Consider the following 72,089-nt stretch of genomic DNA (forward strand, 5'->3'; position numbering starts at 1 on the left):
ATCAGAATTCCCTTTGCTCATCTTGCGGTCAGAGCTGCAAGCCTTCTGCAGGCTGCAGCTGCATCCTGTCACTCTCAGATTTGGACACCAGTCTTTGTGTTCCTTACTTATAACATGTGCCACGACGTTTGAATGCTCTCTTGATGTGCCTGCCCCCTTGGTTGGCTTGAAGAGAAGCACACCTCCCAATTCCCTATGGGGATATTCAGATTACATGACAACTCTCTTCAAGCCAATATTTTCCCATATTTTGAATCCTTTCATGGATTCTTAGTCTGCATATACAGCTTGGATACAAATGGTGTGCTAATGGTACAACTGGAGTTGGACACCCCCTTTATAAGTCTCCCACAGACTGTTTGAGACCTCACCTTAAAAATGACTCTCTTTGCTACCTATTGTTTATTCTGTGTTTTGGGGCCTCTGCTCAAAGCAGAAGACAAGAATAGTCACATCTAACAACGTGTTACACGTCTTAGCTTCAATCTGTTTTTTCTTTCAAGTCTTTTCAGTTGGGAGTTGAGGCAACGCAGACTGTACAAAGGCCACATGGGCTTCATAGGTTGCATGGGCTGAGGAAGGGTTCCAGGGACTATGAAGCTCAGTCTGACTTGTTTACTTAGTGCCTAGCAGCAGATGGGAGCTCAGCTGTTGGTGCAAATGATAAGAGAGGAAAGATCCAACGCTGTGCTGGATGAGTGCTATCAGGTATCAAGTATCAGGAACAGAGCACAAGCTAAAGATGGGGGATACAGGAATAAGTTAGAAGCTGAGGTCAAGATCACGTTGGGAAGTGGATATGGCTCTCAGAGAACTCATTACCATGCTCTAGCCTGCTGGCATGGGCCACTCAGCTGGCTGGGGCCTGGTCAGCTGGTTGAAGGCACAGGGTGGGCATGGACAATGCCATTTTAAGTTCCTCGCGATTAATTAGATGGCCTTTAGTTTCTTGTCTAGTACTTGCTGATTATGTTTTCAACGGGAAGATACAAAAGGAAGTAATATTCAAGTTAAGACCCTTTTCAAAATGAGCATCAATCTGGTGGCTAGCACAGAGTGCTAAAGGGATACTAGAGAAGCACATTTAGATTCAGTATTTCCTAGCTTAGCAAATATTTGCCCTAATTACATAGTCAGTTTTGCCTATAACATGAATTTCTTGAAGGCAGGCTCCTCGTTGTATGCAATGTCCCCACAGTACTACCACACTGGTAAGTGTCAAGTGGGTAGTCAGTAATTTCTGATTTACTAAAAGTGTTTCTCTCTTATTTAAAATTCTTAGTTTCCATTATATATAAAATAAAAGTCCAAACTCTCTAACCTAGTTTCCAGAGCATGCTGCAACATCAGAACTCATCTGATCTGTCTCATTTCCCACTGTTTCTCTACATACATGCTGTGCTCTGCCCAATCAGTTTTATAATTTGCCTCTGGACACACCTTTTACTGTTGCTCATGTAGGGGACCAGAATATGCCACCCCAAAATATGCTACTTTGGCATAAGGATTATTTTGAGCTGGAGACAAAAGAGAATCAATAGATGTAGAAAGAAGTCTTCCCAAGGCTTCCCTTATCTGACTAAAAGGAGAAATTTGTGAAAAATGAGGACTGTCATTAATAGGAAGTTTCATGGCCATGAAGAAGGTGGAACATCAGTGTCAAGATGAACCAACACGAACTTTATTCCGTTAGTTTCTCTCGTATATTTACCTTCCATTGGTTTAGTGCTCTTAAAAGTTTAATAAAACTCTTTCTCTGTTGTTTTGTTATTTCTCTACAAATTATTGTTTTGTTAAGAGCCTATACTAGCCCAAGTTCTAACCACCCCTTTGAGTTACTCTTCATTGAGGTTTCTCCTGAATGATGAGTGTTGTACATGTTAATAAACTATTTTTATTTGATCAGTCTGTCTTTTATCAGTCTAATTTTACACTGTATTAGCAGGAGAACCTAGGGGGATAAAAGGAAAAATAATTTTTCCTCCCTTACACTCAGAATTTTACTCTCTTAGGAAAAAAAAATATCATTCTTCTCCCTGCTCCCTCATTAAATCCTACACATCACTACACACTACACTACACATCACTCAGATTCTACCTGTTCCTAAAGCCTTCTCTGCTTAGATGTTTGAAGTGATCATGCCTTCAGAACTCTAGTCCATGCCCTCAAAGACATCGCAATGAATGATCATCAATCAAGCACTGACTTGGCATGCCTATTCTATGTACATTTGGAACTTTTAGTCAAATTTGTGTTGATATTTTGCTCATCTAACCTGCCTTTAAACCCTTTAAAATCTAAGACTTGGTTGTATTCAATAAACCCCAGTACCTGAGATACCTCAGAACCTCCCAAGTTTATGACTTTCCCTGAAGCATATGATTTACCCCATAAAATTCAGTAAGGGACACATTCAAAAGCAGTCTTTTCTATACCACAATTTGTTTAATTGCAAACCTCAATCCATTAAACAATGTCTTGGAAGCAAATAAAATCAAATATTTATTGAGCTATATGCCCAGCATGCTGGTAGCTACTTCAGAGAATAGAAAGATACATAGACTTTTGTGAGACTGAAAATACAAAGGGACAAAGACCAGAGCATATATAAAAATAGAACTCTGACCCACAACCATTGCAGCAGTCAGTTCAGAAAGCCAACCACAATCTCTGCGACAACTGGCCCAAAATGGCCAGGATTTGATCAGTAACTCCTAGCCATGTATAATTTTACTAGAGCTTGAATTGAATTGTAGTCTTTGAGGCTGGTGCACAGGAGAGTTAGCTAGTGGCTGCTCTGTACATATACAACTTTGTTTTCGTACTCACATTGTGACATATGTATTTTGTGGGAGAAATTACACTCTACATTTCTGGTGGGTTTTTTTGAAGGTGTCAGGCTTAATACCTGATGAATTTTAAGGGTCTACTTTTGTGAGATCTCAGTGAAGAGTTATCAACTTTGAAGAGTAAAAAAGGAAAATAATAAGTTAACCGTTTAGTCCTGTGAGACTAGAATAAAGGTGGTACCAACTGACAGAAATGGAGACTTGGGAAAATTAGGTATAAAGGTCAAGAGACTGCAGGAAGTTCAAGTTCATTCAACAGATATTATTGCCAACTCTGTCCTAGGTATTGTTCTAGATGGTGAAGATATATGGAGAATGATATTGACAAAAATCCTTGCTCTTGTGGAACTTACATATGAAAATGTAGACAGTTGGTATTTGGTGTGAGATTTTGAAGTTACTGAGGGCTTATCCTTGAGTATATATTATCCAAGATATATACTTGGGGTCCAAAGAAAGCAATGCCTGAAATTAAGATGGTATCACAGCACAGAAATCACACTAGAATCTGTTGTCACAGAGCAATACAGTGGAATCTCCTTCAGAGGGAACTGGGGAAATACATTAATGGACGATTAACCTAGGGTTGGAGACTGCTTGAAGAGCTGGTCTAGAATTAACCTTATCTTCACTATCACAACAGTATCACAGCATTGTCCTTTAGCAGATGCTGTGGAAACAGGTGGTAATAATGGTAACCTGCATTTACATACATTTACAAAGTACTATCATTTGCATTATTTAATTAAGAAAAAACCAACTGCCTCCCTATGTTTACAGATGGAAAACTGAGGCCAAATTGAGAGTAGAATCATCCTCAAGATTAGTAAACAAATTGTGGTCAGATTAAGAATTAGAAGTTTTCATGATCCTTAGATACTCAGAGGTATTTATATTATTATTATTTTTTCAGTCTGTATATTATAAATGTAGCATATAATGAGCTTGTCACCCTAAAGAATGTTAAAGAAAAGAATAAAAAGGGTGCTGATTATATTACTTACTATATGCAACCACATTTCCCCTAAGTAGTAATTTTAAGAACATGGTTAAGATTTTTCCAACTCTCAATGACAGGTTTCTGAATAATTCATTAGAGGTGCTTGATACTGATCATTTATTAGAAACTGGTTGAGCAACACAAAAAATGTCCATTGATATTGTTTCATTAGTCATCTGAATATGTAATTTCAGTGAAACAAAATATTTAAAAGAATTAAAAAATGTAGTATATTGTCACTACGGCAAGAAAGTTAAATTCTTCCTATTTCTTACTATTGCACTTGAAGATGTTAAAAACGCACTGGTGGTGGATAACTCCAGTTAAATTACAGAACCCTTTAGTCTTGTTTTTCTTTTCTAAATACAAATTAGGACGTTGGTCAAGCATTTTTTATGGGATAGTCAAAAGATAGTTAAGAAAAAAATCTATACAGCTTACTATTTACATTTGTGGAGTTCCATGAGCCATGAATTGATCTAAGCCCTTCACATTTGTAAACTAATGTAATCCTGGCATGCATACGTGTGTGTGTGTGTGTGTGTGTGTGTACACAAGTGTGTAGATATACATAAACAGATGAGGCAGGTGCCATCATTTTCTCATCATATGAGAAAATTGAGAGCCAAGGAGGTGAAGTAGCTTTCCCCTAGGGACACAGTTTCTACCTCCGAGAACTGGGATCTAGTTTTACACACAAAAGGTTCCAGAAAGCAAAAGTTCTGCCAAGCCACTTTGCTTTTAGGTCCTCTCCAAATCTAGGAAACGGAGCTGCTAGCTTTGGTTCTAGGGCGGGGCCATGTGGAGCCTCGGCCACCTCCCTCGTCCTTCATTCTGCCCCAGCCACCCACGCCCGCTTCCCTCTTCTTCCACCACACCCTGCTTTACTTCTTCTATCTCCGCTCCTCCCCAGCGTCACGGAATAGTCTTCGAGCTCCGCGCCCTTGCAGCCTGTAGTACTCCGCTCCAAGCAGCCAAGTCACCTTGGAGACGCGCCCACGCGCGGTGGGCCGTCGCGCCGCCGTGACGTAACCTCAGCGCCGCCGCCATCGGGCTGGGGGGGCGGGGCGGAGGGGCAGTCTGGCCGGCTGGGGGCGTGGCCGGGGTCCAGCTTCGGGCCTCCGCGGCCATCGCTGCCTGAGCGGTCCCTTCCCCTCGCCCACTCCCGCCCTTCTGGGCCGAGTGGGGCTGGGTGGCGTCCGCAGCCTCGCCCCGAGGGACACCGCGGCTTCAGGTGCTGGGCCTCCAGCGCAGCGCAATGTCAGGCGCCGCGACAGCTCTGTGAGTCCGAGGCCGCGGCCGTGGCGCTGGGCGGCGGCGGGTCCGGGCCGAGGCCGCTCATGGTGCCGCCACGACACCATCGCGGGGCAGGAAGGCCAGGTAGGCAGGCAGGGGAGGGCCGCGAAATCAACCTGCGCCCAAACCGGCACCGAGTGTCCACGAACGGCCCCACCCCCAGCTGTTGGTGGCTGTCGGAGCGCCCTGGCCGAAATGGTACTGGTCTCCGAGGGGCGGCGTGAGGGGAAGGCTGACAGGGGCGTGTGAGCCTGGTGAGGAGTCAGGCACTAGTGGGAGCTGCTCGAGCGCCGCCTCCGGGCTTTTTCTCACTCCCTGAGGAGGCGTCACCGGCTTAACTTTTTTTTTTTTTTTTTTTTTTTTTCCCTCAAAGGAAGAGGATTCCCTTTAACAGCTGTTTCCTCACTCGTCTCGTGAATTTCTCTTTCGATCTAAAGAAAGTAGATGCGGTGACAGGCAGGGGTGGGTGCGGGAGCGTGGAGTATCCTCCCCTTCTACCACGTGAGGCGTTTGGAAACGTGCCCTCAAGACTCAAAACAAATCACTTCCTCTCAAATAATCAAACTCCCCTGCCAAGAGACAGGGGACCGAGAAGAAGACACTCAGAAACAGGCGCGAGTCTAGACCTTGCCCCCTGTGGATTCCTCTGTAGGGAGAGGCGAATGGAGTTGTGTATTTACGAAACTTGGAGGAGCTATTTACCAGTAGTTAACTATTGTTAAATACTGCCGTTTGTTGAATACTGGCCTTTTTTTTTTTTTTTTTCTGTACTGTGTACGTTTCTGAATATAATTTGAAGTATACAGTGAATACCATTAGAGGCTAGAGAATAGTGTCAATTGTATTTAACACACTTAGGTATTTTTCTTTTCATTTCTTCATTTTGAATTTTAAGAGTTAAAAAAGATGTGATGAACTTTATTTTGAGTCGTTGATGTTTTCGTAATCATCATTTTATGGTTGTTTTTAGGTGCGCTGAGTTCTTTACCTCCTTTTAGACTCAGATCTGCCAAGTTTTCAGGCATTGCTCTTGAAGATCTCAGAAAGGCCTTCAAAGTAAGGTAAATCCAACTTTTAATTTACCGTGTGACCTTCAAAATGAACCTTAGCTAACAAGTGATGTTTGTTTCTCTTACGCGAATTTCTCATTTTCTATGGTTATTTTTCGAAATCTTCTCTAATGGGATCTGTATTTTCTACAAAACAGACTGCAGATGGTGTGTGTATTTATCATGAACCGGATGAATTCCCAGAGCAGTGGTTTCACCCAGCGCAGGAGAATGGCTCTTGGGATTGTTATTCTCCTACTTGTTGATGTGATATGGGTCGCATCCTCAGAACTTACTTCGGTATGTAATTCTTGTGTAGGAATGATGTTGCATTCTAGTAATGCTGCTGTCAATCTGCAGTATCTCTAATCATTTCTATCTCTCGTGCTTACTTCAAGCAGTATTTTGGGGGCGCCTGGGTGGCTCAGTCAGTTGAGCATCCAACTTCGTCTCAGGTCATGATCTCACGGTTTGGGAGTTCCAGCCCCGCTTCCGGCTCTGTGCTGACATTTTGGAGCCTGGAGCCTGCTTCAGATTCGGGGTCACCCTCTTTCTCTGCCCCTGCCCTGCTCATGCTCTGTCTCTCCTTCAAAAATAAAATAAACATAAAAATATTTTTTTTAAAAAAGCAGTATTTTGAATGTTGAATTACTTATATTTTCTTTGATAAGTGAATTCGTGTCAATTCAAGTTGAAAGAAAAGATACTCTTTTTTGTATCGTAGAGTTTTCATCTGTCTTCTAGAGAGTTATTTACAAAAAATGAGACTATGTGCATGTTTTCTTAATATTTGAATATGTATCTGCTGTTTTCTAGTAAATTCAGGGTTTTTGCTGTTGTTTATAAATACTATTTTCTAGTGGAACAAGTATCTAGGATGCAAAACCATTTGTCACCATTTAGTGGATAGTAAGAATGCTTTTGGACAAATGAGTGAAAGTGATCAGAGTTTTCATTATTGTGCATATGCATGAGTGCATGCACAGTTATACATTTGCCAATTCAAACATTGTAAAATACGTGGTACACAGCGCATTCAGTTAAATTTTATTTTGCCTTTATCAGAGTACTCGTGATAGTAATGTGTTATTTTGAGTGCACAAAGTAGTTTTTCTTTCTAATTATATATGTAGTTATTTTTATTTGTTTAGTTAATCTCTATAAAAAGACATGCTTTTTATAAAGAAGTTTCACTTTCAGAAATTACTTTTCAACTTACATGTTGCAGTCTTAAGGCTAATATACAAAAGGAAACTAGCATTTATAAAATGAACTTAAATGTGAAAAAAAGCAGTTTGCTACTGCTGGTCATCTCACATCATAGCTAAGTAAATTATTGATATTGACATTGTAGCCAATGAATAAATAAATTTTTAGCTGTTTTGGAAGTAGGCTCTGGAATACAACAGCCATTTATTTTTCACTCTTCTATAACTTTTTTTTTTTTAGATTAACATTCTGTAGTTTAACCACAAAGAAATCTCTTTAATGTTGACAGGGAAATAAGCCTATCTTTAAAAATTTATTTTAGTTTTAAATAAATGGTTTTATTTTTATTTATCTGGTAATAAAATTTAGGACAGAAGAGGACCTGATCAAATTATAACTTAAGCAATTCCAATCTGTTGATAAGATAATATTTTATAATTTTGTTATCCAAGAGCATATATGGTGTGTCTAATTTTTCAGCCAAATATGCTCATTAAACTTTTGAGATATATTGTGCATTTCAACAAGAAAATCAATCTTTGTATTATAAAAATTTTCTAACATCTACAAAGTAGAGAGAATGGTATAATGGATCTTCATATACCTAACAACTATCAAATTTTGCCAATCTTCTCTTACCAACCTCCCAGACATGTTTTCCTGGACTATTTTAAAGCACATTCTAGCCACTTATCCTTTCACCTATAAATTTTTTCATATTCACCTCAAACTGAAAGGTCCTAATTTTTAAAAATATGATCACTCTGCCATTAACATATCTAACAAAATTATAATTTCTTAAAATCATCTGGTACCTGATCCATATTCAAATTGCTTTTAATTCACTTTTGTTCCTTAACTGTACTCCCCCACCCCTGCCTTTTTTAAAAATCATGCTATTAATTTGTCAGAAAAGCTGGATCATTTTTCCTATAGGATATATCACATTCTGGGTATCACAACAAGACTGCCATTAGCCTGGGTGACTCAGACAACAAACATTTATTTCTCACATCTGTGGCCTGGAGAGCTCAAGATCAAGGCACTGGCAGATGCAGTGTCTGGTGAGGATATGCTTCCTGGATCTTAGGTGGCAGTGTTCTCACTGTGTCCTCTCAAGGCAGAAAGGGCAGCATTCTGTGGTGTCTTTATAAGGCACTAATTCCATCCATGAGGCTTCTGTCCTTAGTTATCTCCAAAAGCCTCACCTCCAAATACCATCACATTAGGGGTTAGGATTTTAACATATGAACTTGGGGAAGACATACATATTCACTTCATAACACACATTCCAAATTTTGCTGATTGTTTCCTTGGGGTGTCATTTAACTTGCTCCTCCTTTTCGCTTACTTCCTGTAAAATGGTACTTAGGTTAAGCCTTGATTTGATTCAGGTTCAGTTTTTCGGGAAAAATACCTTGGTGGAACTGGGTACTTCCCGTGATAACACATGAGTCACAAATGGCTGCAAGTCTTACTTTGGGTGATGCCAACTTTGGCACTATAAAATTTCTTACCAACCTTTAGGTAGTAGTCAGTTATGCATATGATTATTCTCTTGATGGACTATTTCATTTAGGGGTTGTAAAATGATGATTTTTCTAAGGGTCATTACTTCTGCATTTATTAGCTGGAATTCTTTACGGAGAGCTTTCTGTAACTACTATGTGGTTATCCTGAAACATGTTTCATATAGGAAGGGTTGAATAAATCTTGATTCTTTTCTTTTGTTCATTTTAGAGTAATGTTGCTTAGCAACTTCCATTAGTAACCATAGAGTGTCATTATACATTCATGGATTTTTGTATATTTACTGTGTTTCAGACAATTGTAGTTACTCCGTTTTATGCTTAAACTGTCCTATCTTTGACCAGTGGGGGCCCCTTCAAATTGGCTCTACTGTCCTTTCAGTATGATCCTATTAATCTTTAACATCCTATTTGTTTTCTGGTGTAAGATGCCCCAGGCTCATCTGGTACTTTTCCTGCTCCATACTTGGATTTGGTCATTTCTTTAAGAACCCATGGTTTCTTTTAGTGCAGGATAATACAGATTACCATCAGGATTCTATAGGTGCCTACTCCTCCTGGGTCATTTTTTCCAGGCCTTTCAGTATACATAACTAGGAATATTTTTTTAGGAAACAAGAAAATCATGAGTTCTAAGTTAAATGAAGGTGACAGGTTTTATATAATTTCCTAACTATTAAACTTCATGCAGTTTTATTCATACACTATTCTGCTTTATTACCTTCCTTTATGCTGTTTCCTCTGGGCTATTATTCAGTCCCCCACACTCAGCTCAAGAATAGCTTCTCTTAGGAAACTTCCATAATCCTCAAAATGGTCTGTCTCCCTTTGGTAATTCCATGGTACCTGTATACCCCTATTGTGGTACTTAACACATTATGCTGTTCTTTTCATAAATATATGAAAAGAAAGGCTGTCTTATTTTTCCTTAGCCTTTAGCACAAGTACTCTTTCTTGCATAGTAGGTTTTTGATGCATGTTGAACAGAACATTTTTTTTGGAAGTTGTTGCTGTTTTGTTTGGGAATATTCTTTGTATATAAGCAAATACAATATTTAGAAATGAGTATAAAATATTTTCATAATCCTTTTTGATTTTCTGTTTCACTTGAACTTCTAGAGTTAAAAATCATGTAATAGGCTTATTTTATTAGAGATAAGTAATAAGGTTTAAAGTCATTTCATAGTTTCTGTAAATTTTTCCTCTACAGTATGTTTTTACTCAGTACAACAAGCCGTTCTTCAGCACCTTTGCAAAAACATCTATGTTTGTTCTATACCTTTTGGGCTTTATTATTTGGAAGCCATGGAGACAACAGTGTACAAGAGGATTTCGAGGAAAGCATGCTGCTTTTGTAAGTTTTAAATTTTTAGTGCTTGTTGGAGAGGGGATTTATTTTTTCAAAATGTAAAGTTAGTAGTGTCTCAAAGGACTGTCAAATTTCAAGTTGCTAAAATGAATGAAGATAACATAAGAGAAACCGACTTTTGTCCAAAATTTTAAATTCTTCTTCTAATCAACCTGGTATCAAAATATCTTATGAGAAATCAAAGGTGCATAATCACTTTCTTGCTGTTACCTCATAACATCCTTTGAGTTGTTAAAAATTATTGAGCTGGCCTAAGTCAATTAATGTGGAGATGAAGATGAAAGTGAGGAGTAAGAAGAATATCTGGAGTCTTTGGTCATTTGCACACGGGTTGAATAGCATCTAATTAGTGGTAAAGTTGATTGTAGAAATGAATTCAAGGTTTTATTTATTGAAATGAGAATAGCATATTTAGGCCATGTTTCAGATGTTTGGCTAACCAAATTACATTCTTTCATTGATAATCAGCACATAATGTGCTGATTCATAGAGTTGAGAGAAATGGCAGTTTATATAGTGATGTATCTTCCTTGTAGAAGTAGACACTGAATTTTTGAGAGTGAAGAATATTAAACTGCCTCTTACATTCTCTTCTTTTTCCCATCTCTCTCCTTTTCTCTTCTTTTAAAATTGTGATAGAATATGCATGACATCAGATTTACCATTTTAGCCCCTTTTCTCCCCACCCTTTTTTATTGTAGTTAGATATAGATGGCATAAAATTTACAATTTTAACCATTTTTAAATGTATAGTGGCATAGAGACACTTTGGTGGCTCAGCTGGTTGAACGTCCCACTTTGTCTTAGGTCATGATCTCACAGTTTGTGGATTCGAGCCCTGCATCAGGCTCATTGCTGTCAGCACGGAGTCTGCTTCAGATCCTCTGTTCCTGCTCTCTCTCTGCCCCTCCCCTCATTCTCTCTCTCTCTCTCTCTCTCTCTCCCCCCCCCAAAATAAATTAAAAAATAAAAATAAATGTATAGTGTCATATAATGAACATTTTAAATGCTTGCTGGCATTAAATATATTCTCTTTGCTGTGCAGCCATCACCACTATCCATCTCCAGAACTTCTTCATTATCCTGAACAGAAACTCTATCCATTAAATAATAACTAACTCCCATTCCCCACTCTTTCCAAATACTTTCTTTCTCTTTTATTTTTTTGGTGTGTATTATTTTTTGTGCATTAGACTAGTATTATTTATTGTCTTTTCTAATGAACACGTTCTATTTTTTACTTTGCAAAGGTAATGTACATTATAGAAATGTGTATACATTGTAGTATTACATGTAGGAATATGTTATGTGTATATAATACATGCACATTATTGAAAATTTAGAAAATACAGAGGGACAAAAAGAAGAAAATAAGTAATTCCAACATTCACAGAATAACCCCAGAGTATTTTGGCATATATCCTGCCATTCTTTTTCATGTATTTTCATTTTATATTTTATAAATTGGAATTGTACCATTATGTCCTGTTTTACAACTGGCTTTCTGTTCTTAGTGGTATATCATGAACAATAATGTAGTATTCCTAGAACATTTTTTAATGTTTTTTTTATAGTAGTGATGAATGTTTATTGTTGAAGACAAATTATGGTAATAAGAAGAACAAGAATAGTCTGTCCATAATCTCACCATTCTAACACCACTATATATATTTGATACTTTCTAGAGCTGTGTATTAATGTGCATATATTTAAAATTATAGTAGAAATAAGTTTAATATCATTGTCTAACCTGATTTTGCCTTCCATGTAACAATATATCATAAACACTTTTCCAGGCCAATAAATAAACATTTGTTATTATCTTTTCTATTTTGTTTAACTGTTCCTTGATAATTAGGTTGTTTTCACTTTCTCTTTTGATGTAAATAAATAGGAATATTTTTTATACACATCTGTAGTTATTTACTTAGGATAAATTTTGCAAAGCCTAATTGCTGGATAAAAACTAATGCCATTTTTCAGGCTTTTGCTTCTTACTGCTAAATTACTGTCTATATTTCATATCACTGTTAGCAATGCATGTGATTGAATCCTTACCAAACCCCAACATTTATTAATTTGACAGGTGAACAGTGATACTTTGTTTAATCTGCCTGCTTTTGGTAGCTTTTTCTTTTATTTGTTGTGTAATAGAATTCTTTTTGAGTTGTCTATATCTTGTTTATTTTTCTACATTGACTCCTTCTTATTGACTTATAAGAATTCTTTTAAGAGCCTGGGCTTTGGTGTTTGAATCTTGTTCTGTCATTTGCTTGTTGTTGACCTTGAGCAAGTTATTTAACTTCTTCAGACTTTAAGCAGAGATAATAGGGTAGCTGTGGGTATGAATAAAAGCATGCTTCTGCAGCACTAGCCCAGAGTTCTCCCAAGTGCAGTCCAGGCCCTGAGATCCATTTAGGGGGTTCTTGGTGTTAATACTGTTATCAGTGTAACACTAAGATGTTTTTTGTCTTTTTCACTAACCCACCTGTCCTTTTCCTGCCAATCTGAAATGTTATAATAGTATTGTGAAAAGGTTGTAAGTTTTGTATTTAGACTGACTTGAATTTTAATCCTGGCTCTGTCACTTAGATGAAATCTCTCAGCTTCAGTTTCTTCATCAGTAAAATGAAGTTGATAATACCTACCTTGCATGATTGAATACTTGGCATTAGCTGCTATTTTTATTAATAATTATACTCTTAAAGGTCTACTCTTGATTCTTGATTCTGTTCCTTTGAGCTGTGAATGACAGCAGCCTTACTTTATAACATGAGTTTAATCGTATTTTATGTCCCATTATCTGTAGTTTGCAGATGCTGAAGGGTACTTTGCTGCTTGCACAACAGATACAACTATGAATAGTTCTTTGGTAAGTGCTTTTTTTCTCATCAGAAGTGGAATGGGTGGAATTGAGCCATGACAGGAAGGACTAAAATAGCTTTATAGCACCACTATATTAAGATATAGATATATCTTAAAACTGGGTGCCTTCCATAAGAATTGTAACTTAGTACTTTGTTTCCTGGGACCTAGAAGTAAGCAATTCCACCTTCTAAAGAGGGAGGGGAAGAGTATATTGGTTATGGAGTGAAAATACTAAGGGACAGTCCTTTGTCCTTTGTTTCTTACTAACTTTGTCACTTTGTGTTCATTATTATTATTATCACTTAGAAACAAATATATTTGCTGGACACTGACAATATATAAGCAGATTATTTATTCCACAAATTTTTATACAAATTTTAAGAGCACTTAATATTTGTTAAGCACTTGTTCTAGGCTCTAGAGATATAGCTTATGTTCTAGTGTGTGAGAGTGTGTGTTTGGGGAGGGGGAAAGAGATAATAAGTGAACCAGTAAAGTAATTAACATATTCACTTATTTTAAGCATTTATAATCTAGTTGGAGAGAAAGTATGTAGAAATCTGGGTTTTTGTAGATCATTGTTAAGGCCTTTCTGTAAAATGTATTGGTCCAAATGTGGCATTCTATCTTATAAAAATTTTAATGTTACTCTAAAGTTTAACACCAGTTTATAAAGTACTAGTGTGGTGACTTTATTATTGTTTGCCTTTTAGAACTGTAGTTGTATGCAGGATAGGCTACCAGATGCTCTAAAGAATTTATGAAGCTTAGAGAAAATCTCATTTCTTTTGTCTGGGATCTTTAAAATCAGCAAGGTTAATATCAGTTGCCTCTATCAGCGTAGAAGGAAGACTTGAGGTGGCAGACTATTCTTATAACTACTCTTCTACTGATTTTTGCTGTTATCTGTGAGATGGATATGTCAAAATTTTCTAGACCAAATGCTGTAATGAAAAGTTTAGTGAATGAAGAGACTATGTCTTTTTTAAGATCCTGTTGCCTCTTCATTTACTGAATATTTTTCATTGGCAGAGTTCTATGCCAAGAGCTAAAGGGAAATTAAAACATTTTCTGTTAATTTAAGAAACAGCCTAGTTAAAGAATTGTGCCTTAAATATAGATCATTTAAAGAACATTTGTAAAAACAGAAGAATTCAGAACCATTTAAAAACATAGACCTTTAACGCATGGTTAGATAAACCTGGTAGTTCTGTTGTCTACCACTTGATTATTTTATATCTCGGCTTCTATAAAAGTATTTTTTTAATGTTTATTTATTTATTTTGTGAGTGAGAGGGGTGAGTGGGGTGGGGAGAGGCAGAGAGAGAGCTAGAGAGAGAGAATCCTAAGCAGGCTCAGCCTGGAGCCCAATTCGGTTTGATCCCACAACTGTGAGATTATGACCTGAGCTGAAATCAAGAATCAGATGCTCAACCACCTGAGCCACCCAGGTGCGCCAAGTTTTTTTAAATACCATTTTATGAGGTTGTTATGAGGACTAATGGGAAATATATGTTTAACTGCTCTGGACTTGGTGTCTAGTGCATTGCAGGAACTGATAAGTGGTAGCCATTTTTTTCTCTGTCCATTAAACCTGTAATAGTTTTAGGAATCTTAACCTTCAGTTGAATTTTAAGTAATAAGAGGAAATAATTTGGCAGATATTTACACATTATATACTTAATTATCTCTTTATTGTCTGCCTTCCCCTTTAACCTACATGATCATTGATGACAGAGACTTTGTCTTCTTTCACTTTTATAGCCCCGTGATCTATAACGGTTTCTGACATAGTAGAAATTTAGCATGTATTTGTTAAAAGAATACATGAAAAGGAATAGGAGATAATCTGTTAGCTTGAGAAAGGGGTCTGTTTTTATAACATTTAAAGGCTAAATATCATAATGTACCAATGCTGTTCCAATATATTTTGGAAAATTCTCTGTAAATATGGTGGTGAACAGCTGTGTTTTGAGCGGTATATATGACTATATACTCTCATCTTAAATTTTAGACAATATATCAACTATTATATTTGCTGTTTATATTTGTTTCTGTTTTTGTTACATTCTAGAGTGAACCTTTGTATGTTCCTGTGAAATTTCATGATATTCCAAGTGAAAAACCTGAGAACACAAACATTGATACTGAAAAAAGTAAGCAAAATTTAGAATTTTATAACTTAGAAATGGGAAGAAATTTTAGTTTCATTTAAACCATCCCCAAACTTAGTGATTTTGTGGGTTAACTAGGATCACCTGGCATTTCTTCTTTTCCATGTGGTGTTGGCTTGGCCTGTAGTCTTCCAGAAGTTTTGTCTAGAAGGTTTTATTAATTCAGCTAGAAATAATTTGAAAATATCAGAAATCTGTATGGTTTTATTATATATATATTTTCAAATGGACAGTGTCCTCTTCAGCCATGCCACTAAACACCCCTAATAGCAAATTATGAGTTTCTTGTATCTGTGAATGGTGCAAAGAATGTCAGCTTCAGTGTAAGACAGTGTTTATCCATAATACTCTCTTGCAAAGAGTGAACCTCTAGAGGAGTGTTCCGCATGCTTGACCAGGAAAATAATTCTCGTAAATTGGGTATCTATGAGGAAAAATCCAAGTAAAGTTACACAATAAATGCTAAAATAATAACCATACTATAATCCTGGCCAGGCAATATATGTACATAATTGCAGAACCCTTGTTTGAATATTTGGTCTCATTTTAAAGCCTTTAAAACATTTTTATAGATGAAAACCATTTTCCTGTTAACCCTTTGAGCAGAGCTGCTCCAGTTAATAATATAACTGCTTTTCTTTGCTGTCCAAGTCTGATCATATATGGATTAAAGGATACACATTTATCAGTAAATTAAAATTTATGGGTTTTGTTGGATGTGAGGGGAGACATTTAATGATTTTGTATTATACTTTTCCTTTTAAGCTCCCAAAAAGTCTCGTGTAAGGTTCAGTAATATCATGGAGATTCGACAGCTTCCATCAAGCCATGCATTGGAAGCCAAGCTGTCTCGCATGTCACATCCTACTGTGAAAGAACAAGAATCCTTACTCAAAACTGTAGGGAAACTTACTGCAACTCAAGTAGCAAAAATTAGCTTTTTTTTTTGCTTTGTGGTAGGTCTTCTCTTTATTATATGTTTAGAACTTGAATTTTAAGACCGTGTACATACCAACAGTTGCTATTTAAGTGTAATACTGTTAGTTTGCTTAATCGTGACTTTAAACTCAGCTATCTGGCATCATTGGGGAATTTGAGGATCAGAGTCAATAATTGCTTGCCATACCTCAGAGAATTCGGTAATTACTATAACATTATAGCTACTTCTGTATATATTTGGAATTTGACATTGCTTCAGGGTCAGAATAATTAATAGTTATTTTATACTATGATGTATACAAGGGCTAATAAATACCCAGAGAAGAGTTTACTGTATGCATTGATTTTGTCAAAAAAGTGGTTTGGTGGTTGTATAATAAATTCATGTAAATGTGGTCAAATATTTTAGCAACTACTCATAGTAAACATTTCTACAGAATTTTTTGTAGTATTGTTGATAGCTTCTTTATTAATATAGAAACTGAAAAATGTGCTTAAGATTTCATGATAGAACAATCGTGTAGCAAATACTCTTTATGAATAAGCTGGGATTACTTGTCTGAGTTAGTGAAAACTCTGGAGTTTAGAATTTAATAATGAATTTCATTGCTCTTTGCTGTGTATGTCATTGGAAGCAGCCTAATCCAAGGTTCTTTAGTATGAGCCTATAAGATTTAAATTTATATTGAACTTTTTTAAACACTAGATAATGCATGCTAATGTCAATATCATTAGCCTGATTATAAGATTTTTTTACTTCCCAGTTTTGCCTCATTGCGTAGCCCACTTTTTTCTGTCCTCTTCCTGGATAACATCTAGTTGAGTGTTACTTTGATTAATATATTCAGCAGTGCAAATCAGAAAATCTTTGTGAGTTATGATAATTACATATATACTAAAAAGCTCATACATTTGGATTATGCTGTTAATATGAATTTCCAAATGTTTGCTTATTTTAAAAGAATGTAAGGCTCATACATTTGGATTATGTTGTTAATATGGATTTCCAAATGTTTGCTTATTTTAAAAGAATGTAAGGTAAGACTAAGATTTATTAATTATATGTTACCTAATTTTCAAATGAGACTTGAGGTGGAGAATAATAAAAGCATCTATATAGTAAAAGTTAAACCTGGGTGGCTCAGTTGGTTAAATGTCCAACTCTTGATTTTGCCTCAGGTCACTGTCTCACACTTCATGAGACTGGGCCTCACACTGGGCTCTGTGCTGACATCATGGAGCCTGCTTGGGATTCTCTCTCTCTGTCTCTCTGCCCCTCCCTTGCTCATGGTCTCTCTCAGAATAAATATATACACTTTAAAAAAAAAGAGGGAAAGATAAGAGCCAGATTAAATGGGTAGTGTGTGTGTGTATGTGTGTGTGTGTGTGTGTCTGTTTAGGGGGGGAGCTGGTTGTGGAATAGGATGATTATATCAGGAACTTCAATTTAAAGGAAGAAAGCTACTTCAAATGAGCACACAGTTTATCCCTAGGCAAATTGGTAAAAGGAAAGGCAAACAGGAAAACCTCATGAATTACACAACTTATTGCCTATTAAAAAGAAATACTGTATTTCCCTTCTTTGGATAAAGCAATTTTCCAACTCATGACTCTGAGAGAATGTATTACATAGATTAAATACATTACATAGGTACTATTCCATGTAGCAGGTTTATATACAGATAGATATGTGCATATAAAAAGCCTTTTAAAAATTGTGATGAAATATATGTGCTATACATTTGCCATTTTAACCTTTTTTTTTCATTTTAACCATTTTTAAGTGTATATAGCTTTAGTGGCATTAAGTACGTTCACATCGTTGTACAACCACCACCATCTATCAACAGAACATTTTTCATTGTGTAAAACTGAAATTCTATATCCATTAAATAAGTCCCCTTTATTATCTTCCCCAGCCTCTGACAACCACCATTCTACTTTCTGTCACTATGAATTTGACCACTCTTAAGTACCTTGTATGAATGGAATCATATACTGTTTTTGCTTTTATGACTGGCTTACCTCAGCATAAAGTCTTCAAGGTTCATCCTCATAGCATGTGTCAGAACTTTCTTCCTTTTAATTTTTTTTTTTAAGTTTATTTGTTTTGAGAGAGAGAATGCACACATGCCTGGGGGAAGGGCAGAGAGAGAAGGGCAGAGAGAGGATCCCAAGCAGGCCTCCACACTGTCAGTGTGGAGCCCAAGGCAGAGTTTGAACTCAGGAACCATGAAATCATCACCTGAGCCGAAATCAAGAGTTGGATGCTTTAACTGACTGAGCCACCCAGGTACCCCAAAACATTCTTCCTTTTAAAGGATGAATACTATTTCATTGTATGGATATACCATGTTTTGTTTATTTATCCGTTGATCTGCATTTGGGTGGTTTCCACTTTTGGTAGTCTTTAAAATAGAATAGAATAGAATAGAATAGAATAGAATAGAATAGAATAGAATAGAATAGAATAGGGGCGCCTGGGTGGCGCAGTCGGTTAAGCGTCCGACTTCAGCCAGGTCACGATCTCGCGGTCCGTGAGTTCGAGCCCCACATCGGGCCCTGGGCTGATGGCTCAGAGCCTGGAGCCTGCTTCCGATTCTGTGTCTCCCTCTCTCTCTGCCCCTCCCCCGTTCATGCTCTGTCTCTCTCTGTCCCAAAAATAAATAAAAAACGTTGAAAAAAAAAAATTAAAAAAAAAAAAAAAGAATAGAATAGAATAGAATAAAACCTAAATAAGTTACAAGCCTAAAAAGCTATGTTAGTATTTAGTAAAGACATTTCTATAGAAAGAATAATAAAGCTTTTTGGAAACCTTATTTAAGAGAGTGATAAGCTTTGATAAGGTTTAGAGCAGTGCTATTCAATACAAATATAATATGAGCCTGAAATGTGGTTGTCCTATGTATTTTTGAATTTTCTACAATTAGAAAAAATTAAAAAAAAATTAAAATGTTTATTTATTTTTGAGAGAGAGAAAGAGAGAGACAGACAGACAAAGCATGAGCTGGGGAGGGGCAGAGAGAGAGGGAGACACAGAATCCGAAGCAGGCTCCAGGCTGTCACCTGTTAGCACAGAGCCCAATGTGGGGCTTGAACCTACAAACCCTGAGATCATGACGTGAGCTGAAGTTGGATGCTTAACTGACTGAGCCACCCAGGCACCCCCCAAATTTTTTAAATGATATTTTAAAAATTTTTAAAAGAGAAATCAAGTTAAGAGAAACAAGTAAAGTTAATTTTAATACTATATTTTTATTTAATGCACCATGTATAAAATATTTTAACATGTTATTAGTGTAAGATTGAGATAGTTTATATTCTTTTTCTGTACTAAAATCTTCTAAGCATTTCAATTTCATTTAAATTTCTATTTTTATTTAAGTTTCTATTTCTTTTCAACTTCAGTTTTTCAGTTTTAGTTGCAAAACATTTCAGTTCAGGCTAGCTACTTTTCAGTTCCTCAGTAGCTACATGTGGCTAGTGGCTAATGTACAGTGCAGGACAGAAGGAGTTAGTGATTACTGTATTTGCCAGTCCACCTTGAATGTCTTTTGTCTCATGAGGACTTGTGGTGTTTTAATTTTTCTCTGTAGGATATAATTTGGGTCATATAGTACTTATCTAGAGTACCTTTTATGATAATTTTAAAATAACTTATCACTCATGAAATAATGAAATATATGACTTATTTGTGATAGATTATTTTATTAGTAAGTGGTTGTCCTCAACTCTGGAATAATAAAGTGAAACACTGTAAGGTTAATTTTTATTGGAGGGTAATTGAGATGAATCTTCTTTTGTGATAAGAGTGCGTTGGGTTTGAAAGCCAGAGAATGGGGAGAGGTGAAGAATAGGAAGGTCTTTCTAGAAAGAGTTTATTTATAACTCATGATGAATTCTTAGGAGTTTGAATGGCTGCTACCTAAGCGATCTGTTTTTATTTCTGTATCTTGTATTAGCAGAGACAGTGAGATTGTCTGGAAAATGAGTATTTATGTGTTAAAGTGGTAAGGAAAGTGGGTCCAGAAAGCTCATGATCACCCTGTAAGTTTTATCGGTTCTTGCAGACAGATCTCCAAAAGATACTTAAGAGTAGAATCTTACTTTTCTAGCACTTGAACCACAAGCAGATTGTGGCTTTTATTGCCATATATGTTTGATACTGTTCATCTTAGCAATTGTTAGCTCATTTTCTCATTTAGAAAGTCAAGTGAAATTATCTAGGGAGTCAGAGAACTACAGATGGTGTCAGAATCACTTTGCTATAGTTTGGCTTTCACTTTGAGTACAGTGTAGACTACATGAATCTACTAGACTCAGCTATCTGCTGCCTTCTAGCAGTGGTCTAAGATATGCCTTTGTTGCTTCGCTGAAATGTGTATGCTAATAATTGTAGTACTCACGTAACTAAAAGTTCTGAGAGAGATCAAGAGGTGTACCTTTCTTAAGAGGACATTCGTTCTTCAGTGGAATATGAATGTCTAAGTAACAGTGATGCCAAAAACAGAGAGGAGTTAATTGACTTTGATCCAGCAGTCTGCTTCTTAGTATATATATGCACTCATGCACATATGTACCCGGAGGCATGCACTAGAATGTTCATAGTATCATTGTTTGAAATAGTCAAAAAATATCCATTAACAGAAAAATGAATGAGTTGTGATAATAGGCATTAGGATATCTAATAGCAGTAAAAATAAATGAATTTTGGAACACCTGCCCCCAACACACACATCAGGCTTCATCAAAAATAAGTCTTACTTCTTATTCCTTAAATTAGGCACAGTATTGAGGATATAAGAATATCCTAGCCTGGATGAGCCTAAGAGAAGAAAAAAAAAAAAAATCCTCAAACTGGAAAACTTCCTTAAATTATATCCAGTTATGAGAACTCTTTGTATTGTGTCTCCAAACTGAGTATCAGAGAAATAATCATAATTAGCTAGCAAATTCACATTTTTTATTGGACTTTTTTAGATTTCCAAAATGAATGTCTTTTTATCTATCAGTCTACCTAGTTGGTAGCTACCTTGATCCATCCCCATAGGCATCATCTCGTTGAGTAGATTTCTCATCATGCTATATTTATCTGTACATATTTTAATATTGGAGAATTTCCCCAAATTCAAATTTGATTTAGATAAACTTTAATAGAATGCTAGAAGTGTTTGGATAAAGCAAATTTTAAAGTTGATACTCAGTTTTACCCTCATTAAAAAAAAAACTTGAATACTAATTTTAATGAGCTATTGTTAATTTCTTAAGGGAAATTGAATAGCAACGATCTTAGATCTAATTGTAAATGCCCTCTTTTTTGAGCTTGTGATTTTTCAATAGAAAGCAACTTTTTAAAAGCTCTTATGATAAAATATTTAGGGGGAGAAAAAAAAAGGAGGGTCCTATAAACTGTGACAGATGTAAGCATGTCATTCAATTGGGTTCACTTTGTTTTCTTTGTCTTTAGTGGTTTCTGGCAAATTTGTCATATCAAGAAGCACTTTCGGACACACAGGTTGCTATAGTTAATATCTTGTCCTCAACCTCTGGTAAGAAATTTGTCTTCAAAATTTACATTATAACTTGAAACCTTTTTCTGTTATATGTGTATGTACATATACACACATTTTTATCTTATTACAAATTACATTCATTCTAATAATGTACATTAGTGTGTTGTAACTACATAAATGTTTGTAGTTTTATGCTGTGGCCTTGTACTGTTTACATTCCTTCGACTATGTTATGGCATTTTTTATATAACAACATATTAAAGTTTGATGGGCTGTTTTTTTGTATTGTGGTTGTCATTCCTTTCACATATTCTTTCTGAAGATCTTTTTCTGGACCCTTTGGCTAAATGTAATTGCTTTTTTCAGAACCATAATTTACCCAATGAAAGATGTTTTATTTTAAAAATTGAATCACCTTCCAAATCTGGGAGAGAAAAAGTATTTTTGAAGCTGTAAAAATAACTTGAGCACACATGCTTGATTATGATGAGGTCATAATGTTACTCTGAATGCTCAATTTAACTCTTATTAGTTTAAAATAAGTAGGGTTATACTTAATCTGTATTGTTGAAATAAACATGATTTAGTTTAAAGGCTGCTTTCCACAGTATTAAAGCTGATGTATCTTTTTTCCCTGCAGGACTTTTTACCTTAATTCTTGCTGCAGTGTTTCCAAGTAACAGTGGAGATAGATTTACTCTTTCTAAACTACTAGCTGTAATTTTAAGGTAAGAATGTACCATAATAGCTAGTTAATTCTGCTTAAAAATATAATGTTTAAAATTTTTCTGTTAGTGACATAGGATAGTTTATATTATACTATGGCAAAGCAAGATGAGGATGAAAGAAGGGTTTATGTGGATATCATGCTATGCAGCCTTGGATCGGGTCCTTCTTTAGTTTTCTAAATGGTCCTGGGGAGAGTTAACTGGAGGGAGGGACCCCAAAGCAGCTTTGGTTCCCATTCAAGTGAGGACAGACAGTATACTACTGTGTATTGTACTGATGTTTACATTTAACTTAATGTGGCACCTTAATCCTCATCACCTCCCAAGTTCCTGTTTCCTTCTCCTAAAACAAGTTCCTCTTTCTGTTTTGGTTTTGGGTTTTATATCTCCTAGTAATCAAACGTGCAGTCTTCTCTGATTATTTCATCCTCACATGATCTTTCAGTTGTTTTCTGTATAAACCATCTGGCAGTTTTGAATTAGTGTGTAACATCAGTATTGTCAATAACTGTATTTAAATCTTTTATGTAACTTTGTGTATGTTTGTCTTGTCTTTTCTATGGGTTATAAACCTTTAAAGGCCAGAGCCTTGTTTGCTGCTTATTTGTGCCGCCTGCAGTGTAGCGTAGGGCTTTGCTTACTGACAGTACTCAACAAAGATGTATTGGTTTCATAAAGCTGTTGTCTTTATGAGAAAAAATCAGAAATCAGAGAAGAAAGTTGAATGATTTAATGAAGAGTGTTTCTTAGCTGTCAGAGCTGGGTTTGAGTCAGAGCTTTGTTCTTTTTTCCTGTCAGTTTCCTTAAGCTCTCTGAGATAGTTTCCTAGGTGAGAACATGATGATCGTATTAGCCTTGTTTGAAAGTTTGGAGCCAGTGTATATAAAAAGCAATTATCACAGGGACTGAGGTACTTGGTAGTCACATACGTGGTAGCTCTTATTACGGTGTGTTTTTCTCTTTTAGCCATAACCATGGTAGTTTTCAGGGGTAGGCCGGTTGACCCAACTAATTTATTATTTAGATGTTATGCCCACTAGAAGTTTATTATTTTGCATGTATGATTAGCTAATGTTTTAGCTAAACCTATTCTTGTGTTAGGGGAATACAATATATTTGTATTGGGGAAGTAAATGAAGTTTAATTCGGTTGAATTTTTTTGTCAATTTATAATTAATCGTTCAAATATTTAAGTATGGTTTTATTGTTAATTTAGGTTTTACCAATAGGCAGCATTTGTGCTATCGCTAGGTTTGTATGGGTATACTGTATGCATATCTTCAAAAACAAGTTTGGAAGAGGCTGAAAAGTTGGTTACTTCTTAACCAAAAGCAGTAGGTAGCATAGGAGGTAAGAATACTTACCTAGAAGCAGGCTACCGATAGATTCAGTCCCATCTGTGTGATTTTGGTCAAGTTACTTCATATGTTTGTGTGTGAGTTTTCTCATGTGTAAAATGGTAATGGTAACAACAGTAATACCTTTATTATAAAGTAATTTGTACATTTTGCAAGAATTAAATGATTTGAATACAAGTATAGCATTTACACTGTCCTGTTATCATTGCTAAATATTATTAATTAAATCACTAAGTTCTTTGACAGTTTAAGTTTTGCTCAGTTTTGAGCATAGTCTTGATTACTTGTAAATAATTTTTATCTTCATTACTAGCCCTTTTAAGGAATGTATTATTTTGCTTATTAGTAATGCTCTTATTCTCACAGCATTGGAGGTGTTGTGCTGGTTAATTTGTCAGGGTCTGAAAAATCTGCTGGAAGAGATACAATAGGTAAGTAAGTACTTGACTTTGCATTCTTTCTGTTACAGTATACAAGACAGTTTGTACATATCAGTGTTTATGTCCTTGTGTGCATGTATGTGCATGTGCACACACACACACACACACAGAGGGTGGGCACTAATGGGGCCTTTTTTTTTTTTAACGTTTTTTTGGAAATCATGTAAAAAAATTAGAAAATAGTTAATAGAATTCTCATATAGCCATCACTCAGATTCTCCGCTGTGTACATAGCTTCAGTATAGTTACAAAAATCAGGAATTAACATTGATTATAATTTAGTTAATTTGCATATCCTTTTCATATTTCACCATGTTTCCCATGAATGTTCTTTTTCTGGTCCAGCATCACTTGTTGCACTTAGTTGTCATGTCTCCTTAGTTTCCTTTAATCTAGAACTGTACCTCAGTCTTTTTTTTTTTTTTCTTTTATAACCTTAACACTTTGAAAGGATACTGTCCAGTTGTTTTGTGGTATGTTCCTCACTCTTGGTTTGTCTGATACTTCCTTATGGTTAAATTTATGTTGTGTATTTTTGATTAAAATGCCATGGAAGTGATATTGGAAGTGTCCTGATCAGTAAATCATATTAGAAGGCACATGGTGTTGTCCCATTAGTAGTGACTAATTTTTAAGGTAGTGCCTGCCAGGATGCTCCAGTGTCAAGTTACTAACTTTTTTCTTTGCAACTAGTAAGCATCTTGTAGGGAGATACTTTAAGACTACGCACATACCATGTTTCTATTATACTTGCACCCACTAATTTTGTGGTTCACTCATGATTCTTGCCTGAAACATTTAGTGCTATGGTGAACACTCAGTTTTGATCTATTGTTTAGACTGAACAAAAACAAAGATAGTAGAACCCAGTTTTATGGCTTCCTTCTGGATACTTTGTTTAGATATTTGAAATTCATTGAATGGAACACTGCTTTCTAAGCTATCCCTGGTTATTGCCCAGGCATAGTTCATGCCTTGAACTGCTTATGTCTTTCTCACCCTTGAACTGATAGCTGTGCCTTGAACTGTATCATTTCTCACCCACAGCAGCTTTGTATATGTAAAACGATATATGTATTTGTTGTGTATGCGTGAGGTTTTATTGATAGACTTTTTTTGCTTTCTTAAAAAAGTTAAATTTTTAAAAAATAGATTCAATAAAACATTGGAATTTGGGATAATTAATTGAAGTATTAAATGTGGTCGCTTGGCAGACAGCACATTAATTTAGCTGTTTTTAAAACTTACTTAAATGTCTTTGAGAATGAGTTAATATTAAAGAGAATCAGCATTTATTATGCCCGTACTATACGCCATGTATTAGATATTTTAGAAAACATTAAAAAGTATGTTTGTACTTTTCAAGTTCTTGACTTTAATCATTACCTAGACTTACAAAATAAAAACACTAGAGAATAAAATAATATTACATTTAACCATGTAAATATTAAATTGTCTAAAATAGAAGACCAAGAGGATGGAAATTCAGTGGAGTAGGAGGAGGATGCTTTGTGGCAGAGGTGGGACTTGAACAGGGCCTTGAAAATGGTAGTACAATATATACTAAAGATGATACATGACAGTGGGGAGGACTGTATAAGCAATGGCTTAACCATTATTACACCAGACAGTGTCAGGTGTCAAACTGAAGTAGCATTTCAAAATTAAAAAAACAAATAGTTACTTCCATGGTTTTAACATTATGTGTGTTTGTATAGATCATTGGATGTTTGCACATGCATTTGTTCACTCTTTAAACTGCTTCCTGAACTCCTGGAGGACATGGAGGGGGTGGGCTGTAGTTTATCTTTTCATATTTGTGTACTTCTTGAAATAGTATCTGACATCGTATTAGATTTTAAATAAGTGTGTGTTGAATGAATTAATGAAAAATGCGTGAACTCATTATGTTGATTTTTACAGGTTCCATTTGGTCTCTTGTTGGAGCCATGCTCTATGCTGTCTATATTGTTATGATTAAGAGAAAAGTAGACAGAGAAGATAAGTTGGATATTCCAATGTTCTTTGGTAAGAATATGTTTAACCTGTGAGGCTATTTACTCTGAATGATTAGCTTAGGGTTTTGTTCTAGAGGGAATAAGGAAGCCTTTCTCTTTTCCTCCATATGATTCTTTAAAACTGTCAGATTTTAAGGCTCTTGAAGTCCAGTCTCAGTGTTTTTCTCATACCTTGTCCTGCATAACTGTGTACCTCTGACAGAAGGCCAGTTTCCTCAGTGTGAAGTAAAGAAAGAAATTCTTCCTAATGCCTTCTTTGCATTCATGTTTCAGCCTGTGAATCAGATATTTCCCTCATTGATAGGAAAGAATTATGCTATTATAAGCATGTGAGAGTATACCTGTTGTATTACACATTTTACCATTTTTGACTTTTTAGAAGCAAAGAAGACTATTCTAGTCTATGTACTTTTCATTAAAACTCATGGGACACTTAAAGGCTTTCCATCTGCTCTTTAAGATATAGGCTCTTTTATGACATAGATTTTTCAAATTACCAAAATGTAGTTTCTGGCATCAGTTCTTAATTTTTGTAAATAAAATACTGAATATGAGAACTTATAAGTTCTCATTTGCCTGATATCAGCTGAGTAAAATAGTTGTGTTATCTGTCAGATACCTGTAGATATCTTCTAAAAGATATCTGAATATCAGTAGATTAAAAAAAGCCTGGTGATGAAAGTTCAAAGTACAGCTTATGGGGAATTAGGAGACCAGGAATATAGTTGTTATAATTTCATTTATTTCATACTCATCTGAGAAATAAGGAGATTGGACAGATGAGTAGCTTTCAAACTGATTTGCAGAGGATCCTGGGATGGGTGGGAGGAGGTGGAGTTGCATGTATGGTTCTGGTTCTTAGAGCCCTTTGCTGCTTCAGTTGGAACAGCTCTGTTTTCTTGGGCTTTTGCATTGTAATTTGATTTGTAGAAAATATTTTTCTGCTAAGAAATGTTTGAATATCTTCACCTAAAGTTTAACAGAAACAAAACATTTGGAAAGCTACCAGACCAGGTGATCACTCAAGTTTAAGTATGGAATTCAATAAATATGCCTTAAATATGAAGGTAACTTTAATAATGTCTTATTTTAGGGTCATAGAAAATTCCACCTGGAATGGAGTGAAATGCTAATATTTTTTGAGTGTGTGTTTTTTTTAAGATTGGCAATTTTCAGGAAAAATTGTTTCAATTTATTCTTATTACATACAGACAAAAAAATCATATGTGATTTTTATATATCATATATGACATGATCTATAACACAATATTGATTTGATCTAGGCTTTATAATAGGCAGGACCAGAAAAAAGTTAGGATTGGGTTGTGGAGGGTTCTTTAGGGTTGGAGATGTGAGCAGAGCATAACAAAGAACAGTGAGTGAATCTGTGCGATTGTTCTGGAGAGCCCACTTTAGGGAAGAACAGGAGGGTATACAGGCCAGATTCTGGAGGGTGGAAGCAATTGGGACCTTTGTTTTTAGGTTCAGAGGTTGGTAATACATGTGGGATTCCATAGACTTGATAGTCCAGGGACGGCAAAGTAGATTTGGTTTTTGATCATGCCAAATTTCGGTGTTTTGATTACGACAACTTCTTAATGTTGTGTAAGCTTTTCAGATCATGAATCCCTTCTGTATATGTGTCATTTTGTTTGTTTTTATTTTTATCACTAGATGTCTTAAGTTGGGTATTCTAAAATCCGGATATGAGACAGGAATTTCTTGTGGGTGATGTATTGAGGGGATGCTTTGCAGGGAAACCTGACAAGGGAGTAAGAAAAGCAGGATAGAGTAGGGGAAAGAACTGTTATGGTCTCAGTATAATTGAGGTTTGGCCCAGTTCATGGCATGTCAGGGCAGGAGATGGAGAGGGAAAGGAGCCGGTAATGTCTAGGTTCTCCTCACAGGCGTCCTCACAGACAGTAGGATTTCAGCCATGAGAGGAGCCTTGTGCATCCTCTATGGGTTAGTTGTGGGATGCAGACAGTGTGGGGTGATCACTTCTTGGGAATATTTGGCTTGTTTGCTCTCCGAGACCATTCTTCAGAGGAGGCAGGTAACTGTGAATCTTTAGGAGCAGATAGAGACTAGGTGCTCCAGTCCTGTAAAGATTTAACTAGGCATCCGAAATACTAGCCTATTATTTAGCAACAAATATGAAATATATATTTACTATAACTTAACTTTGAAGAAAGCTCTATAGTTATCTGATGAATCTCATAGTGGATCTGCAATGTTTAACTGTACAGAAAGTGCAATAAAATTACTATAAAATTGTAATTTTTTTCTTTACAGTCTTTGTATTCATAGGGACTCATATAAACTTGCATTTCTATAATAACAATAATAGCTCACCTTTTACTAACTTTTTACTTTATGCTGGTACTATGCTGTATTTTGTAAGTGTTAATCTAATCCTCCCACTAACCTATTTAGGTATGATTTTACACTCACGGATTAGAAAACTGAGGCTTCAAAGAGGTTCTGCATCTTGCACAAAGTTTACACTACTAGTGAATGGTGGAGCTGGGATTGGAACCCAGAGCAATTAGACTGCAGAGCACATACAGTCAACCACTAAATGTTACAGCCTTCCTTTATGAGTAGTCAGTCTGTCCTTAGTTCATATGTTGAGTAGCTATTTATGTAGGTATGTTCTCTCACCAACTAGTTTATAGGCTCCTGGAAGGCAAGAACCAAGAATGTATTGTTTTGGAAACTTCCTTCATTATTCCGAGCATGCCACAGGTGTTTTATACATAAATATGAGTTGAATCAGGGAGCAGCCATCAACTTCCTCATAATTTAGGCTGAATATCTATATACATACCATATACCAATTGTTTCTTTAAGTTTGAAGACACTAAATTATTAGTAGCTAAGGTTAGCAACCTTTCTTTCTGAATTAAGTAGTTTATTCCATAGGAGTTGCTCCGTGCAGTGAATAGTTGAACCTTGAAGATTCAGTGATCACCAGCTGCTAGTGTAGTTTTTTCTGGTGTTGAGTTGTCCATAGATATGAACCAAAGAAACAGAAGTTCCAGTTAAGAAAACCAGTTAGAACTCTTTGTGCAAAATCTAATGTTCTCTAATTATAGAGTTATAAGTTTGAAAATTTTAAATAAATCACAATTACTAACTTTTGTCTCTTTTATACATATTTAGGTTTTGTAGGTCTGTTTAATCTGCTGCTCTTATGGCCAGGTTTCTTTTTACTTCATTATACTGGATTTGAGGACTTTGAGTTTCCCAATAAAGTAGTATTAATGTGCATTATCATTAATGGCCTTATTGGAACGGTTCTCTCAGAGTTCCTGTGGTTGTGGTATGTACTATTTATTACACTATCATTTATTAGTTACCAGTTTATGGACTTTGGGATAGATTAAGTATTTTATATTTCTTCTGTCTTTTGATGGTTCCTCCTGTGCACCTTCCCACCCCGCACACTTCACAATTTAATAAAGTAACTCTACTAGAGCAAGAACTTTGTCTTTTAACTTCTGTGCACCCATTGTGTAGAGTATTACCTTGCACATAGAATGAGCTCAACAAATATTTGTTGAATAAATTTCTGATGAACATAAATGATCTACATTTGTAAAAGTGTTTTAAAGGCAGAATGTTATATAAATGAAAGGTGCCATTACCTAATGGACATCTAAACTTGCGAGGTTTATATTCTAAATATGAATAACATGAGTTCTGAGTGAGAATCTAGGGAGCTTTGCTTATTTAGGAGACTTTGGAATGTCTGGTCGTTCATAGATGCTTTTTGTTTTTTTATTCTTAGGGCTTTTCGTGTAGGTGAGCCAGATGTGTAACCCTAAACCTCGATTAACTTGGAATGATAACATGCTTTGAAATGTTATAATACCAAGTATGTTGATATGTCATAATGATCCTAAAATAGTTTGAAGACAATATTATGTGTGGTGTTTAAGAAATCTTTCAGATATAGAGCTTGATACTTAGTCCTGTTTCCATCTAATAGGAACTGAAAAAAAAAAAAAAAAAAAAAAACAAATTGTATCTAAACTCCTAAAAGGAATTTTTTATTATATGCTAGTTAAGACTACTAACTAGTTTTCCCTTGCAAAAGACTACAACAAAAGTAGCCTTTTCCACGGATTTCCTTAATGCTTTGCCTGTACTTTCCCCCTTCCTCAATTAAGGAAATTTCTCTGTTTTCTTGATAGTCTCCCACACTCCCTTTCATTTGTAGTACTGAAAGATTAACTTTCATTTGTAGTAATGTATGTATTTAAATTCCTTTGCTGATCTAAAACTCTTTGATATCAGAATCCATTTACTCATTCATTCTTCCATCTTTCATTGCATGTATTTTAGGTGCGCATCAAAGAGAGTTATGTATTTTATTTCCTATATTATATATCATATACTCTCTTTCATCCTATTCTTTTCTATCAATTTTGGTATTTCTTTTGTCTCATTTCTCTTGCCTCTCTCTACTCTTGGGTCTGGACAGGTAGAATTCCTTACTCTGGTAGAGTTTTGATTGAACTCAGTTGAGTCGTGAAGAATTGTTGATCTTCAGCCATTTTTTACTGCAATTTAAATAATTATGTGTACTTAACCATATTTTAATACAAGTTCATGTTTTCTAGTTCTTTAAGTTTAGTTTAAATTAGAAAATTTCAAAGCAAATGAATATATTTCAAAGCAATAATTAAATTTTTCTTTGGGTGTTGGCTAGTGAAAGGGTTTAGTATGATGCTTATTACATTAAGACTCATAGTAAACATGGACTGTGCCACCTGTAAGTATTAAAATGCTCATTCTTTATTGAGAGCTTTATTTTTAATAAACATATACAATAGAGTTTTATTATGTTTAGCAGAATTTGATGTAGGTTCTGGAGGATGATCAAGCATGACATGTAATTTCTCTATGTGAGTTTTTTAGTTGCTCCCTTGGAAAAACTTTACATTTAAATAAATAATAACATGTTTTGAAATTTTTTTAATATAACTTTTTTAGAATGAAAAGAGTAATTCATGCAAAGGTATACAAAAGGGTGTACAATGAAAAGGAAATCCTATTATCTCTTTTTCACTCCAAATCTCCATTCCTTTCTTTCATAGACAACCACTGTTAACTTCTAAGCCTTCTACAAATTTTTCTGTACGTGCAGAAGGGTGTGTCAGTCTCCTAATTACCACCCCCCGACACAAATGGGAGCATACTATAGATAGTGTTCTGTACTTTGGGTTTTTTTCACAGATTATCTTATAAATCTTCACATATCAGCACTTAGGTTCAGTTCATTTTTAAAAGCCTATGTATAGTTCTAATACATTATGTTTCAATCCATTATGTAACATAATAAGTAGAATATAATGTATGTTACTGGTTCCTTATTGAGAGGCATTTTAAGTTTCCATTCCTTTACTTTGTAAATAAAATAGCATTGAATATTCTCCTATATGTCCTTGGGTATATATGTAAGCATTCTCTAGGATAAATATCTGTAAGTGGAAAAGACTGAGTCAATTATAGGGACTTTAGATTTTGATAGAGAATTGCAATGTCATTCTCCACAGAGGAAACACAACTTATATTCCCAGCTGTGTATATATGAGTATTGATATATGAGTATATGAGTATTGTTGAATAGTTAAATTATACAAAGTCATATATTATGATAAAAGCTATATTTATCCTTACCTAGAATGGATTTTTCAGGATCTCAAGAAGGTTTATTTTTCAGATACACTCTAATACTCGAGTGTTTAGAGTACTAATGATAACAACTCAGTAGCAGCAAACCAGTCAGTGAAGAAACAAACATATCCCTTATACTCTGGGTGTTTTTGGCAACAAAACAAGTATAAGTATAAGAAACATATCTCTCTATATTTTACCTTTTTTTAAATTATAAGAAAATACACATTTCTCAGAAGTCATAATTTGCATGTATAATGATTCCCTTCTTTGGGAGAAGCAGGGTTATTCTATGTTTAACTGTAAATGGAACAGTAAACTTCAGCGTACATAATCAAGGGCTGAGTAGTAAACTACAGATTTAAAAGTATGGTTGTGAGCTTTTTTTTGTAAATTGAAGATGTGTTCTTGTCCCTCATTGTTTCTTTTTAAAAAATTGAGGTGTGCTGTAAAGCACATATACTGTACCATTTGTATTAGATGTTGTATGGTAGCACCTAGTTCTCTGTCTCAGCGTTTCCCAGAGTGTGCCCCTGAAATGATAATAAATGATAAAAGGATTCAGCCATCAGCTAAATTAGGAAAAGGCAGTATAAGTCAAATAGTTTTCTTTTTCTGTATTTATTTTGAGAGAGAGAGCATGCACATGCAAGCACAGGCGGTGGAGGGGCAGTGGGAGACAGAGAGAATCCTAAGCAGGCTCCGTGCTCTGCGCTAAGCTTGATCTCATGACAGTGAGATCATGACATCAGCTGAAATCAAGATTCGGATGTTTAACCAACTTAGCCACCCAGGCACCCCAAATAGTTTCCTTTTTAATACTTCATCTCAGACTCTTTATGATAGTACTTTGTGTTACAAGTCTCTAAGTACATATGCTGCATTAAAAAAGGAAAAATTGACCTCCTGAACTGTCTTTTCACAGAGCAGTTAGCTCATAAGTAGTGGGAACCACTAGTACTTGAGTTCTCTTTCCTGCATTAAGAACTAATGGTATAGCCTCTAGTGAATATGTTGAGTGACACTTTATCAAGATAGCCTCTTTTATTGCAGGATAGCATTATTAATACTAATATATACTGAGCTAGAATTTACTAACCTAGAATTTCCATGGGTCTGTAAGTCACAATTACATGCATTACAGTTTTATCTTGGGTTATAATTTCTTTTTTTTCTTTTTTTCTTTTTTAAAGTAACCTCTGCCTGCAATGTGGGGCTCGAACTCATGACCCTGAGATCAAGAATCTCATGTTCTACTGACTGAGCCAGCCAGGCGCCCTGTTTTCTTTTCATACAAATTATTAGTCTGTATAAATGGCTTACCTATTTGGTATAATGCTTTCTTTCATTTTTTTTTTTCTTTCAACTAAACAAAATCATGTGCAGATTGCTATTTCAAAATTTGATACCAACATTGGTAGTTCAAGGGGAAAATAAAGTGAAGAGCTTAAGTTTGGTTAGGACATTTGCTAGAAAAATGGAAAGCAATAAAGAAGTACCATTAAAAAATAACCAGTCCTTTTCAATGCTGAGCCAAACCAAAAGAACAACACAGGTCAGAAGACTATTTTAGTTTTCATGAGGGTGAGATATTTTTGGTTTGGTGAAAGACTCACGTGTTGGCTTATCACTTTCTTAGAAGTCTGTGGTGTGAAGTGTTGTCCTGCAGTTTAATAAAGCTGTTTCCTTTGTTAGCTAAGTATCGTCATTACAAAACTATGAGAACTCTTTCAGCAATTTTATTAAAAATGTTAATGAAATAGAAGCTATGCATCCAAATTGAATAATATCTGTAAGCAGATCTGGAAAAAGGCATAAAGTACTTTGAAAGTTTTATTCTTACTTATTTGGAATTTTAGTATTTGAAGGTAAACTTTAAGAATCTTTCTAGTTGCTTTATTGTGTCTGAGTCTGTCCTAAGCTTTTGTTTTTGCTCCTGATCTCTCATGTCCATATTTCCTTTGGTTTTTTTACTCTTCTAATATGAAAACATGTATTTTCTTCTTTTTCCTTTTTAGGGGCTGCTTTCTTACCTCATCGTTGATAGGCACACTTGCACTAAGCCTTACAATACCTCTGTCCATAATAGCTGACATGTGTATGCAAAAGGTAAGACGCACTATTTATTAGATATTTTAGATGTAGTTTTAAAACAGAGACAGTGAAAGTTAGGGCACATGATTAAATGTCCCAAGGTGCTTTACTACATAGAGATATATAAAAAGTACCAAAGAAATGGATAATCTCTTGCATTTTTGGCTTTTCAATTTTTTTTTTCTTAATTTCTTAGTGAAGAACAAACAGTATCTTTATATGTAGTTCTCCAGTTTTAGAGCTGATTATTGCATGTTTTCTTTGGTAAGTCAGTGGTATAGGATAGAAAATGGGATATATCTTATTATATAATTAGTGGTGTTTTGATTTCTAAGATAAATTCCAAAGTTTCTTTAATAGTGTGATACTATTATCAGTCTGAGCAACAGGAATAATGTTTCTCAGCAAATGCTCATTTCTGTCTGGTTCAGGAGGGGCAAGTGCTCTGTTCCTCTTCTGTGATGTCCTGGTCTGGATGCAGGGACTTTTATGATGAACATTGGCAATGATAACATCACAGAAAAGAGAATACCTTCTAACAGCCCGAAGGGAGGAGTTTCTTTAGTGCTTTTGGGGGTAAGGGGGAGAAAGGCATGCCATATATATTCAACTAAAAGATGTAGTATAGTCATTTATCAGTTTAGTGTTTGTAAAACTTTGAACTCCAGGAATTAAGTAACAAAATTGTGTGTGTGTGTGTGTGTGTGTGTGTGTGTGTGTGTAGTTTGGTTTAATACAATTTGAAGAGGGAATACTTGAAAGCCCTAAGGCTTATAATGTGTAGAAATTATAATCAAAGTTTTAAAGATTTTTTTTTAGATCTTTGTGCAGTTCTTAGGATAAAGGCAAAATACTCTCAATGATATGTATTTTCTTTATGTAAAAAACGGTTCTGGGGGCGCCTGGGTGGCGCAGTCGGTTAAGCGTCCGACTTCAGCCAGGTCACGATCTCGCGGTCCGGGAGTTTGAGCCCCGCGTCAGGCTCTGGGCTGATGGCTCAGAGCCTGGAGCCTGTTTCCGATTCTGTGTCTCCCTCTCTCTCTGCCCCTCCCCCGTTCATGCTCTGTCTCTCTCTGTCCCAAAAATAAATAAACGTTGAAAAAAAAAAAAACAAAAAAAAAACGGTTCTGTGCTGATACTTTGTTTCATGGCTCAGTAAATTCTTGCTTATTTATCATGGTTATTAACAGAGTTTCTCCTTAATTTAGGTTATCTTCTATATCATGCATTTTCAAAGAGCGAGAATATTGTAACATATACATAACACTGAAGTTATACATCATTAGATTCTTTATAGGTTTAAATAATATCCAGGTCCTTCCACATCTCATGATCTTGAATATCAACCAAAATTGCTCTGGTGAAACTAGGGGAGTGCTGTATAAGAGGATTTTGGTAGACTACTGTGTAAATGAGCTTTTCTGTACTGATATTTTGAAAATACCAGCTTTTGCTGATTTGAAAAATAAAAATTGAAGGTTAATTTTAGGATTTTTTTTTTAATTTTTTTTTCAACGTTTATTTATTTTTGGGGGGACAGAGAGAGACAGAGCATGAACAGGGGAGGGGCAGAGAGAGAGGGAGACACAGAATCGGAAACAGGCTCCAGGCTCTGAGCCATCCGCCCAGAGCCCGACGCGGGGCTCGAACTCACGGACCGCGAGATCGTGACCTGGCTGAAGTCGGACGCTTAACCAACTGCGCCACCCAGGCGCCCCAAATTTTAGGATTTTTAAAACACTGTCACAGGGGATCTAATTTTATTTAATGAGTATGTAATTTATGGATTCAGATATTTTAAGATGAGGGCAAAACATAAGGAAAATGAAGATAAATGATTGATTGATTAGAAAAACATAACCAGTCTATAACCAGTCTTTTCTCGATTGTCTTCACATCTCGAATTGGACACCCAGTTAAATGAGTTGGCTGGGCCTCCAGTGAGAATCAAGGGTAGGAAGATACTTTCTAGAAAAAGTGGCAGGGTGTCCCAGAACTGTAATAGAAACAGTAGAACTCTACTTTCATGTTTTTTTTTTTTTAATTCTAATAAGCAACTATATTTATATATAGTTTCTGAAATTTCAGCATTTATCAGTATTTTTTATTGTGCTTAAAATAAATTATTTAAACCTATTTATAATTGATATTTTGTATGAGAGGAAGCATCTCTGCTAGTATTCACATTTATATCCAGATATAGTTAGGTTTAGACAGTAATGTAGACAATTTTTTGTCATTGTCTTCATTTTATTTTATTTTTAATTTTTTAATGTTATTTATTTTTGAGAGAGAGAGAGGGCAAGCAGGGGAGGAGCAGAGAGAGAGGGAAACACAGAATCCTAAGCAGGCTTCAGGCTCCGAGCTGTCAGCACAGAGCCCAACATGGGGCTTGAACTCACAAACCACGAGATCATGACCTGAGCTGAAGTTGGACACTCAACTGACTTGAGTCACCCGGGCACCCCTCAGTGTCTTCATTTTAAAATGCTGTCTTCATAGCTTGTTGGAAATAAAATCAGAACTTTTTTATTATGTGGCAACACATAAATAACTGCATTGTTACAGGTGAACTTTGCTTTTAAAGGTCAAGTAGGGTTTTATCCACCTTTACAAAGTTTACTTTTACTCAATTGTAAAATAGGGTTTTAGCTGAATATTCATGAAATCACTCTTATCTACTATATCTATATCTTTAACTTTCATTAGTCATAAGTTTTCATACTTTTTCTGGTCTTGGGTCATTTAAATACGTCATGGCTTTTCTAGATTATTAATATTCTGGCAAATATTCCAAGAATATGTTTTGCCAATAATTTGATAGCATTGTGAAGGCTTTTTAGTTTCTCTTACTGACTGCTCTTTCCTGGGTATTCTTACGCTCACAGCCTGTGTGTGTATCTGCAAGCAGGACATGCATATTAAAAGTTGTCAGTGATTATTCTTGCATTATGCATTGTGAGTCCCTCATAAAAAATATTCTCACAAAACCCCTTTGCTCTGACTAATGGTGCTGTGAACTGGAGTAGTATATGTTTCCCACCAGAGGGAGTCTTGCTTATGATTCTGAACTGCACTTTTTTTTTTTTTTAATACTTACAGAGAACAAGCAGTTTTTCTTATTTTAAAGATAGGAGTTACTATTTTCATCAGTATGTTGAAAGCAAATCACACCACTGGGTTGCAGCTGAGTCTCAATCAGTGCAGCCTTCTTTGACAATTGGTTTTGAGTCTTAGTTGAATCTAGATGGTAGAGGTAAACTAATGAAGGGAAAGATTTTTCTTCACTTTATGGCATCTCATTATCTTCAATTTTCTTGACAACCCTGATAAAATGATGGATTGGAGGCTCAACCTTGATGATATCTGATGGGCTCTTCACCCCTGAGGCCCTGCTTGCTGCTGTCTTCTCTGGCTCACGTTTCTTAGTAAAAGTGTTCTTGTTTGTTGTCTTTAGTGTACTTAAGCCATGATTTCCTTTTGGAGTTTTTTTCATTTGTTACTACATAATCAAATTATTTTAAGAGTAAGCAGGAGAATTTGTTGCAAATTAAAAAATTTTTTTTTTAATGTTTATTTATTTTGAGAGAGAGACTGAGAGTGAGCAGCAGAGGGACAGAGAGAGAGGGAGACATAGAATCCAAAACAGGCTACAGGCTCTGAGCTGTTAGCACAGAGCTCAATGTGGGGCTCGAACCCACGAACTGTGAGATCATGACCTGAGCAGAAGTCGGATGCTTAACTGACAGAGCCACCCAGGTGCCCCTGTTGCAAACTGTTAATTAAAGGTTTGCACAAGTTGCACTTAAGGGTTTTTGGTGCTGTCTTTGGGAAGGAATGGTAACATAGCACAATGTATCACAACATATTATAGCATAGTTTTTTAAAATGTGAGTTTTTGGAGCACCTGGCTGGCTCAGTTGAGTGTCTAACTCTTGATTTCAGCTCAGGTCATGATCCCAGTGTCATGGGATTGATCCCCATGTCAGGTTCCACACTGAACCTGGATTCTCTTTCTCCCTGTGCCACTCTACCCTGCTCGTGCTCGCTCTCGCTCTCTCTCTCTCTCCCTCTCCCTCTCCCCCTCCCCCTCTATCTGTAAAATAAAAAAGTAAAAATAAATAAAAATGTGAGTTTTTGAAGATGACTTCAAAACTGAAGGGAGGATCTACTTGAGGATCGGCAGTAATCAGTACAGGAAAAAAATGGGCAATGTGTTGTGGAAGACAAAGCTAAATGGTTTGTAATTCTGCTCTCAGATGTGCTATGCCTAATACAGGAAAAGCATGCCTTCTGGCTTTCCTAGGCCATTTTCCAAGCAAGGCATGTTTTTGTTGGTAATTTAAGCAAGTGGAATCATATGCTGAAGTTCTGAATCCTCATATTTAATAATATACTTAATATATTATTAATGCTAAGTATTATCTTCTTGGTGTTTTGACTTATTCCTGCAGATTTTCATAAATGGAAAACTTATTTTAAAGAATAAAGTTGTCTTAATGATAATGGTGGATTGTTTTTATTTTTCTATCTTTTATTTTTAGGTGCAGTTTTCTTGGTTATTTTTTGCAGGCGCGATCCCTGTATTTTTTTCATTTTTTATTGTAACTCTCCTCTGCCATTATAATAATTGGGATCCTGTGATGGTGGGAATCAGAAGAATTTTTGCCTTTATATGCAGAAAACATCGTATTCAGAGGTATATTTGGTTCCAGTATAAGTTTTTAAAAATATAATCCTTGCTAATTAAACTGGAAATCGTATCGTGCTGGACTAATTTGTAGACACTTTGGGAAGAATTACTGAAAGATTATAATTTTATATGTACTATGTCACATAAAATTAAAATAAGTTGTTTAGATCCTTTGTGTGGTAAGATAGTTTCTTCACAACTACTTTAAAAAATGTTTTGATTTATAGGTAAAACCAAAGTGCTTACTGTTTTGCTGTGATGAATTTAAATGTAGAAAACTTCCATTGGTGTGAACAAAATTTAAATAAAATATGATAACACTGCTTCAAATATCTTTCTTTTTTAAGAGAGAAAGATTTTTACATCCTACTATAAAAAGAACTTGGGGCATGTTGTTGGGAAGTCTTGCCTTAGTCTTAGTGTTGACCTCACAGCTTCAGCCAGTAGAATAGATAATTTTTAAGGGCTCCTTTCCATTCAAAAGCTTTCCTTAACTATTGCCTTAAAAACATTTTTTTTAAGGGTTCCAGAAGACAGTGAACAGTGCGAGAGTCTCATTCCTATGCACGGTGTTTCTCAGGAGGACGGAGCTAGTTAGCTGTTGTCTGTAGTCCAGGTTTGTATGTTAGCTAGTATTAGTGCTGAATAAGGTTCTTTATTCCTGTAATCTCACATACTGTCTAGAGGGTAAGGGAGTCAAGCTCTGGACTCATACTGCCTGGGTTCCAATTCTAGCTTCTCTGTGCACTAGCTGTGTGACCTTATACAAGGTTCTTCACCTGTCTGTGCCTCAGTTTTCTTATTTGTGAAGTGGGGTTGTGGTAGTCCCTCCTCTCTCATAAGATTACTGGGAATATTAAATACTTGGTAAGATTTAAAGTGTGCAATAGTGCCTGACTCAAATTAAGTGATCCCAAGTTCAACTATTACTTTTATTCACGCTAAGGATCATAATTTTATTTAATAATACACTTTAGAAAAATGTTTTTCCTCTAGTATAAAAGTAAGAAAAAATATATCAATTTGGTGTATATCCAGTCTTTTCTCTGTATGTCTGTGTGTGTTTTCCACAACTGGCATAGTGTATATCCTGATTCTCTGACTATGCTTTTTCAATTAATGTTTCAAGAACATTTCCCCATTTTTAAAAAATTGTAAAAAATACTATCTTTTATATTTCTGACAAGACAGACGAGTACATGGTGTTTTTATCTTTCGCTGCATCAATGCTTGAAATACATCTAACATATATTTTTGGCAGCTATAAAAGTAGTTATGTACTTATTTAGAATGAGAAATCACAGTAAATTACTGAAATTCTGCAGATTCAGGTCCCTTTCTTCTAAGATAACCTGAGGCAGTTTGTATTGAAATGTTTCCTGACTCAGCTGGGCTTCCCCTCCTCACTTAGAACATTTAACAACTCCTGTCAACTCCTTGCACTCAAATTGGCCTTTGAAGGTTAAGTGTCATCCTCTTTGTGGCAGATTCACCTCTAACCTAGGACTAAGTGTCTTGGTCTTGTGTTTTCCTTTGGTCATTTTGTATTCCATCTTTTATTGTTACGATGGTCACCCATGCACATAGTTGAGAGAGTTCGAGTTCTAGTTCTACGAGATTGCTCATACAGAGCGGCTGCCGCCTGCCCTGCCCACCTGCTTCTGCTCTCGTCCCACTCCAAGAAGTCAACGTTAAACTCGTCAGTTGTTTTGACCCCCCTCTTCCCCCCCCTCCCCCCACCCCACCTCACACACTGTCTTCAAGTACCACACTTATACTTCTGTTTCTTGATTTCTCTGTTTTAGGCATCTTCAGTTGATGTTCCCACTTTGGTAGATGAGGATAGATTACATTCAAGTTTCATCCTCCTCTCTCCCCACCCCACTTGCCTGCTTTTCCACCACCTCCTCATCCCAGTGTATTTATTGTATAATTATGGATAGATTTGTAAGCAGTGTTTGCATGGTCATGGTGATGTAAATGTTACTTTTACCTGAGTCGTGGTGGATTGTGCTTGGCATTTCCACAGTCCAGAGACCCTTTGTTACACTTTTAGAGAATGCACCTCACATTTTCTCTGGGGATAGAGAAGGGGCACTTGACCAGCTGTAAAAAGTAAGGCAGGACATTTGAATGTCTAACTGCTTTTTCTATAAACCGTGCCAGTCTTTCTGTTTTAGCTGTTTCTTCACTCCTCCTTTTAGAGATACCTGCTTCGCTGTTGTTTTCTAGTCTCTGCTCTTCCCTTTGTCCATGTGACAAAAATCCCTTTATTTTCTTTTTACTGAGGTTTTGGCAGCAAAGTAGAACCAAATATGTTTACTTACCATCTTTAAATTTTAAAAAGTACATATAGTTATTTTTTAAAGCTTTGTAGTGCTGTAACGTATGCACTCTCTCCCTACTGTGTGTGCATTATTCCCATGGTCACACTCATGCCCACCCCCCCCCCCACCCCCCCAGCAAGGACTCAGTAAATTTGGGAGTGAGAACTGGATAAGAGGAGATAGTGAACTCGGCAGAGTGTAAAGGAAAGGTGTGGCAGGAGTCTTTGTTGCATCGGGGTAATGGTGGGTATGCCATGAGTCAAACTGTCACCACATGATCTGTAAGCCTTAGACACTGCTGTGGAACTCACTCCCATGCACTTTTAGTGCTCACCTCCGGTTCCAGTATCCAGTTGTTAAGTGTAATAAACTGTGTTTGTTATATATTTCAATGTTAAGATAATTTGCTTTTTACAGTATAAACTGTAAAAATTAAAGCTATGACAGTTATAATCTAATGATGATTTTGTGTTTGTTTGTTTTTATTTTTAGCTTGATAATGGAACATTATGCAGCGAAGAGACAATCCCTGGCAAGTTTTTGTAGAAAATGTTTCAGTGCCTAGTCTGAAAAATAACAGTTTCAGTTCTTTGGAACTCTAAAATATATTTTCCTCATACCTGTTTTCTTCATTTCATAATGAAGTACTTTGCTATGTAGCTGTGTACATATCACCACAGTTATAGGAAGTTCCAGTCCACAGTCCCGCTAAAAGACCAACCTGCCTTACACATCTCAAGGAATTCAGCTGATGAAATAATTTGAACTAATCAAGGAATAAAATTCTGATGTTCTGGAGACTTTATTTTCACATTATTTGTTAAACACTGGGCTGTATTATGAAAATGTTTTCAAGAAATCATTTAAGTATATAGATCAGTGTTTCTTACAGATAAAATGATAAAATAAGCTGCCTATAATAGGTATGGACTATACTTTTAAGTTTCGTAGAATATTGCAAATTAACAACACAGAAAAATGTTTAATTTTATGCAAGTGTGTCCATGCAAATTTAGTGGGACTTTAAAGAGAATCAATCTCTGAGAAAAATCTGGTTCACTCACACTACATATGCTGTATTACCCTTTCATAGCATTAGGTGCCTTGTATTTTAAATCTGTGACAAACTATGACAAATTTTTAAAGGGGAAGTATTATTGTAAAATGAAGAATTATGTATTTCTAAAGGCTATATTGCTGTAAATTTAATTGATAAAGCTCTGCTTAATTTAGAGTTTTGAAGAAATATTCTCTCTTCAATTAAGACATTTTCATAATGGAATGATTTAAATTGAAGTGATGAAGAGTATTATTGAAATAAAATGTTTATATATATGTATTTGCGTGCTACAGATCTATGAATTGGTTTCTGATTTTTTTTCATATATGTGCCAAATTACTCTAGAACTGGATGTCTCTTAAATAATTCTAGTTTTCCGAAATAAATGTTTAATGGTTAAATATTTTACCTTGTTTGTTAAGAAGGTAAAAAAAAAATACTTTAAAAATTCCATTTGAATTTTTCCTCTACCAAGCTTAAGTTAAATATAAAATACTCCTAATTACAACTCTTAAATTTGAGTTTTATATGTACTTACTTTGCAACTGCCCCTGTTCACTGCAGACGTCAGTGAATGAACAGGTGTCTCAGGATTCATCTAGACTTTTGATGAATCACCCATTTCCTTTTCAAGTTTTGTGAAAATAGTTCATTTCTCTTCAAAATTTCCTAACAGATCTGATTTTTAAAAATCTCTTTGCAGTGTTTGGTTTCAGTTTGTGTTATTCACACTTTTAAAGTTGTTTTGGTGTTACCATAAGTCTAAAATGGAGTTTAACCATCTTTTTGCTTGTCCTGAGATCTTTTATATTAGCTTAAAAGATTGTTTATGATGTTAAATTTAAAAAAACAAACAGTTGTTCTCCTATTTAGTGCCACCAATAATTCTTGTAAAGCTAAAAGTAGTATTGATTTTGTTACTGTGACCCAGGGTAAAGGCATTGTAAAGAATATGGACCTATAATGAACTTTTGAAAAAAATATTTATTTAGTTTTGGGAGAGTGCAAGTGGGGGAGGGTAGAGAGAGGGGGACAGAGGATCCTAAGTGGGCTTTGCGCTGACAGGCTGACAAGCAGCGAGTCTGATGTAGGCTCAAACTCATGAACTGCGAGATCGTGTCCTGAGATGGCCGAAGGTGGACACTCAACCAACTGAGCCACCCAGGTGCCCCTGCCTCTTTTTTTTAAGTAGGCTCCATGCCCAACATGGGGCTTGAACTCATGACCCTGACATCAAGAGTTGGATGCTTTACCGACCGAGCCAGCCAGGCTAAGGAATTTTTTCTTAAAAAGAAATTAATGAAGTAACATTTCAATAGCTCAAGCTTCAGTTGAGGTTTATTTATCTAGATACCTTTACTTTCTGTTTTTTTCTGTTTTGTCACCAATACCTTCAACAATTACAGGGTAAAATCGTTGAAACAGTGAAGGCAGAATTCAAAATTTAAATTATTCTGTAAAAATGGTAGGAAATGAGGTTGAACTTAAAATTTTTTGGGTTTTCTTATGCTCTGTGTTCACATGTCTTACAGATCATGTGTTGTCACTCAAGGACTCAGTAATAAGCCTTAGTTAGCATGCTGGTTAGACTTCTTCCACTAGGCTACTATGTTTTGTTTTTTGTTTTGTTTTTTGTATTCTTAAGAACAACCTCTTTAGAAGGAAGCATCATTAAATCAGTTAACTGAAAGTACAAATTATTGCTGCTTCACTCATCTACCTATTACCTTTTCTCTCAGGTGTTGTCTGAATGATTTTTTTGTTTGAATACTGCAGCCACAAAGAGTGAGCAGTTGGGGACTTCCTTTCTGCACCTTTGTAGTCAAGGGTTCATCTGCTCAAAAAATAAAGTTGTGGTTTACTTCCATTCTGTGATTTCCCAGACATGTAGGCCCAAGGCCCTCAGATTGCAGCAGCCTAATTGCAGGCCTCTGCAAATGTTGGCAGGGTTACATTCTAGTAACTGCTCCTGTTCTCCCTCTGTTAGAGCAGTACTGGTCCACAGTTCTGTTTTTCTGAATCCAAAGACCACATGGAGCAGGGGCGCCTGGATGGCTCAGTCGGTTGAGTGTGTGACTCTTGATTTCAGCTCAAGTTGTTATCTCAACGTTTGTGGGATTGAGCCCCTCGTCCCCAGCTCTGCACTGACTGTGGAACCTCCTTGGGATTCATTCCCTCTCTCCCTTCTCTCTCTCTCTCTCTCTCTCTCTCTCTCTCTGTCTTTCTCTCTCCCCCGCTCTGCCCCTTCCCTGCTCACACGCTCTCTCTCTAAAATAAGAAAAATTAAAGTAAAAGACAAAATAGGGATTTCTGATTCCTTCTTTCAGTCTTGGACTTTTCTTCCTATATGTAATTTAAATCCCACTCTTAAATGTTTCAAATTATGACCTTATGTTTGATGAACATCAGACTCTGAATTGAAACAAAACTGAAAAATGAAGCAGCCATACAAGTGCTTCGATGAATGCTTGTTGGAGCTCATAGAAGCCATTAGCTGTAGGTGATACACCTATACTTTAAATAAATTTTGAAGTTTTAAGAAGTTGATATATTGGCTTCTATCAGCCTGGCTTAGTTAATTCCTTACATTAAACTGATTTTCCTCTGGTAGCTGATGAATAAAGTTTATTGTTTCTATAGAAGTGAACTCACAAGGTTAAATGTTAATGTTCTCAAAGGAATACTGCCTTGTTGCAGGAAGAATGCTAATATCCCATTATGGTCGTTCATGCAGAGCTGATTTGTGGTTGCAAGGTATTACTTCTCTGGAAGCTAAGGGTTTTCGGATGTCAGTGTGGTAAGGTATGTGAGCACTAATCTTCAGTGTGCTGGTTGAAGAAACAAAGTATCTGGAAAGAAGAATAAAGTAGTAATTAATTAGAAAATATTTTTTTCCAGAATCATATTAGCAAATAAATGAAATGTTATTTTTATTTTAAGCAATTCTAGTTGTTATAATTCTTCACTTCTCCCTACTTTCTTTTGAAATATTCTTTATTACTGAATAATATTTTAGGAAGAATTCACAGAAATAATTAGTATTTGTGACATCTGCAGATTTAATTTCTATTTTGTAATGGTTATGTGACTAATACGAGATTTTCAGTTTACAGAATTTGAAGTTAGGGTTCTATTTTAATATTTCATGTACCAAAAGTTTCATTTAGATAAATTGAGATATACTTATTGCATAGACTTGCAATTTTTAGACTTCCCCCCCCATTTCCTTATTTTAATATTATCAGCTTTATCGGTGTACACAAATTTTGTTTTGTAGTTCATGTACTGTATTTACACAGGTAATCTCCCTTTAAATCTTAATAAACTGGGGACACAGATGAGTTCATTATAAATTAGAAGCAAATAATGACTTGGGAATTCACTGTTACATTGACATGAAGCTTTTCTGTTTTGCTGTCAGACATAATGATTGCATGATAATTGAAATGTTTATTTTAACTTTAACTCTTATTTAGATTACCTTATTTTCATTCTGATTTTTGGTTATCTAGAAAAATTGTGGTTTATATATTTTAAAAACTAAGCACCACTTTAATGTCATTGCATTTAAAACAATGTTTTCTGGTAAAATTTTTCATGTGCAACATACGTTATTAGAATCTCAACAATGAAATCATTGACATATATTTAAGGAAAAGTTACGTGGGGAAACTAGTACTCTGGTTAGGCATATTTGCTAAAATTCTACAAATATCTAATGAGAACATTTTGAGTTTTCAGTAAGATGAATGTGAATTTATTTTTGAGTTGGGAATTTGCAGTGGGGAAGTACTCAGATGAAGACATTTCCTTCATGATATTTCAAAGTTGGAAAAGAAATATTTCCTATTTGGAACTTTTAAAGTGAAACTTTTAACAAGGAATATCATGAACTTTTTAGTTTTTAATTTTACATATTGTTTCATTCTTAAGAGTTACTTTTATTAACTTTAACTTAGATCCTATATACTAAGCCTTCAGTATTTCTTTACTTGGTTTCTCTCTCTCTCTCTCTCTTATTTTTTTTAAGTGTTTATTTATTTTGAGAGAGAGAGAGAGTACACTAGCAGGGGAGTGGCAGAGAGAGAGAGAGAGAGAGAGAGAGGAAGAGAGAGAATCCCAAGCAGACTCCACACTGTCAGTGCAGAGCCCGATGGGGGCTCAATCTCACAAATTGTGAGATCCTGACCTGAACCAAGATCAAGAGTTGGACACTTAACCAACTGAGCCATCCAGGCACCCCTTTACTTGGCTTTTCCGTAATTAGTTTTAATGAGAGCAAGTAATTAAATAAGATCAGTCAGGCAAGAGTACTTATTAATTATTAATTTCAGCGGGTCCTTGAAAGGCAGGCAGATTTGTTTCAAGAGTCTTACTTTTTGACACAAGGTCAAAACAGTTCTTTAGAATCTTACTACCAGTATTTCCTTATTTGGAATAGCTTTCACATTTTTTTCTTAGGAAAAAAATCAGTGTCAGTTAAACCAGGTAACATCAAAATGGAATTTTGGTGAAGGCTATCCTTGTCTTACTCTGGTATAAAGTATAGTAATACATTTTGTGTGTGGTAGCTTAGTGTAAGATTATACTTTAATATACATTCTCCAAGGAAAGCTTATAAGAGACAACATGCTAGAGAGCCTTGGCTCTCACTGCACGTGCATCAGCATCACCTGCAGGGCTTGCTGGATGCCTCCCCCCCCCCCCCCCCCCCCCCCCCCCCGCCACCAGGGCCCATTCAGTAGGTCTGGGAGAAGGCCTGGAAATTTGCATTTCTAACAAGTTTCCAAGGAATGCCCCTGGTACTGGTCCCAAGACCACACTTTGTAGATACCCTGAGGAAAGGGCATTAACCCTGAAGTTGGATTCTCCCTGTTCCTATTAGCAATCTAATTTGGGGGCAATTATTTAATCTGAAATATGATAGTGAAGTCAGAAGTGCTCAGCCCCATGTGCCTGGGTGCTTGATAAATGCTGACTTCCTTGATTAGTGCCCATCACTCTTCTCAAGTGAACACTGAGGAGTGACATCAATGCCCTCTAAGTTCCTCCCCAGGTCCCAAATCCTGTGATTCTAAAAGTTCTCTAGTTCAAGCAAGAATGCCAAACAACGTAAGTGTGTGTGGTGCTTGAGGGAGTAGTAATAGCAGTAATACTGCTTAGACCATAGTTCTGTTTTGCTTTTGTTAGGGCTTAGCAAGTGGACTCTAAAAAGCTTTCAGTCAGATTTATAAAGCAACATTGCAGAACTTAAATTCCAGCACAGTCTGCATCCAAGACTGTTTTATGGAGCCTGAGTATATCAGATAAATGTGCTAACTTTTCTAAGTGACCGGCCTTATTAGAGTCTCACTACATTGCCTCCTCTAACGCGTGTTTAAAATATGTAGTTTTCATTACTTGCTTGGCTTCTAGATGGCATTAAATAAGCTGCGAAACAAATCCAAGCCAAAATTGTGAGCACATGATTTTTATAGCATGAAATTATTCAATGTTTTATTTAAAAGTAGTCACTAGTGTATTCAGTATTGTGAATTTATAATCTTAAAAATTGGGATGCTAATAATACCAGGGTAAGGTACTGTTAGATTTTTGCATCTTTTAATTCCATCTTGTTAAAATAATCACAGCCAGGGTCCTTTTGCTTTCTCCCCACCATCTTAATCTGCTATACCATAAATATGGAGATGAGTACATGTAATAAAAAGCTTGTGTAACTAATTGGTTGGGGTTTGGAGACATCAGTGGAACTTGAATAAAGCATTTGCATCCGTCCAGAATGGTCTTAAACAACTGACTGCTGGGCGTCTGCAGGATGAGCCCCAAGGGCGGCATGGGTTGGGAGGTTTTCCCCACACAGTGGATACTGCAGCTGCATTTGAAATACCTATTTTTGAAAACCTGAGTGAAAGAGGCTAGACAGAATGTAGACATGGCATTGAAAATGCTAATGCCTTTTATTATATGACATGAAATATGAGAGAATGGCAAAAAGATGTCAAGATACAATGTAAGGTCAAGTTCAACTAGTATACTCTAAAGTGGGTCTTAATATTCACATTAGTGTTAATATTCAGAGATTGTGTGAGGCCAGGTATGTGTACTTATTTAGTTTTCTTTATAGTAATTCTGGTAAATTCTTGTGCAGATTTGTTTTACATCCGTGATATTTCCCATACTAAAATTTTATAGTATATTCTTAATCCCCTTAGGCAGGTAAATTAAAACTGAAGTTATTGAGTGTCAGCATACTGTGATTTATATTTTTATATAAGGCAAGAGTGCATCATTCTGATAAAGTGGCAGCATTTTAATTTTATATGATAGGTCTGTATTAAGTAATCAGGAGCAGTGTTCAAATACTCCCTGGGAAGTAGTAGTATAGAAGTAATTTTCTATAAAAGTCAGCTTCAATTACCAGACCTGGAAGGCCAGATGTAATGAAAGAGTACTTTAGAAAGATGAAATGTTTATGATAAATTAAGGACATACTTTTTTAGGTATGTTTTTCTTGGTGTGGATAATTTAATGCAGATTTTTACCTGAAATTTGTTATTATAAACTTGATAATTTTATTCATCTATTTAATAATATTTTAAGATCCTGGAGTATTTTTAAATTTAAACATAATTATAAAATCAAATCTAATTATTATGTTACTAATTCTGGTATAATTTTGGGCCAAAACTATCCTGGTTTTGAAGGCCATTTGAAACACTGCTTATTTTTATACTATATTATTTGGGGAAGATTATAGACTACAAATAGTCTAATGTAAAATATGAATGATTTCTTTTAATTCATTTTTTTGTAAAATCATTTACACTTATAGTATGTATTTTCTATTTCAGTAAAAATACATAAAAAGTTCAGGTCTGTCTTGTGCAAACAAGCATTTGATTTCTAAAGCTTCCTTTTATTAAAACATTTCCACTCCATCATTCTTTCATACCTGAATCTCTAAATGTGTCTCAGGTATTTGATCAAGCAGATCTCCCTATGGAACTCGGTTCAGCGTGGAGAGACCAAACATGAAGCAGAGTGAGTGGCATCTTACGGTGAAGTCTAAAGCCAACATAAAAGGTGAAATTTTTTAATCAAATCACTTTTAGGAAGGTTCCTTGTAGGAGAGATCTGCATTCCATCCCATGAATAAGCCCTTCCAGTGAGTTTTTTTTTCACAGAACAGCTATTTTATTGAGTATAACAGAGTCAGGGTTCCACCAATAAAACAAAAACTACCCTTGAGTATTTTAAACAGAATTTAAAACAGAATTGATAGCTCAGGTATTAAAGTCGCTGAGAGGACAAGCAAAAGACCCAGGTAACTCAGAAATTAGCAAGAGCAGGATTCCAGGCTGGCCCTAGGCTGATGAGGCAAAACCCGAGGCCAGGGCTGCCCAGAGGAAGCCCAACCACAGCAAAACCACAGCAAAGAGCAGGAGCCTTACAGGTGATGCCACTGAAGGCAAAGGAAGCAAAGAAATGCTCTGGCTTCTCTTTTCTTTATGCCATTCACACCCATGGGCAGGATGTGACTGGAAGCCAGCAACCAAAAGAGCTGGGAAATGGAGCCTTTGGGTGTCCATGCCTCAGCGTTGGAGAGGAGATCATTCATAGGTGCAAGAATTGAGTGGCTAGCTTGGATTTGGAGGCCGGATTTTATGGAAAACACTTATTGCTAAACAACAGAATCATAGCACGTGAAGATGGCACAGTACAGGAAATACCTGGGAGCCTCTGCTGGCTTTATCCATCTCAAGTCCACTCCAGGAAGAGGAGTTGAGGGAAGATGCCTGCCCTGGCATCTTTTATTTCTCATATCCTTCCCTCTTCCTCCACTTACTTCCCACTTCCTGCCTTTCCCTTTTCCCTCTCTCTTCACACTGGGCTAAAGGCGAGTAACAGGTGTGCTTTTTTTTTTTTTAATTTTTTTTTAATGTTTATTTATTTTTGAGACAGAGACAGAGCATGAATAGGGGAGTGGCAGAGAGAGAGGGAGACACAGAATCAGAAACAGGCTCCAGGCTCCGAGCTGTCAGCACAGAGCCCGATGCGGGGCTCGAACTCACGGACCATGAGATCATGACCTGAGCCGAAGTCGGCCCCTTAACCGACTGAGCCACCCAGGCGCCCCCAGGTTTGCTTTTTTAAAAAACAAATATGAAAATAGCACATGAAAAAATTTTGTAGTGCCTGAGAGGAAGAACTAAAGCATTCAGGACAGTGTATTCATGAAAGTGTTGGGAAAGAAGAATAATAATTTCTTAATTTATTAGAAGACTTATGAAAGACTGAAAAATAGCATCTTAGAATCTTAGGGAGATAATGTTCTAAGTCTTAGGGGACACCTGGATGGCTCAGTCAGTTAAGTGTCCAAACTCTTGATTTGGGCTCAGGTCAGGATCTCACAGTCCATGGGTTGGAGCCCCATGTTGGGCTCTGCTGACAGCATGGAGCCTGCTTGAGGGTCTCTCTTCCTCTCTCTGCCCTTCCCTCACTGGTGGACACATGCTCTCTCAAAAGTAAACATTGAAAAAAAATCTTGCTCTCAGTGCTTAAAGCTTCTGTTTTCTGGGGAGCTTGGGTGACACTCAGTTGGTTGAGCATCTGAATCTTGATTTTGGCTCAGGTCATGATCTCATGATGCTTCATGGGATTGAGCCCTGGAGTCAGGCTCTTTGCTGACATCACGGAACCCTACTTGGGATTCTCACTCCTCTACCTGCCCCTGCCCCCTTCTCTTTCTCAAAAATAAATAAATAAACAAAAAATAAATAAAACTTCTGTCTTCATCTACCTAATTATTTTGAAATGTCAATCATTTGTCAACCCTAACCTTCAGAGATAAAAATTTAAAACTAGTTCACTAATCATGCGATCATTGTTTTACAACTGAAAGAGTCTCTAGAGAATATCTAGGGACAGAATGTGGATGATGATGTGTTCTGATTTGCTGAGGGCAGTTCCAGTTTATAACTGCTATATTGGTATAGTTACTAACAGTGTCTGCCATCACTGAAGTGTCATAGTTTAGATTATTATGTGACCACTGTAATATACCCTATATTTCCTGACAACTAAGCTGCTGACAAAGTTCACATTTTCTGACTCCCAATCTAGTGGGTTTTTTTGTTTGTTTTTGTTTTTTTTTTTTTTAATATTAGACTTCTGTGCTGACATAATGGTGCTGGCCAAGAATTAATCTTGGATCTTTTTAAAAAAAAATTTTTTTTAATGTTTATTCATTTTTGAGAGACAGTGAGAGACAGAGCGCAAGCAGGGGTGGGGAAGAGAGAGAGGGAGACACAGAGTCCCAAGCAGGCTCCAGCTCTGAGCTGTCAGCACAGAGCCCAATGCAGGGCTCAAACTCAGGAACTATGAGATCATGACCGTAGCCACAACCAAGAGGCAGACACTTAACTGACTGAGTCACCCAGGTGCCCTTAATCTTGGGTCTTTTGATCAGGAGTTGAGTCACACCTCAAATCTGTTTTCCTCCTGGAGTGGGTTGCTAAGGTGCTTTGTGGAGTGAAGATTATCCAGCTTGCTGTATTGGCCTGAGTTTTCCTTCCTAAGGAAGGCCATAAACCAGTTGTTATTATCAGGAAACAAAAGTTAAGCAAATTATTTTTTATTCATTACTTTTCCAGCTTTAATGAAGTATAATTGAGAAAATAAACGTTAATATATTTAAAATGTAGAACACATACATGTAAATGGTGAAAAGATTTCCACCACCAAATGGATTAACAATCCAACACCTGACATAGGTACTTTGTGTGTGTGTGTGCGCTTAAGATCTATTCTCTCAGCAAATTTTGATTATACAATAAAGTATTATCAACTATAGTCACTATGCTATACATTAGATGGTTAAAGCTTATTCATCTTATAACTGCAAGTTTGTAGTGTTTTAGTAACCTCCCCCCATTTTCCTGGTCCCTCAGCCCTTGGCCATTACCATTCTACTCTCTGTTTCCAGGAGTTGGACCTTTGGGTTTTTTTTGTGTTTTTTTTTTTTTGTTTTTTGTTTGTTTGTTTTAATATTCCACATGTAAGTGGTAGCCTGCAGTATTTGTGTTCTGTCTGGCTTATTTCACTAGCATAATGCCCTGAAGCTTCATCCATGTTGGTCACAAATGGCAGGATTTCCTTTTGAAAAACGGCTGAATATTCCGTCGTATGTATAAACCACAGCTACTTTGTCAATTCGTATGTTGACATTTACGTTGTTTCCACACCTAGGCTATTGTGAATAGAGCTGCAGTGGACATGGGAGTACCTCTCTGAGCTAGTGATTTCTCTTCCTTAGGAGCATATACCCAGAAGCGGGATTGCTGGATGATATGGTAGTTGTTTTTTTCATGTCTTTAAAATTTTTTTTTAATGTTTATATTTTATTTTCGAAAGAGAGAGACACACACAGTGCAAGTGGGGGAGGGGCAGAGAGAGAGGGAGACACAGACTCCTTAGCAGGCTCCAGACTCTAAGCTGTCAACACAAACCTGGACTTGGGGCTCAAACTCACAAACTGAGATCCTGACCTGAGTTTAACCAATGGAGCCTCCCAGGCACCTGTATTTTTTCATTTCTTAAGAAGTCTTCTTACTGTTCTCCACAGTGGCTGTGTGAGTTTACACTCCAGCCAACAGTGTACAAGGGTTCTGAAAGAGCAGACGTAGGCCGGCTGACTCCATCTTGTTCTGTATCCTCCATCTTGAGTGACTATGTCCCCGACATGGCCGCAGAAAGAAGTTCCCGCTCAAACCTCAGACCACGCCTCCTCCCTTTGAGTAACTTCCTGCTCACCCGTTCAACATGAGTTGGGGCCTAGGCATAGATCTGTGGTCAGGGAGCCATCCTGAGGATGTAGAACAGGTGGAGGAAAGCCTTGAGTTTCCTTGTTTCACCTGGGGGTGGGCTGGGATGAGTCACTGGGGAAAGGAGAGCTCAGATGAAGGTGGAAAGATGGCAAGAGAACCCTACAATCCAGCACTTACTCTCTCTGCACCCCTGAGAAAGAGGCTGGGTGACCTGAGGGCCAGACTCTTCTGATTTGGGGGAGCAGGCCCAAGACCACTGACACTCTGAGAGCAGGACTCAAGTTCAGGAGGGGGATGGGCTTTTCTCTTTGTAATCACTCTACTTTAAACCTTTCAAACCACGCCCGGCAACCTGCCTGACAGGACTCATCCTTCCCCAGCCAATCGGCTGAGGCCATGACCCTTCCCCAGCCAATCGGCTAAGGCCATGATCCCTATAAAACCTTTGTGCTCTTGAAACCTGCTCTCTCTCTCTGATTTCTCACTGCTGCTTCCGTGCAGGTAGGGGATTGAGCTGGAGCTAGCTTGAATAAAGGCTCTTTGCTTTTGCATCCGACTAGGCTCCCTGGTGGTCTTTGGGGATCACGAATTCTGGGCATAACAGTTCTCTTTTCCCCACGTGCTCACCAGCTTTTCTTCTCTCCTGTCTTTTTGAAAATAACCACTCTAACAGGTATGGCTGCTCACCTGACAGGAGCCCTGTGGTGGTGGGGGGAGGGTGCTGTGTCTCAGCCTTTCCTAATCATTTCAGGGTCGGGAATTTCTCAGTCACCCAATGTGTCGGGGGCACTCAATTAATTAGTTTCTGGATCTCTTTGGGAGGGAACTGGGAATTGATCCTAGTGTAGCTATTTGTTTGATATATGGTGGGAGAAGGGAAAGTCAGGAGTCTCCTATCTAGCCACCTTGGTGATGTCCTTTCTATGGTATTTTTAAGGGGCAACTATCTCCTCCTCTGAGCACCTCTATGTGAACCTTGCTCGACACCACAAATACTTGCATTTGCATTGAGGAGACACAACTAGAATCGCATCTAGCCACATGGACCCAAATCACCCCAAGAGCTAAGAGAAACAAAATTATACAATGCATACTGCTTTCATAAAGGTTAAGGAAAAAGTCCTAACAGGTACCTTGACACTGTAGCTTCCAACAGAAAATAGCAGGTAACCATGATTTTGTCAAATGACCAAACTACAGCAACATAGCAACATCTCGGAAGTGTCTTGCATTCCAGAATGAGCTGAGACCTAATCAAAATGACAAGTCCTAAAAAAAACCAGTATGACTTTGGTAGGTGCATTTGCAAATCACTTTAATGAGGGAGCAGTAATTACTTCCCAGGCCAGTAAACATTTCTGGTGTTACTCCCAAATAATGCAGATATGTAAGGCTATGTAGGGAATGATAAATTATGTGAGCATAGGCAAAGAGCCTTACCAGGAATGTAGTCAGTGAACACTGTGAAGGATGTGATCAGGCGTTTTAATAAACATCAATTATGGAAGTTCTCTAAATGTGATGAAAACAAAAAGAAAGCTGGCCATGATCAACAGCATCCGTCTCTGCTGTGCTAAACCCAGTCCGAAAAAATTCAAGAAGTTCAACCAAGAGTCCATTGAAGCATTTCAGCAACCAAAATAAGGATGTAACTGTGTTACCTTTTCTTTTGGGTGTGCTTATTTCGGAACTTTAACCCTACTTTCGTGGACAGTGTTGAGAAACCATTCCATCTTGGATGTACTTGTGTGATTCTGAATTTTCATCTTGGATCATTTTTTTTCTTGACATTTATTTTAGATGGATTATTTGAGCATACCTGCATGAAACTATTTCTCACTTCAAGTCCTGCTGAATGTTAGTGTCCCACAAGATTCACTTAATAGATGTTCCAAAAAAAATTTTTTTTAAAGGCTGATACCACGTTTAAATAAATTAGGAAACATGTTTGCGTGTTCCTGCTTCACTGCAAGACCATGTGAACTATTTACTACCCTGCATGAACAATGACCCCCTAGAGGGGATGGGGGCCAACTTGCAGGGTTTTTTTTTAAACTTATCTGATCACCGATCCCCCCTCCCCCACGTAAGCTTTTGCTTTTTTGTTAAATCTCTATCCATATATGTGGAGACACTTCCATTCCACAGAATATAGTTTGGAAAATGCTAATATTGAAGATGGCAAATGGCTGACAAAAAGTCAGGAATCCTTATGTATTTTTGCTGGCTTTGAGTTTTTGGTGGAAGAAATGTTTCCCTTCCTGAAATAATGAAGCAGCTGAATAGATGACATGTTTTCTCAACACAGGCAGTCGATTTGACGTGCTCTGGCAAACAACTTTGTGTCCCTAATAAATACAAAGTGTTTTTACCTTCAGCTTATATTAAAACATCACACAGCATGAGATTGATAAGCAGTAAAAAATTATGTCTCCTATCGTTTTAAAATTAGGTTCAGAAAAACCTAAAGAAGTGTTGCAATTACTGCTAAAATGTTTCAGAGGGTGTGGGGTTGGCAGGAGCTGGAGAGGCATGGAGATGAGACAGGTGCTCCCCATCAAGAGTAAGGACCCCATTTGCTATGAGGATTCGAAGCAGTAGCATTTTGTGATGGGTTTGGTAAGTGCATTTGTTTTGAAATTGGAATCCTATTTTGTTGAGTTTTAATTATAGGCAGGCAAGTACATTTTCCTTAATGTAAGAATATACATTAGCTAATTTGGACCATAATCATCAAAAATCCCCCTTAGTGTATGGAACAAAACAGGAGAAATGATAACTTTGTGATACATTGTTTTTTGGGAGGAACGTTTTGCTTCAAGACTTGCTGGGTTTAGCAAGAGAGAAAGGGATGAAGGTCAAGGCCTGGTTATTTCTGCACATGACTACACACACACACACACACACACACACACACACACACACACACACACACACACAGCTTCACTAAACCCTGAGCTGTATTTTATTCAGCAGGAAACTTTGCTATCAGAAAGAATTCTACTTGCATCTTAATTTTGCTTCCCCCATGAGTATGTTAAGCGTTTTTTAAAGTATACCTTTAAAAACATTATAAATATATTAAACAGCCATTGTCTAATTGAAAGTGCTAATTTAATTCAAGAAATACTTTTGTGGATAGCACTGTTTGCAAAGCTTCAGTGAATACATGGATGAATAAAATAGTCTTTCATCTCGAGGAGTTTATGATCTTTTAGGGAAAGATAAGAAAAGTAAAAAAAAGAAAAAAAATCGTTACAATGGTTGCCATTATGGACAGTTGAAAGGAAGGGTTATTTAGCCCATCGAGGAATGAGAAAAGACTTTATATGAAAAGTGGCCTTTGAGATGGACTTTGAAGGTTTAAAGGATATGGCAAGTTTCTGCACCAGGGAATATGGTTTGCAAAAACGGTGATTTTTATAGTGCCTGTGTGAGTGTGTGTGTATACACGAAAATTCTAATTCTTTAGGGTACTTGTTATAAATGTAGGTTCCAGAGATTCCAGGAAGTCCACAGGGGGGCCCAGGAGTCCACATTTCAGGCAAGCAGTCAGGTGAAATGTATGTCCAGGATCCACAGACCTCATTTTAAAGAAAGCCTGGATTGATAATGAGTGGGGAGTGGGCAAGTGCAGTGAGTGAGGGAATGGCCGGTTCTTTGTGGCTGCCAGGCTCCAGTGCAATGTGGGCACACTGTTAAAAGTGGCCAATGAAGAAGCCAAAAGAGGGAATGAAAGAGGAAAACAGGTAGAAGAACTAGAATTGCTGAAGAAAGGGGGAGGCATAAGGCACAAGCAGCCAGGACACAGCAGCCAAAGCAGCCAATCTTTTTTTTAGGAGATGAAGTGCCAAGGGTCTTTGTTCTTTAACTGAGAAGTAGGGGGCAAGCTTATCTGACACAAGAAGGAGTTGAGAGCTTGAGCAGAGAAAAGGTGATAGGTAACTCTGTATTTAATGTTTTGAGGACCTGCCCTCTGGCAGGCAGGAAACGCAACCCTTTTAGCAACTGTTGAGAAAAAAAAAAAAAAGTTGATGCAAACCTACCTCAGGAATTTGTTTTGCATCGGGTCAGCAGGGGGCGCTATGGTAGCACATATGCTGATAACCGGGCCCCACTTCCTAGACATGGCGATGCCCGCTCCTGTTTAATGGGATTAACCCGACCCACAGTGTAGTATTGGGGGAACTTCATTTATTACATTTATAGCTGTGAACCTTCATAGAAGGAACTTTTAGGTTTTCTCTTTAATTATTAAGGCATCTAGGTTTTTCTTGAACTGTCAGTTCCTGTAGTCAAAAAGAAATTAACTCCAAAGTTTAAGGGGATTATTATCCATTTATTGACCTCACTTGAGGCACAGAGCCTCAGGAGTTAGGAGAGCAGAAAAGACTGAGGAACGAGCGAAATGCAGCTCGTCCTAGAAGAGGAACCACCGGTGACAAGATGTGCGCAGTGTCTGTGATGTTCGATGCTGTCCGGTTGTCTTCCAGAGAGACTACCAGTTTCATTTTGCACCAACGATGCCTGAAGGTCTTAACACCTCGGAAAACCCACCAGCTAAGTAAGCTTTTAAATATGTGCCACTCTGACCGAAAATATAGCCTTTTGCGATAGTTTTAACTTGCATTTTTCTCTTAGGAGAGGATGAGCCCCCTTCTCATATTTAAACCTTATTTTTACGTTTTTTCCCCCCTGTGAACTGTATTTTCGTGTTCTTTTCCCAAAGGGTTACTGGTCTTTTACTTAATTGATCTTTAAAGGAGCTCTTTTGATGAAGTCAATGGAAAGATTTAGTTAACAATAGAATAAATAAATTGTGCTTTTCCACAGAGGAGTAATGGCTTTTCCAAGCATTCCCCTGCCTCCCTGCTCCCTTGACCTGCTAATCACGTGACTTGTCACGTGCCTAAAACTACTGTTTTTCAATCACCTTAGGGTAGTCTCCTCTGTGGAATAGTTTGCCTCAAGAATGTCAAATATCTTTCATTTTATAGTTTACTTCAATGTGGAGACAAGCCAAGAGTTAAATGGTGATGAATCAGGTGAATGTGGTGGTTGGCACATTTTCACTGGTCTAAAATTATCAAATGGCAGGTGGGGCTCTCAGATCCCCAGTGATTCCAATGGAGCATTTTTAGAGAATGTCCTCGACGTGCTGGACTGTGTGATAAATGTCAAGAGTCAACTGGCTCTCAAGTGAGGGTGATCATAAGCCTGATCATTGATAGCCCCATCCCTACTGGGCATTCGTTCCTTGGTAGTTAGATTATCTTTGTTTTTTGACAGCTTGAGATATAATTCGTATACCACACAAATACTCAACTACTTAGGGTGTATACTTCAACAGTTTTTTTTGTGCATTCAGAGTTGTGCAACGGGTACCTCAGCCACTTTCTCATCACTCCCAATTTCCATCACTCCCAATTTCCCTTTGTGGTTACCTCCATGCCCCCAACCTACCAAGCCCTAAGCAACCACTCATCTACTTACTGTCTCTATGTTTGCCTGGTTCAAGATACTTGGTATAAATGGAATCATATAACATAAGGTAGTTTGTGACTGGCTTCTTTCATTTAATGTGATGTTTTCAAGGTTCATCCATGTTATAGTGTATATCTATACTTCATTCCTTTCTACAGCCAAATAATATTCCATGGTACAGATATGCCACATTTTGTTTACCATTAATCAATTGACAGACATTTGAATTGTTATAAGCTATGGTGCTACAAATATTTGTGTGCAAGTTTTGGTGTGGATATATATTTTCATTGCTCTGGAGAGAATTAATTGAGTCAAATGGTAACTCTTTTTCTAATGTTTTGAGACCTGCCTGACCGTTTTCTACAGTGGCTATCCCATTTTACATTTCGACCATAAATGTACAAATATTCCAATTTCTCTACATCCTCACCAATACTTGCTTTATTCTATTTTTAATGTTTCTTTTCCATTATATCCATCCTATTAGGTTGAAGTGGTATCTCATTGAGGCTTTTTGGTTTTTGTTTTTAGGGTCTATGCTTTAATACTTTTTTAAAAATTGTAATATTTAATTGTAAAGATGCTAATATTAAGCATCTTTTCTTGTGTTTGTTGGCAATTTGTAGATCTTTTTTGGAGAAATGTTGTCACAGATTCTTCACTCAAGTTTTAACTGGGTTGTGTTTTTGTTGTTGAATTGTAACAGTTCTGTATATTCTGGATATTAGTTGCTTGTATTTGGTATCAGATCTAAAAATTCACTGCCAAATCTGAGATTGTGAGGATTACCCATGTGATCTAAGAGTCTCATAGTTTGAATCTTACATTTAGGTCATTCTTGTTCCATTTCTAGTTAATTTTTTTAAAAGAAATTTGGGGTTTATTTGGTTCCTCAGAATTATTTATTTACTTATTATTATAATCTATTATTATAATCATTTATAATCTCTACACCCAACATGGGGCTTGAACTCATGACCCCAAGATCAAGAGTTGCATGTTCTACCAACTGAGCCAGCCAGTCATCCCTCAGGTTAATTTCTTATATGTTATGAAGTTAAGATACATTGTTTTAAAAAATTACATATTATACATCGGGGTGTCTGGGTGGCTCAGTTGCTTAAGTATCCAACTTCAGTTCAGGTCATGATCTCACAGTTTGTGAGTTTGAGTCCTGTGTGGGGCTCTCTGCTGTCAGCACAAAGTCTGCTTAGGATCCTCTGTCTCCCTCTTTCTCTGTCCCTCTCCAATTCTCGCATGTATGCTTGCTCTTTCTAACTCTCTCTGTCAAAAATAAATAAATATTAAAAAATTACATTTTAAAGAAGTAAGCAACCCCTAGGAGAGGCAATTTGGTAATCTCTATTGCAAATGTATATCCTTCTCAGTTCCACTTCTAGGAATGTATCCTACAGAAATAGGCTAAGGATTTTCTGGTTATTCATTGCAATGCAAAGCATTTCAAATAAGCCAAATGTCTACCAATATAAGCTGTTAAATAAATTGTGGGACAAGTGGACTACTATGAGGCCATGAAAAGAATGAAACTCTATGTACTCATTTGAAACTCAAGTTTCCCCCCAAATCATTGTTCAATGAAAAAAAAAAAAAGATTAGAACCTACTATTTTTTGTGTGCTAAAAAATGGGACAATAAGTATCTATATGCACATTCTTTTTTTTTAAAAAAAAAAGATATTTTAAAATGTTTATTTATTTTTGAGAGAGAGAAAGAGTGCAAGCCAGGGAGGGGGAGAGAGAGAGAGGGGAACAGAGGATCCAAAGCAGACTCTGTGCTGATAGCAGCAAGACCCATGTGGGGCTCAAATCCACAAACTGTGGGATCATGGCCTGAGCTGAAGTCAGCCATTTAACCAACTGAGCCACCCAGGTGCCCCTCTATATGCATATTTCTTACATATCTGTAAAGAGGCTTTGCAAGGATTCCTAAGAAATCAAGAATTGTAGACCCCCTGAAGGGAGGGGTGAACACTGGGTGTATAAGGTGAGTGTGGGTGGGTTCTCCTGTCTATATTTGACCTACTGTTCTTAAAAGATGGAAACTGCAGAAATATGTGTTAAACTTTTAAAAGGACCTTCTGAAGAAAACAAGGTGGAGAGGATGGGGTAAGAAAGCCACGTTCTCTTGGGTATTGCACATATTTTTTTTTCCCAGTTGAAACACAAGTATTTCCTGGCTTTCTCGTGACTACTAACATACTAAACACAGGCATACCATTGCTGACTGATGTTAGAGCTGTGGTCAGTGGCCATGGAACAGAACAGCAAACCGGTCCCCAGGATGTTGAACTAATGGCCCTGACCTCATTTACAGGGTAATGAGCCAACATCACACAGGAAGGTTTACACATCAAGAAGTCTGAAGGGAAAGCCTGTTCTAGAACCTCTCTGACTGAAAGAATACAAACCTGTACAGATATGTGGTTTTACTCTTTTGCCATGAGGATTTTGGCACTAAATTATGGGCTGTAGGTGTCCTTGAAAAGAATAACACTCCCTAGCACACTCATGTCTGTCCCTTGGCCTGTAGAAATCAGAAACAGGTGAAAACCTCATCACAGATGACCCACCCAGGTTGACTCTAATGGCAATTTTGCAGAGCTTGCTGTTGTCTTTAACTGTTTCAAAAGTGTCTCTTGGCAATTTTTTCCCTCAGCCCTTTGAAAAACAGTCGTGTTTATAGCTTGTTTTTGCTGAAAGAATGTTCTTCTCTTCAACATAAGATTCTCCAATGAAAATACATTTCCCCTTTCTGACTCCTGCGGTTAGCCTGGCAATAGGAGCAAAAGTGGTCTCAGACATGTGAACTTGAGGCAGGAAATCTAAAACCACGCAGTGGTCATCATGTGCCCTGAACCTTTACACCGCATGCTAGACCAGCAGGCCCATGCTCCCATGCAGTTCTGGCGGATACTACAAACAGGACTGGCATTCTGGGAACAAATGTCAGACGTTCAAAAGATGGAGGCTCACAGTGTGAGGAAGGAGGTGAGTCAAATACCTTCTGTTTTCATATTCTTTTTAGTATGAACCAAAAATATCATCTCCCTAAGTGGGAAACCATGAAGAATGACAGGCCTCAGAAGTGGGCAGGAAGGTGGGATGGGGAGAAGAAAATATCAGTATAATAAAGTCAAGCTTGAGAAAGAAAAAGAAGTGAGGCAGAAAGAAAGGAATTGATCTTAGAAATATAATAGGGACACCTGGTGGCTCAGTCAGTTGAGCTTCTGACTTTGGCTCAGGTCATGGTCTGACGGTTCCTGTGTTCGAGTCCCACATTGGGCTCACTGCTATCAGCGCAAAGCCCGCTTTGGATCCTCTGTCCCCCTCTTTCTCTGCCCCTCCCCCACTTGCTCTCAAAAATAAATAAGACATTAAAAATATATAATAAAAAGAAATATATTGTAAATATTAAATGTCACAGAGTCCTTTTTAAAATCTGAGCAAAGATACAAAACAAAACTCCAGAATGAAACAGAGTCACCAGAAAAACTCTCAACAAAGTAATGGATTCTTTAAAAGACCCAGGATGCGTCAGTCCAATTTTAACCAGAAGGTGAAAGGAAAACCATCTGGCTAAGCCTGAAGATGCTGACCTCGGCCCTGCAGAAGCATCGGACACCCTCCACTTGCCCCACGGCAGCAGTGAGGATGATGAAACTAATAGGCAATGTTGAAGCCTTGCCTTGCTGCTGCTAGGAATCCCTTTTCTCCTCAAACAGTGCAGAAGCTGTGAGAGGAAAGAACCACCATGAGCCAGCAGCAGTGAGAATCTCCATTTTCAAAGCTGGGAGTGAGAGCCCTCCTGTGTTGCTCCTGTCCTGTGGTTGGTGCAAGATGCCACATGCATTATATGTAGAAGCAGATTTTCCACTTTATTGTTCTAAAAAGCCCCACCATTAAAAAAATAAATAACAAATAATAAATAATAAAAAAAAAAAAGCCCCACCATTAAACTTTCACACTAGAGACAGTTTAACCAAATGCGTCCCTTCCTCTGTTTTGGAAAACGTGGAGACAACTTAAAAACAGTTCTTCACCCCTGCATCTCCAGCCACGTAAGTGGAGCTACTTCTTCCGTGGCAGAATTAAGCTTTCCTCTTCATTTTTGCAGAAGGCTTAAAAGTGAGATTAAAGGGACTGTAGTTTAACCTTCTACTCATTGCTGGACCCTCTTACCTTTAATAAGAAACCATCAGCTTCTTTGTAAAGTCTCTAGGGATGTGAGTTCCCCTCTGCCAAAGAGAAGTCCAATTCATTGTTGGATAGCTCTCTGGTTTAATGGGCTTCCTTGCATTTTGCTGATCCTTCCTTAATAGCTTGGTGTTGCCCCACTGAAAAAGTCTGATTCCTCTTTCTCATGGCTCTCATCTTATCCATCCTGTGAGCTATTTACAGCCTAGGCACATCGTGCCTTTGTTAGGATTGCAGCCCCATCTGCCAGGCTGGTCTTCAAGTTGCAATCTCACCTGCAATCAGTCTTGTATCTCACTGCTAGGTTTATCCAAAAGCAGCATCATGTCTATTAATCAATCACTTGTCAAAAAATCATCACAGGGACTCTGTTTAATTAAAACCAATTTCTAGCCAAGCCTTTCTTTTCTTTTCTTTTTTTTTTTTTTTTTTGGCAATGAACACTAGCTGGTCTATGAAACCTTGTGCCTCTATTTCCCAGTAACGCCATTCTGCTCTGGTTAGGCCAACCTTTGCAATGGTTTCCCCCACTTCCTTTGCCCATCTATACTTTTAACCTTAGACTTTCCTGGGGGGGGGGTTCTCATCTGGCAAACTGTAAGATGGCTTCTCCAAAATCTGTGTGGACTTAAAGTTTCACCTTTTCCATTAAGCCTACCCTGGACAACATTGGCTTACAATGGTGCAGCATGTATTTTGAACTCTTATTCATAAGTGAACGTCTCAGGTCAGGTCCCCTGGGAAACAAACTTTAAAATGGAGCTTTGCATACTGGAGGCTTATGGGGGAGTATTCTCAGATACAATGCCTGGGAGGGGATCAGGAAACCAAGACTGAACAGAGGAAAAATTTGAACTGTGATACATTTCAACAAAGGCTTGAGCCAAGTCATGGAACACCCAGGAGCTGGGATAAGCCTTCAGCATTGTCCCCCATTGATGCAGGAGCCAGCCTTTGTATCCCTGTATGGACCAGTCACAGGATGCAGGCTGCCCCAGGAAGGAGCCTAACCTTGAGCTGGCAGCTTCATTCTGCAGAAAATAATTTCTGGGGACAGACTCTCTTGAGTCCTTATCAAGCAACATTTCCTGCAGCTAGGAACATGAGTACTTCAGCTCTGAGGCAGAAGCTGGGTGGCGATCAATAGCATCTCTACAACATGCAATTCATAACCTGACTTGCCCTTGCATAGATACACGTGGGTTTCAGGTGCTTCCAATGTAAGCCCTAGTAAGAACCATTGTTCTAGTCCTTTGGGGGTCACTGTAGGGGACAAGGGTTGGAATATTCTCCATTACTTGACATAGCAATGCATACTGAAAGGAGACAGGTAGATACAGGTCAAAATAGTGGAAGAGGGTTCAAAGTGGAAATGCCACTAATATAGTATGAGTTTTGGATGTTGTTTTGCCTTAACTAGGAAATGTCTATAATTTTTTTAAACATTTATTTATTTTTGAGAGAGAGAAAGAGTGTGAGCGAGGGTGGGGCAGAGAGAGAAAGAGGGAGACACAGAATCTGAAGCAGGCTCTGGGCTCCAAACTGTCAGCACAGAGCCAGATACAGGGCTCAAACCCATGAACCGTGAGATCATGACCTAAACTGAAGTCAGATGCTCAACCAACTGAGCCACCCAGGCGGCCCAAGGAAACTCCTGTAATTTTTAAAAAATGTATGTATATATGTATGTATGTATGTATTTATTTATTCATTCATTTTTGAGAGAGAGAGAGAGAAAGTGCAAGCAGGGGAGGGGCAGAGAGAGAGATTTCAAGCAGGCTCTGCACTGACAGTGGGCTCAAACTCATCAATTGTGAGATCATGACTTGAGTCAAAATCAAGAGTCTGATGTTTAACAGACTGAGGCACCCAGGTGCCCCAGGAAACTCCTACAGTTTGTGAGAAAAAACTTTCTGAATATGATCCAATTGATTCTAGGCTTTGGAGAGTTAATCATTTTATTAGTAGTCTGTCTATAGTATATTTACATACTCACATACAAATACAGAAAAATACATACATCCTAAGGGCACAGCTTGATAAACTTCACTCAGTGAACACATGTATATATCGAGCATGCAGATCAAGAAGGAGAACTTTGCCATACCCCAAAAGTCCCCATGTACCCCTGGTAATCCCTATGTCCTGAGAAGGGTAACATCTATTCTGACTTTACCTGATGAGTCAGCTTGCTCTTGGTGTCTCTTTTCTATAAATGGATCATACCACGTATAATCTTCTGTGGCTGGCTTTTGTTTCTCAACACCATGTTTGTGGGAGTCATTCACATTGTTATGTGTAGTTGTGATCCATTTCGTTCTCATTATTATATAGTATTCCATTATATATATATACCATAGTTTGTTCATCCATTCTATTATATGTGGACATTGGGTTATTTCCAGTATGGACCTATCATGGATAATGAGGCTATGTACCTTCTTGTACCTGTGTTTCAGTGAACACAAATATTCATTTCTGTTGGTTGTCTACCTAGGAATAGAACTACTGACCTCTATGTATACATGTGATTAGTCTTAATAGATACTGCCAAACAGTTTTCCAAAGTGGTTATACTGATTTACAACCCCCAGAAATCTATGATAGGTCAGCCGGCTTCATATTCTTGCTACTGTGTGCTTTTTATTTTTCTCCGATTTAGCCATTCCAGTGGGAAATCATGGTTTTAATATGAATTTTCCTGATGAGTAATGAAGCTGAGCATTCTTTTAATATTTATTGGGAATTGCCCTCAAAGACTGCTCAAGTTGTTTGCCTATTTTTTTCTTGGGTTATCTGAGCAAAGGTCTCTCTGTAGTATGATGTCATGAATTTGTATTTATTAATAAATAAGGATGACTGTGATTAAGAGGAAAATAAAGATCATGATGGTTATTACGCAGTTTCTTTAGTATAATTATACTTTTATTTATGATTACACAAACTTGAAGGCTAATAGACCAAAATATGAGCCCTAGCTTTCTCTGGTTGGGAAGATTATAGATAGTTTTAACTTTCAACTTTATAGCTGTCCTTATTTGTTTTTGTCTAAATTTGTTTTTTTTAATTCTTTTTAAATGTTTTATTTATTTTTGAGACAGAGCATGAGTGGGGGAGGGGCAAAGAGAGAGGGAGACACAGAATCCGAAGCAGGCTCCAGGCTCTGAGCTGTCAGCATAGAGCCTGACGTGGGGCTCGAACTCACGAACTGCGAGATCATGACCTGAGCCGAAGTCGGACGCTTAACCGACTGAGCCACCCAGGCACCCCAATTTGTTTTAATAACAAGCATAGATTCCTTTTATAATCTGGGCAAACAATGAAACCCAAATGAAACAAAAGCTTGTCAGCATGTGCTGGTTGGGCTCAGCCATCAACCTTTTTTCCATCTGGGACGCTGAGAATCACTGAGGAAAAGTGTCCTCTCTGGGCATGCTTTGAAAGTTTGAGTTAGAAGAAGAGAGTGTAAAAATGAAGGACTGCCTTTATTGCATAACAGCCATGTGCTCCCTCACACCCTGCTGTGGCTGGGAGATGATCCTGCCATAAAGACTGGCTAATTACTTAAATTGCCTTCCTTTCTGGGAGCCATCCTTCCCAGCGCCATTGACTGGGCTTATTTGGTCTGATTACTGGAGTCCTGCTGTTAGCTGGGATGAGGAAAGCACATTATTACCCTGTGCAAGTGTAATGCCTTTGTTTACATTTTGCAAGGCAAACAGGGTTACTTTAGTCTTACGTAACCCCGAGTTCTGCAAAAACCAGGACTGGGGAACACATGCCCCCCCTCCCTTTCCTGTTCCATTCTGTTGGGTTTTCTAACCAACAATTCAAAAACATAACATCAAACCAACCTACCCATTAACATAGAGTTTTTTTTTAATTTGAACCAATTTCGAATTTATAGAAAAGTTGCAAATATAGTACAAGAACTGCCTCCCCCACCCAAACCATTTGATAGTAAGCTGCCCACATGATTCTCTATTACTCTAAATATTCTAGTAGTTCCTGCAAAGCAGGGGATTTCCTATATAACCACGATATTACCATTGAAATTGGGATATGAACACTGACACATTACCACCATCCAAATTCGAGTGTCTTCAGTTGTCCCGATGATGTTGTTTATAGTAAAAAGATCCAGTTAGAAGTATGCATTGCATTTAGTAACTGAGTTTCTGAGGACTATATTGAAAACTTGCATCTCTTTAAAACCTGAGCAGCCTTCTTGTCCCCATCCCCACAGGGATGGAGGCAATAGGCAGAGATGTGGGCACAGATATAAGAAGAGGGTCAATGTTGCTGTCCCAGCAAATAAGGTCAGATTCTGCATAAGGAGGCAAGGTAGACACAGGGCTGTGGGCCTGGAACAAGGACCCAGGAAATGTCAACTAAGCTCCACATAAGATCCCCCAATCTCCACCTTTGTATCTTCTCCGTGTTCTTTTTCTATCCCTGTCTCCCCTTCCCTGTCCCTTCAACTTCTTCCCTCACCTCTTATTATTTTCACCCCGTTTTACATAATTGCACTCAAATCCTGTGTCTCTTTCAAAATACCTTCCCTAAGAAAAGCAGAGAACTATTATAAGTTGTTATCTATTGGGAGGTAGGGAGGTGCTCTATATGTTTTTTTTAATATTGCTTTAATTTAAAAATCATATTGATTAATGTATTATCTACTTGGAAATATAATACATAATAACAACAAAAACAAACCAAAGCCAAAATGTTTCTTACTCATTCAATCATTCATTTTGAGAAAGAGAGAGAGACAGAGAGAGTAAGCAGGGGAGGGGCAGAGAGAAGGAGAGAATCCTAAGTAGGCTCAAGTCAGTGCAGAACTCATGAACTGTAAGATCATGACCTGAGCTGAAACCAAGAGTCAGATGCTTAACCAACAGAGACACCCAGGCACTCCCAAAATGTTTCTTCTAAATAAATTGATGAAGTTAGGCAAAAAAACAAAAGCTGTCACATTTTCAATCTTTATTATCCAGAAAATACCGTACCCTTTGGCGTGTGCGTTGCCTGACACTGGTCTGTGTCTCTGTGTGAGTCTCCCATCACCATGTCTGTTCTTCAGGGTGACTCTCATAAAGGCACAGGTTTTTGTGTTTTTTGTGTTTTTGTTTTTTTTTTTTGGTTTTTTTTTTTGCCCTTTAAAATTCTGTAGCTATCTCTCTTCTAACTTCCTCTTCAGGCTCCTCAGGTGAGGGTATTCTGCAAGGTCCTGTCCTGTCCTCCTTGCTCTCAATATTCTTCCTCATGATCTCATCCACTCTCATGATTTCAACTCCATGGAAGATTTCCAAATCTGCATCCTTCAAACTGACATCTCTCTGAGCTCCAGGGTTGCATTTTCAATTGCCTATCAAACTCAGCTGAACTGAATAGTAATATTTTACACCATAGAGCAGCTTAGATGACCAACTTTGATGTGAAAACTTCTGGTACTTTTAATGCCTTCCTCTCCTTTACACTCCCCTTTCTTTAGCAAATTGTCAATTATTCCTTTAAAATATTTTTTTCATTCTCACATCACTTGCTTCTACAATACTTAATACATATATTATTTATTCTATTTCTCTTCTAGTACTTTTTTCCTTTTTAATTGAAGGCTTTATTGAGATATAATTTACAAGCAAAAAATTTACCCAAGATAAATGGACTGTTTTATTTTTGCAAATGTGCAGAATTGTGCAACTATCCAGTTTTAAGATATTTCCCTCAAAAATTCCCTCATATCTATTCGTAGTTATTTTTCACCCTCACCTTTAGACTTAGGCAACCACTGATCTGCTTTTTATTTTTATAGATTTGCATTTTCATATAAATGGAACCAGGCAATATTTCATCTTTTGTACCTGTCTTCTTTCATTTAGAATAATGATTATGAGGTATATTCATGGTATATCACTAGATTGTTTCTTTTTAGTGCTAAATAGCATTTCCTTGTATATATATGCAGACATACAGATACACCACACTTAGTTTATCTATTCACCAGTGGATGGACATTTGAATTATATCCAGTTTCACATTAAATAAATGATATTATTTAAAAGGTTCACATGTAAATCTTCGTGTAGATGTATGCCTTCTACATTTATTTTCAGTAGATACTTAGGAGTAGAATTGCTACATCATTTTTTAAAAATGTTTATTTATTTATTTTGAGAGAGAGAGAGAGAGAGAGCATGCGTGTGCGCACGCATGCATGTGGGAGAAGGGCAAAGGGAGAGGGAGAGACAGAATCTTAAGCAGCCTCCATACCTAGCACAGAGCTCAATGCAGGGCTCTGTCTCACAACTGTGACATCATGACCTGAGCCAAAATCAAGAATCTGATGCTTAATCGACTGAGCCACCCAGGTACCTCTCTTTTGCATGTTTTAAATTGCCTTCTCATTATTGAGCTGTAAGAATTCTTTGCCTGATGTAGATGTATGTCCTTTTTCAAATACATGATTTTCAAATATTTTCTCCAAGTGCAGGATTTGTCTTTTTATCTTCTTGATGGTATCTTTTGAAGAGCAAAAGTTAAATTTTGTTGAAGTGCAATTTATCAATTCTTTCTCTTATGGATCATGCTTGTGATGTCAAATCTAAGAATGTTTTGTCTAATCCAAGGCCACAGAGATTCCCTCCTGTTTTCTTTTATAAGTTCTATAGCTTTAGCTCCATATTGAAGCTTATGGTCCATTTTAACTTAACTTTTGCGTATGGTGTGAGGTAAAGGTCTAAATTCATTTATTTGCATATACATATCCCATTGTGTTTGCACTATTTGCTGGAAAAAAAAAAAACCTGTCTTTTCTACAGTGGATTGTCTTGGCCTCTTGTTGAAAATAAATTGTCCGTTAATGTAGGGGTATATTTCTATATTCTTTATTCTATTCCATTGATCAATGCATCTATCCTTATACTAATACAACACTTTCTCGATTACTGTGTTTTACAGTACATTTTAAAGTGAAGTAATGTGAATTTTTCAATTTCTCTTTCTTTTTCAAACTTGTATTGGCTAGTCTAGGGCTTTTGCATTTTCAAATACATTTTAGGGTCAACTTGCTAATTTCTACAAAAACAATTTTGTTGGGAGTTTGATAGGGATTGCATCTAAATCAGCAGATCAATTTGGGTAGAATCGCCATGTTAACAATTTGCGTTTTCCAACCTATGAATATGGTATGCTTCTCCATTTATTTAGATCTTTTAAAAACATTGTTTTGAAGTTCTCAGTCTTACACTTATTTTGATAACATTTTTCTAAATTATTCTTTTTATCACTATTTATTTTCTTAATTTCATTTTTAGATTGTTTGTTGCTAAGATACAGAAATAGGGTTGATTTTTGTAATTGGTTTTGGATCCTGCAAACTTGTTAAACTTACTCATTACTTCTAGTAAATTTTGTGTAGATCCCATCAGATTTTCTACACACATCATCTGTAAATAAGGACAGTTTTACTTCTTCCTTGCCAGTCTGGATGCCTTTTACTTGTTGTTCTAGCATATTCTTAGGTAAAAGATTCAGTCACACTTTAAATAGAAGTGGTAAGAATGGAATGTCTTGTTCCTGATTTCAGGGGAAAACTTTCAGTCTTTCACCATTAAGTATAACATTAAACTATAGGTTTTTTAGAGTTCTTTATCAGGTTGAGGAAATTTGCATTTTGCCTACTTTGTAGAAAGTTGTTTTGTTTTGTTTTCATGAATGGGTATTGGATTTTGTCAAATGCTTTTTCCTATACCTTTTTAGATGATCATGTGATTTTTGTCCTTTATTCTATTAATATGATATATAACATTAATTTATTTTCAGAGATTAAACCAACCTTCCTTTCCTGAGACAATGCCCATTTGATCATGGTGTGCAATTAAAGATATATACATATTTATGTATTCAGTTTGCTAATATTATTTTTTAAAGATTTTTTATATCAATGTTCATGAGGGATATTGGTCTATAGTTTTCTCTACTTGTGATGTCTTTGTCCTGCTTTGGTGTCTTGGTGATAATATGGGCCCCATAAGATTAGCTGGCAAATGTTTGCCCCTCACCTATTGTCATAGATTGCATTGTGCCCCTACACTGAATTCATATGTTGAAGTGCTGACCACCGGTATCTCAGAACGTAACCTTATTTGGAGATGGGGTCTTTACATGGGTAATCAACTTAAAATGAGATCATTAGTGTAGGTCCTGATTTAATCTGACTGGTGTCCTTATAAGGGGAAATGTGGACACTGACACAGAGGGAAGACTATGTGAAAACAGAGGGAGAAAATGGCCATCCACAAGCCAAGGAGAAAGTCCTGGAATAGACACTTCCCTCCTACCCTCAGAAAGAAGCAACCCTGCCAACATGATGATCTCAGACTTCCAGCCTCCAGAAGTATAAGGCAGTACATTTCTGTTGTTTAGGCCTTCCAGTTTGGGGTGTTTCATTATGGCAAACTAATAAATGTATTTTTGGAAAGGGTTTATATAGGATTGGTTACATTTTTTCCTTAAATATTTGATAAAACTCACTAGTAAAGTCATCTGGGGCTATGCTTTGTGGGAAGATTTTTAATTACTAATTCAATTTCTTGTTTGTTATTGGTCTTTTTAGATTTTTAATTTCTTATTGAGTCAGTTTTGGTAATTTTTGTCTTTCTAGAAATCTATCCATCTCATCTAATTTGTATAATTTGCTGTCATTAAGTAGTTCATAATATTCCCTTATAACCCTTCCAGTTTCTGTAGGATTGCTGGTTATATCCCCTTTTATTTCCTGATTTTGGTTATTTATACTTTATCTCTTTTTTGTCAGTCTAGTAGAAGTTTTATCAATTCATCTTTTTAAAGAATCAACTTTTCATTTTGTTGGTTTTTTTCTTTATTGTTTTTATTTTATTTCTAGTCTGATCTGTATTGTTTCTTTCAATGTACTTACTTTGGGTTTGATTTGCTCTTCTGTTTCTACCTTCTTGAGGTAAAACTTAGGTTATTGATTACAGATCTTCCTTCTAATATAAGCATTTAATGCTATGAGTTTTCTTTTGAATATTGCATTAACTGCACTCATACACTTTGGTATGTTTGGTTTTGTTTTCACTCAGTTTGACATATTACCTAATTAACATTGTGATTTCTTCTTTGACTCATGGGTTATTTAGAAGTATATTTTTCAAAAATTTTGAGGGTTTCCCAAATATCTTTCTGTTGTTGATTTTCAGTTTGGATCTACCATGGTTGCAAAATATATTTCATGAGTTTAGTCCTTTTAAGTTTATTGGGATTTGTTTTATGATTTAACATGTCCTAGAAAATGTTCCATGTGGGTTTGAAACCATTATGTAATCTGCTGTTGTTGGA

At 36.9% G+C, this 72,089-nt stretch overlaps 1 protein-coding gene across 1 annotated transcript; it reads left to right on the plus strand.

The window, feature by feature from the left end:
• Positions 1–4,928: 4,928 nt before the first annotated feature.
• Positions 4,929–42,478, plus strand: SLC35F5 (solute carrier family 35 member F5). The gene is made up of 16 exons (XM_025934203.2): positions 4,929–5,230; positions 6,117–6,207; positions 6,354–6,495; positions 10,144–10,287; positions 13,112–13,174; positions 15,245–15,326; positions 16,110–16,300; positions 21,751–21,832; positions 22,437–22,524; positions 24,249–24,313; positions 26,246–26,350; positions 29,506–29,665; positions 34,044–34,134; positions 38,664–38,818; positions 39,335–39,428; positions 41,632–42,478. The coding sequence occupies exons 1-15, from the start codon at positions 5,191–5,193 to the stop codon at positions 39,408–39,410; spliced, it is 1,575 nt and encodes a 524-aa protein (XP_025789988.2). The 5' UTR covers positions 4,929–5,190; the 3' UTR covers positions 39,411–39,428; positions 41,632–42,478.
• The last annotated feature ends 29,611 nt before the right edge of the window (positions 42,479–72,089 follow it).

Source organism: Puma concolor, chromosome C1 (assembly GCF_028749965.1).
Source record: "Puma concolor isolate L17-30 chromosome C1, mPumCon1.1.hap2, whole genome shotgun sequence".
NCBI lineage: Eukaryota > Metazoa > Chordata > Mammalia > Carnivora > Felidae > Puma > Puma concolor.

What these genes read in the sequence shown, in the direction of transcription:
- SLC35F5 (XM_025934203.2), top strand. Translation starts at nt 5,191, where the DNA reads ATGGTGCCGCCACGACACCATCGCGGGGCAGGAAGGCCAG. An exon ending in AGAAAGGCCTTCAAAGTAAG is followed by an intron (nt 6,208 to 6,353) that starts GTAAATCCAACT and finishes TCTACAAAACAG; the next exon opens with ACTGCAGATGGTGTGTGTAT. An exon ending in CTACTAGCTGTAATTTTAAG is followed by an intron (nt 22,525 to 24,248) that starts GTAAGAATGTAC and finishes TTATTCTCACAG; the next exon opens with CATTGGAGGTGTTGTGCTGG.